Genomic DNA, 72,089 nt, shown 5'->3' on the forward strand with positions numbered 1-72,089 from the left:
TTTTTTGTTTGTGTAGACTTCTTGGTATGAAATGTAAGAGTCCGCTCCCGGTTCTTGTGTACCTGTGGAGCCGTGCCCACTGACGCTTACCTGGGGGAGCTACCGGGCCCTGGCGGATGCCCTATCCCTCTCTGTGGGTGGTTGTCTGCTTTCGGGACTTTGGTTGGGCCAGGACCTATAATCCTGCCCTCAATTGGTTAATTAGCTAGGCCATTGGTTCAGGTCCTGGCTTCAGGGTCCAAGTACTCCCTCTGTGCATGGTTTCTGGGTCGGTTCACCGCTGTCGGTACCGGCGAGCTCCAACCCTGTCCCGGTCCACCTCAGATCTCCGGCTGCCGTCTTCCCGTCGCCTGCTGATGGAAACCACTGTCTGCCACCTAGCCAAGGCACCAGGGCTCCAACCCCGACACCTGTCAACTTGAGTTTCTCCTGCTGCTGGAGCTACACCTAGCCCCCAGCTTCCACTCCTCTCAACTTGACTTTCAGCCTTCAACTCTCAAGCTAATCTCAGCTTAAACTGTTCGTTTTCCTACCCCAGGCTGTCTAGACCCATAGGTGAGCGTTTCTTATCCACCTGATCTGGCCCACTGGTGTGCCTGTCTTTCCCTGAGTCGGGTGGCTAGGGTTTCAGGTCGGCTGTGTGTAACCCTGTGAGGGAAGGTGTTATGCAGGGGCCTACTCTTTGTGACTCCTGGTTTTGCCAGGGCGTCACATTCCCCCTTGGTTTAATACAGACTGTCCGCGGGCTGTCCGACCACCAACATTTATTCAACAGCAACTGTGTAAAAAGGGGTAAAACAGGTTACAAGTATAATATATTTACATTTGTTTTCTTCCCTGACGGGAGACACTTTTCTTAAACGTTGCATATAAATCGGGATGGGATGGACCGGGTCCTTCTCACCTCACCCCCACCCAAAGTAACCTGTAGCCTGGTGCCACCACTAAGCATTGGTGCGCACCCCTTTGCACAAGTCCAGGACAGGTCTGGGTGTTGCCCTTACAGGCCGGGTAAAAAGTTCCTTACCCAGCAGCCTATCTCAAGGGCCCCACATCCAGGGGACCCCTGACCCGGAGGGTAGTCACTGGCTTTGGTGGTGACTGTGGCCTCGGCCGACTCTACCGCAGGCCCTTCCTCCAACCAGCCTCTCCAGAGACTGTAGCAGGGTGAGAAGGTTAGTCAGGGACTTTTTACAAGACCCAACAGCAAAGCCATGGTCCATGTTAAAACTTTATGGGAACTTCAAATGGGAAAAGTCCCAACGGGGACTCACTCTGAGGTAGCCGGAGTTCTGCTACCTTAACTTTTAGCAATTAGGTGGATTTGGCGGAGAGGGGTGGGTGTGCAGCTGGGCACCCATCTTCTTCACATCAAGGGCGAACCACCCTCTTTATCCTCAGTGCAGGGTGTACGAAACCACATCCCCGGGTTCCAGGTCTCGGTCCGGGTGTCCAACGGGTAGATGAGGGGCCACATCCCTCCGGGATACGAAGATCTTGGCCTCCAGGCCCGGCTCATATATGAAGCCCCATCCTCGTTGGGCATTGAAATGCTGGACTTGCCCTTGGTATGTTGGGCCCCGCACCCGGAAGGTGGCGTTCCGGAGGTGATCCTTCTCGGTGTAGGTCCGGGACAACACCTCTGCCTTTCTCTTCTCCTGGTCCGCGATCTCCTTTTTCAGCTGGTGCCGCTGCCACTCCCAGTACGGGGCGCTGGCCTCGCACTTTGCTTCCACCTGCGTGGGGGCCAAGCCCAGCCGGACACCCTCTGGGCCGGCTACGACCGGCATCACTGGCAATGGATGGCTCCGCTGTGTCGTGGCTCGCCCTGCTGCCCTGCAGGTGCATCCCGGCTGTGCCTCAGCTGGGACTGGGAACTGGGGAGCGGTCGGCATCTCAGCCGCTGCGGACCTCCGGTCGAGCGTCGCCTCTGTTGCGGCCAGGAAGACTGCTGGAGCCGTCATCGTTGAGTGCGCTGCCTTCTCCGGGACCGGAGGTGGTGATGTCATCGGGGCTGCGGCCAGGCTCTGGACTGCATGGGACTTCATCCGGGCTCTGGTCCGGCTGGAATCTGACACAAGTGCCGGAACGTTGGCATGCTCACGGCCTGAGGCTTCCACTGGCGGGTCCTCATGGGCAGATTGGACGGGTACCGCTGCCATTGCTTGTGGCAGCGGACCAAGCGGGGTGTCGGCTACAGGTGCGGGCAACGAGGGAGACGGCTTGGCGGACAGGGGCAGACCGAGCTCCTCAGCCTGGTGGGCCGATCCCTGTGGGACATAGGAGCGTGGCTCGCTTACCCGCTCTTCAGGGGTTGCCTCCACTTCATGGGCCCGCACGGCTGCAGCCAGCTCCCGCATCTCGGCCGTCCACCGCTTTAACAGGTAGTTAGCCTGCGCCTGGATCCTACAGCACATCTGCTGCGTCTGGGATTCCACCCAGTCGGCCGTTCCGGGCATGGGTTCCTCCACCTTCGGGTTGCCAGATTGTTCAGCCATCCTTCTCCACTGGTTTCCAGGAACAAAAGGAATGGCAGAGTCCTGGCGTCTCTGCCTTTTATCTCCGCGGGTTACATGCTGCAGATTCTTTGCCCGCCCCCCTTGGTCTTTTGCGAGCACTCTCTCGAGCGGCTGGTAAATTTCGTTTTCAGCCTCAGGGTTAACCTTCTGGCTTTTGTTCCCAGTGGGCGGGACTTTGTCTTTGCGCCCTTTCTCGGAGAAGAAGACGCTGAGCTGGTGTTTTTCGCGCCTAAAAATGGCGGCAAAATGGCGACTTCACAAAATTTTTCAACGGATCACCGCTAACTGTCTAAAACAAGGCGCACTTCCACCAGGTAGGTGGATGGGTTACAATCCTGTTCGTGATGCCAGTTTTTGGGGTGTGCCGCCCCCACGCCTGTAGCAGCCGAGCTGCTTGAATCTGGACCCGCTGTTTGACTCGAGTGATCCTCCGGACCCGGGGGTCACGCGGACACGACAAATGAAAAAGGGGAAAAGGGGTGGTTCTACGGGCTTGGCTGTACTCGGTTCGTGACGCCACCCACATTGTGTGGTAAAGTGGGACACCACAGCTGCCGTTGCGGGATACCCGGGGGAGATGTGATGACAGCTGGATGTTAACCCCTCCGTGGGTAGGGTTGGTTGCCCCGGGACCCGGTGGTTGGGTGCAAGGGATGGCGGTGGCAGGGGCCCGCACACTCAGACATACCAGGGGAAATTTGGTTACTCACAGTCAATAAATCACACAAGTCTTTTGGTAAACCAAAGGTGCTGGTGGCCGGCCGATGCAGCCGGTTGTACTCGGGTCCCCAACCCGGGCTGGTGGTCGCCGTCTCTTTCCTCTGCACTAATTTTGTGTTTGTGTAGACTTCTTGGTGTGGAATGTAAGAATCCGCTCCCGATGCTTGTGTACCTGTGGAGCCGTGCCCGCTGACGCTTACCTGGGGGAGCTACCGGGCCCTGGCGGATGCCCTATCCCTCTCTGTGGGTGATTGTCTGCTTTCGGGACTTTGGTTGGGACAGGACCTATAATCCTGCCCTCAATTGGTTAATTAGCTAGGCCGTTGGTTCCGGTCCTGGCTTCAGGGTCCAAGTACCCCCTCTGTGCACGGTTTCCGGGTCGGTTCTCCGGTGTCGGTACCAGCAGGCTCCAACCCTGTCCCGGTCCACCACAGATCTCCGGCTGCTGTCTTCCTGTCGCCTGTTAACGGAGACCACCGTCTGCCACCTTGCCAAGGCACCAGGGCTCCAAACAACATCGCCTTCTACCAGGGTGTCACACCCTTCACCACAGTACTCTCTTCCTCTTAGAGCTTTGGGGCTGTATTCACTGTTATCCACCCTAGCACTAGATAGTTCACCGGTCTGCTCACCATGACCTTTGTGGATTTTTCTTCCACCAACACTCTCTAGGATGTCATCTCCTACAGTACTTTCCAGGATTTGATATCCTATAGTGCTTACTAGAGATGAGCGAACTGGTCCCGGTTCGGCTCGAGGCCGGTTCGCCGAACGGGGGTCCGGTTCGAGTTCGGCTTATCGAACGTTCGACAAACCGAACTCGAACGTATAGGCTATAATGGGAGGCAATCACAAACACATAAAAATGCATTATAAATGTACACAAACAGTTAATAAACATTGCCATAACACTTACCAGTCCTCGCGATCCCTTCTGCACTCTGTCTCCTGCCGCTATTCCATCCGATGATCGCTGAATCCTCCCGGTGACCTGCACTGCCAGCAGAGAAGCAGGACCTATCGTGACGTCAAAATAGCCATGTGACCAGTCACGTGGCTACTATCTCATTGGCTACAGACTGGTCACATGACTATGACACATCATGTAGGACCTGCGAGTGCATCTCTCAGGTACACGGTGCACATATGTGTATCGCCGTGTACCGGCGACATGCTCTAGCACACGGTCGACTCCCCGTTCCGTTAGGGACCGGCTGACACAGCCGGTCATTAACGGAGATCACCGTTGCCATAGCAACGCAGTTAGCGGTGACGTCACCGCTAACCGCGGCTCCGAGAGCACCGTTGCTATGGTAACGCGTCTGTCAGCGTTAACGCTAGCAGCCAGCACTGATCACTCACGGAGTGAAGGCTGCACGCTGCTTCCCGATTGTAGTGAGCATTGTAGTGAGGATGGAGGTTCCCCAGCCCCAAATGATGAGCTGGTGAATCTCATCCTTCCTCACTACAATCGTCACTACTACTACTACTACACTAGTGAGGATTGTAGTGAGGATGGAGGTTCCCCAGCCCCAAGTGATGAGCTGGTGAATCTCATCCTCACTACAATCGTCACTACTACTACACTAGAAAGAAAGAAGACAGAAGAGCAGGATCGTGGAGGGCTGACAGGGGGTAATAAAGATGGAGTCTCTAATGTGTCTGTGTATTTATTTCTATTAAAGTATTTTTTCTCTGTGTGGTGTCTTTTTTTTAACCCTTTATTGGAGATTCTTAATGGCCGGGTCAAACGTGCCTGACATTAAGAATCTCTGGCTTAATACTGGCTGGTAAAACAAAGCCAGTATTAACTCATGATTACCCAAAAAGCCACCCGGCTCCAGGGCTGTTGGAAGAGTTGGATACAGCGCCAGATGATGGCGCTTCTATGAGAGCGCCATTTTCTGGGACGGCTGCGGACTGAAATCCGCAGCAGAGGCGCCCACAAACCTCGGGCTAACCTGTGCTGCGGATTCCAATCCCCAGCTGCCTAGTTGTACCCGGCTGGACACAAAAATAGGGCGAAGCCCACGTCATTTGTTTTTTAATTATTTCATGAAATAAGTGAAATAATTAAAAAAAACGGGCTTCCCTATATTTTTGGTTCCCAGCCGGGTACAAATAGGCAACTGGGGGTTGGAGGCAGCCCGTGGCTGCCAGCTGTACCTGGCTAGCATACAAAAATATGGCGAAGCCCACGTCATTTTTTTGGTGGGCAAAAAACTTCTGCATACAGTCCTGGATGGAGTATGCTGAGCCTTGTAGTTCTGCAGCTGCTGTCTGCTCTTCTCCATACAGACAGACAGCAGCTGCAGAACTACAAGGCTCAGCATACACCATCCAGGACTGTATGCAGAAGTTTTTTGCCCCCTGAAAAAATTATGTGGGCTTCGCCATATTTTTGTATGCTAGCCAGGTACAGCAGGCAGGTACGGCTGCCCCCAACCCCCAGTTGCCTATTTGTACCCGGCTGTGAACCAAAAATAAAGGGAAGCCCTTTTTTTATTATTTCATGAATTTCATGAAATAATTAGAAAACAAATGACGTAGGCTTTGCCCCATTTTTGTGTCCAGCCAGGTACAACTAGGCAGCTGGGGATTGGAATCCGCACCACCGGTTGGCCTGAGCTTTCTGGGCCCCACTGCTGCGAATTGCAGTCTGCAGCCACCTCAGAAAATGGCATTTTCATAGAAGCGCCATCTTCTGGCGCTGTATCCAACTCTTCCAGCACCTGCCTGCTATACCTGGCTAGCATACAAAAATATGGCGAAGCTCACGTGCTTTTTTTGTAGTTTTTTGGCAAAAAAAAAAAAAAAAATGCTTCCCTGGATTTTCCATTGCCAGTGAAGGTAACACCAAGCAGTGGGGGTTAGCAGCCAGTAGCTGCTTGGATTACCCTTAGCTAGCAATACAAAAAATGCAGCGGGAGCCCATATATATTTTTTTTAATTATTTATTTAAATAACTAAAAATAAAATGGGCTTCCCTGTATTTTGATTGCTGGACATCACAGTGCTGTAAAAATAAATCTTTAAAAAAATGACGTAGCGCTCCGCGGTATTTTTGATTCTCAGCGCAGATAAAGCAGACAGCTATGGGTTGCCACCCCCATCTGCCTGCCGTTACCTTGGTTGGCAATCAAAATACAGGGAAGCCCATTAATTTTTTCTATTTAAAAAATAGTTAAAAAAAAAAAATGACGTTGGGTCCCCCCATTTTTGATAGCCAGCTAGGGTAAAGCAGACGGCTGTAGCCTGAAAACCACAGCTGGCAGCTTTACCGTGGTTGGGGATCCAATGTGGAGGTCCCCTCAGGCTCTTTTTTATAATTATTTTATAAATATTAATAATTACACAATAAAAGTAGGGTCCCCCCCAAATTGGATCACCAGCCAAGGTAAAGCGGACAGCTGTGGTCTGGTATTCTCAGGGTGGGAAGGTCCATAGTTATTGGGCCTTCACAGCCTAAAAATAGCAGGCCGCAGGCACCCCAGACGTGGCGCATCCACTAGATGCGCCAATCCTGGCGCTTCACCCCAGCTCATCCCGTGCCCTGGTGCAGTGGCAAACGGGGTAATAAATCGGGTTGATACTAGCTGTAAAGTCACCTGAGATCAAGCCCAGCAGTTTGTGATGTCATGGCGTCTATTAGATACCCAACATCATAAACTGTCAGTACTAACAAAAACAAAAAATCGACAAAAGAAATTTATTTGAAAAAACAGTCCCCAAAACATTTCCTCTTTCACCAATTTATTGTAAGAAAAAAAATAAAGGGGTCCCACGATGACTCTGGACCGTCTAGAATATGGGGGGGGAGACACTCAGGGAACGTACCCCCATTTTCTAGGAGTGCGGACCCTTCATGTGAGGAGTGTGGGTGCAATGAATCTGCACTCACTCTCCCCGGGTCCACAGCAGCAGAGTCCATGTCGTAATGGTTGCTACCAAAGCTGCAATGCCCTGCTCATGAGGTAAGGGCATGCCTAATCAGGAGAACTACTGTAGAGGAAACTCTGCTCACTGGTATATAGGTGCTCAGAGGTAATAATAGATAAAATTAGTGAGTAACCTCGGCACTCTAAATCTCCCAGACTAAGTCAGTAAGTCACAATGGATAGTAATGCAAAATCACTCTTTATTGGTCCATATTAAGAAAAAAAATTTTTTCATAAGCATATATGTTTTTGTCCAAAACAAGTTACAAATGACGTTTCGGCCTGAGCCTTCGTCAGATTGGACTTATCTGCATGTAATCATGAAAAATGACAATAATCAGTATCACATAAGAGTGAGAGAACAATAACATAAACTCGAACAATGTAGAGGTACAATTGGGATGCAGCAAAAAAATTGCAACACAGCAAGAAATGAAACACATGATACAAATGTCATAATACAGTACAAGGACAATATAGTAATGACAAATATGGGGTCAGAGTAGACTTAGACAGCTCTGGTACGAAAGAGATGTCAATCATAAAGTAACATGTGCAGTAGGTGTAGAGCTACAGTATGCATGGCAGAGCTAATGGGTAGACCGACCATAGAAAAAGAACGGAGAAAAAGTGGAGAAAAAGTGGAGAAAAAGTGGAGATTAAGAGGAGAAAAAGTGGAGAAAAAGTGGAGCATAAGAGGAGAAAAAGTGGAGAAAAAGTGGAGAAAAAGTGGAGAAAAAGTGGAGAAAAAGTGGAGCATAAGAGGAGAAAAAGTGGAGAAAAAAGTGGAGAAAAAGTGGAGAAAAAAGTGGAGAAAAAGTGGAGAAAAAGTGGAGAAAAAGTGGAGAAAAAGTGGAGCATAAGAGGAGAAAAAGTGGAGAAAAAAGTGGAGAAAAATTGGAGCATAAGAGGAGAAAAAGTGGAGAAAAAGTGGAGAAAAAGTGGAGAAAAAGTGGAGAAAAATTGGAGCATAAGAGGAGAAAAAGTGGAGAAAAAAGTGAAGAAAAAGTGGAGAAAAAGTGGAGCATAAGAGGAGAAAAAGTGGAAAAAAAGTGGAGAAAAAGTGGAGAAAAAGTGGAGCATAAGAGGAGAAAAAGTGGAGATTAAGAGGAGAAAAAGTGGAGAAAAAGTGGAGCATAAGAGGAGAAAAAGTGGAGAAAAAGTGGAGAAAAAGTGGAGAAAAAGTGGAGAAAAAGTGGAGCATAAGAGGAGAAAAAGTGGAGAAAAAGTGGAGAAAAAGTGGAGAAAAAGTGGAGCATAAGAGGAGAAAAAGTGGAGATTAAGAGGAGAAAAAGTGGAGAAAAAGTGGAGAAAAAGTGGAGAAAAAGTGGAGATTAAGAGGAGAAAAAGTGGAGAAAAAGTGGAGCATAAGAGGAGAAAAAGTGGAGAAAAAGTGGAGAAAAAGTGGAGAAAAAGTGGAGATTAAGAGGAGAAAAAGTGGAGAAAAAGTGGAGCATAAGAGGAGAAAAAGTGGAGAAAAAGTGGAGAAAAAGTGGAGAAAAAGTGGAGCATAAGAGAAAAAAAGTGGAGAAAAAGTGGAGCATAAGAGGAGAAAAAGTGGAGCATAAGAGGAGAAAAAGTGGAGAAAAAGTGGAGAAAAAGTGGAGCATAAGAGGAGAAAAAGTGGAGAAAAAGTGGAGAAAAAGTGGAGCATAAGAGGAGAAAAAGTGGAGAAAAAGTGGAGAAAAAGTGGAGAAAAAGTGGAGAAAAAGTGGAGATTAAGAGGAGAAAAAGTGGAGAAAAAGTGGAGCATAAGAGGAGAAAAAGTGGAGAAAAAGTGGAGAAAAAGTGGAGAAAAAGTGGAGCATAAGAGGAGAAAAAGTGGAGAAAAAGTGGAGAAAATGTGGAGCATAAGAGGAGAAAAAGTGGAGAAAAAAGTGGAGAAAAAAGTGGAGAAAAAGTGTAGAAAAAAGTGGAGAAAAAGTGGAGAAAAAGTGGAGAAAAAGTGGAGAAAAAGTGGAGCATAAGAGGAGAAAAAGTGGAGAAAAAGTGGAGAAAAAGTGGAGAAAAAGTGGAGAAAAAGTGGAGAAAAAGTGGAGCATAAGAGGAGAAAAAGTGGAGAAAAAGTGGAGAAAAAGTGGAGAAAAAGTGGAGAAAAAGTGGAGAAAAAGTGGAGATTAAGAGGAGAAAAAGTGGAGAAAAAGTGGAGATTAAGAGGAGAAAAAGTGGAGAAAAAGTGGAGAAAAAAATGGAGAAAAAGTGGAGCACCCTTTGGTACCTTTCATGTGGCACTAAGGGGTGCTTAGCTTTGTATTTAGCCAAAAAAATGAAAAAAAAATGACGTAGGGTTCCCCCTAGTTTTGTAGCCAGCTAGGGTAAAGCAGACGGCTGCAACCTGCAGACCACAGCTGGCAACCTCACCTTGGCTGGTAATCCAAAACTGAGGGCACCCCACGCTGTTATTTTAAATTAAATAAATAATTAAAAAAAAAAACACGTAGGGGTCCCCCAAAATTGGATCACCAGCCAAGGTAAAGCAGACAGCTGGGGCCTGATATTCTCAGACTAGGGAGGTCCATGGTTATTGGAATCTCCCCAGCCTAAAAATAGCAGGCCGCAGCCGCCCCAGAAGTGGCGCATCCATTAGATGCGCCAATCCTGGTGCTTCGCCCCAGCTCATCCCGCGCCCTGGTGCGGTGGCAAACGGGGTAATATATGGGGTTAATACCAGATGTGTAATGTCACCTGGCATCAAGCCCTGGGGTTGGTGAGGTCAGGCGTCTATCAGATACCCGACATCACCAACCCAGTCAGTAATAAAAAAAAATAGACGACAAACACATTTTTATTTGAAAAAACACTCCCCAAAACATTCCCTCTTTAACCAATTTATTAGATTGAAAAACAAATCCAGGTCTGGTGTAATCCAAGGGGTTAGTGGAGATTAAGAGGAGAAAAAGTGGAGAAAAAGTGGAGCATAAGAGGAGAAAAAGTGGAGAAAAAAGTGGAGAAAAAGTGGAGAAAAATTGGAGCATAAGAGGAGAAAAAGTGGAGAAAAAGTGGAGAAAAAGTGGAGAAAAAGTGGAGAAAAAGTGGAGCATAAGAGGAGAAAAAGTGGAGAAAAAAGTGAAGAAAAAGTGGAGAAAAAGTGGAGCATAAGAGGAGAAAAAGTGGAGAAAAAGTGGAGAAAAAGTGGAGCATAAGAGGAGAAAAAGTGGAGAAAAAGTGGAGAAAAAGTGGAGAAAAAGTGGAGAAAAAGTGGAGCATAAGAGGAGAAAAAGTGGAGAAAAAGTGGAGCATAAGAGGAGAAAAAGTGGAGATTAAGAGGAGAAAAAGTGGGGAAAAAGTGGAGAAAAAGTGGAGAAAAAGTGGAGAAAAAGTGGAGATTAAGAGGAGAAAAAGTGGAGAAAAAGTGGAGCATAAGAGGAGAAAAAGTGGAGAAAAAGTGGAGAAAAAGTGGAGAAAAAGTGGAGATTAAGAGGAGAAAAAGTGGAGCATAAGAGGAGAAAAAGTGGAGAAAAAGTGGAGAAAAAGTGGAGAAAAAGTGGAGCATAAGAGAAAAAAAGTGGAGAAAAAGTGGAGCATAAGAGGAGAAAAAGTGGAGCATAAGAGGAGAAAAAGTGGAGAAAAAGTGGAGCATAAGAGGAGAAAAAGTGGAGAAAAAGTGGAGAAAAAGTGGAGAAAAAGTGGAGAAAAAGTGGAGCATAAGAGGAGAAAAAGTGGAGAAAAAGTGGAGAAAAAGTGGAGCATAAGAGGAGAAAAAGTGGAGAAAAAGTGGAGAAAAAGTGGAGAAAAAGTGGAGATTAAGAGGAGAAAAAGTGGAGAAAAAGTGGAGCATAAGAGGAGAAAAAGTGGAGAAAAAGTGGAGAAAAAGTGGAGAAAAAGTGGAGCATAAGAGGAGAAAAAGTGGAGAAAAAGTGGAGAAAAAGTGGAGCATAAGAGGAGAAAAAGTGGAGAAAAAAGTGGAGAAAAAGTGTAGAAAGACTTCCGGCTCCTGCGCTGATCATGTAGGACACAGGACGCCTGAGCTCTGTCATTCCCTGCAGCTCTGACATATATACCGGACAACCCACCAGCCTCCCCCGCTCCATTCCACCGGTGAGTGAAGTTGCTACATGCAGGGAAGTTCATGGGGAGCCGTGGAGATAATTACTTGAAACAGCGCGGTGAATTTCGCTCTCCCCCTCCCTCTCAAGATCTGGCAGCGTGATAAAGATGGCGCCGGAGCCTGCCCTGCACTAAAATCAGATCTGTACACAGAGAGCAGGACGCAGCTTACCTTGCACTCACTCCCCCAGCACTAAGCAGTTAACCGGCAGCAGAATAATAAATCTCCTGGAGTCCTGATAAGATATCAGCAGCAAACAACACGCTACTGACAAGTTCTGCAAAGAGCTAAGAGTTAAAAAGCTGGGAATCCCTGGGCCCTTCCCCCATCTTGTCCAGACCTGTGCATAAGCAGGAGCTGAATCTCTAGGCATACAGACTCAGTGCAAAGCTCTGGAGAAAGTGAAAGAAGCTGAAGGAGGGAAGTTTAAACATACATCCCTGCAAAGTTTCAGGACAGTGAGAATTCATATAACTCTGGCAGGGGGGAGAAAGGGGTGAAAGTGAGAATAAACAAAAGGGGGAGCAGAATCAAGATTTGTCTGACAACCCACACTAAATCAGTGTCAAAACTTACGTCCCTTCATTCACTATTTGATGGAAAGATACCTGCTGCGCAGCAGCTCCAAAACACAAAATCCTCATACATCCAGCGTACAGTGTGAAAAAAAGATTGTGACTGCCCATACAGAATTAAGTGTCCCTCGGTCACCTGAAAATACTCATCAGATGGAGATGGAGGATTCCCCGGGGACCCCGGATGTATTCAAAACAGTGGAGGGTATGGATTATAAGCGTCTGGCTGATGAAGTCGCCAATCGTTTGCTACCTGACATCTCCGCTACAATTAAAGCATCAATAGCAAAAGCTCTCAGTGCCATACAGAACCAACTTGATGAGACGGTGGAACAGGTTGCAGCTATGGAAACCAAAATGTCGACGTTAGAGGAGGACTTCAGCTCTGACCACACTACAGTCATGCGTCTGGCTAGGGAGAATCTGACCCTGAGGGACCGTGTGGACGATCTAGAGAACCGCTCCAGAAGAAGCAATTTGCGCATTGTCGGCCTGCCTGAAACATACCCGGTTGGTGAGCTACGTACATTGTGTGAATCCACTATTCCTACAACCCTGGGAGTAGCAGGAAGGAGAAAAGTGGAAAGGGTGCACCGCATTGGTCCGCCAAGGAGAGGTGATGAGAGTGAACATAACAGACGCCCAAGACAAGTCATAATGAAATACTTGGACTTCTCCGATAAACAGGAAATATTACAGGCATACAAGAAATTGAAACATCCCTTGGAGGTGAAAGGCTCGCGCATCTTGCTCTTCGAGGATTTTTCTGCGGAGGTCACACGGCAGCGGAGGGCATTCTCATACATATGCTCTGCCTTATTTAAGAGAAATATACGCTTCCAGTTAAAGTACCCGGCAACGTTGATTATCAGACATCAGGATGGATCCTACAATTCTTTCTCAAGTCCAAAGGAGGCAGAGGCCTTTATTGAGCGGATCAGCAGTCCTCGTGACCTCAGGAATTCTCCAGGACCAGGGCGCAACGACTCACCGAACCAGAGAGTGACCAAAGGGAGCTCTGTGAAGCACGCCACAGCTTCCCCGAAGGACCGGAGACAGCAAAACAAGGAACTTAAGGGAACCTGAGACAAATAGACAAATGTCGGATGTGTAAAGTTCAAGGTGGGACACCTGTTTTTGATTTAGGCTGGAGAAGCCGCAGTGGAAAAAGTTCAAGAAATCTGAGGCGGAGGAAAGGAAAGAGAACTTTTTTTTTTTTTTTTTTTTCCTTCTCTCTCTTTCTTTGTAGGTGGGACACTCCTTTATATTGGTTAAACGCTATAAGTATAAGGTTGACTGAGCTTGGAAAATGATCAGAAAAAAGTGAAGTCTGAGTATTATGGTATAGTTGGGGGGGGGAGGGGAGGGAGATGTTTGAAATGTTTGGGGATTTTGGATTCAAGTGAAGTAGCAAAGATTTTACACAGAGTTATTATTATTACTACTACTCTCATTATTGCAAGTGAGCACTATGTTCAATTGTCTAATTGGTTGAATTTTTTTTTGGCAAGGGAGGGCAGCAAAAACATGGTAAACGAAAGGCAGGATTTCCATTTATTACATGTGCTTTATGAGAATAGTCACCTGGAATGTTAAGGGGTTACGTTCCCCCCAAAAAAGAATTAAGATATTACGCCACCTTAATCGCCTCAAACCGGACATTGCACTCCTTCAGGAAACTCATCTGGAAGGTTCAGACATGCAGAGGATGGGGAAATTGTGGGTTGGAGGAGTCTATGGGTCATCTTCAGTTAAAAGGAAAGCAGGGGTTATTACATTAGTCAGTAGGAGATTACAACATCAAGTCCTGGAAACATATGCGGACACGGAAGGTAGGGTTCAGATGATCTCAGTGGAGATACCTGGAGGAATTTATAAAATCTTTAATATTTATGCCCCGAACGAAAACAACAAATCATTCTTTCAACGACTTGAGGCCAAAATTTTAGAACATGCCCATTTTAATCTAATAATTGGGGGGGATTTCAACTCGGTGGTATCTGTGCTAGAGGACAGGAAAAATGCTAAAGGCCCCCCAAATGTACCGCGCGGCCATGATAAAGTTATGCGTCCTCTGTTAAATGCCACGGCCTTATGGGATGCGTGGAGACTACTGCACCCTCAGGATAGGGAATTTACGCACTATTCACATGCTAATAGCTCCTGGTCTCGCATTGACTACTTTCTTATTTCAGGGAACCTGGTACGTGCGCTCCACTCAGCTACTATCCAGGATTTGGTGATTTCTGACCATGCCCCGGTGGTGCTAGACCTAGCAAACATTTATCCCAGAGGAACGGACTATCTGTGGAGATATCCTTCCTTCCTTAAAGATAACGAAGATTTTTCCTTGAAATTAAAGGAATGGTGGACGGAATTTATGGTACATAATGATCAACATAAAGACACACCTATGTTATTATGGGACACGGCGAAGGCAGTATTACGGGGCAGAACGATAGCACATGTTTCCTATTTGAAGAAAAAGGCTCATCTTAAATTTACTGAAACCTCCCATAAATTGAGGGAAGCATATACTTCTTTTCAAAAGCACCCTGATAGGGACCATAGAGATAGATGGGTAATAGCCCAAAGAGCTTTTAATGAGTGGGCGGAAAAACGGGAACAAATGGCTAGGTCAATGCAAGAAGCTACATTACATCGCTTTGGAAATAAAGCAGGGAAAATACTGGCCAACTTAGCGAAAAATAGGATTATAACTCAGGGACCCATGGAAATAAAAAATCAAAAGGGGGAGATGCACAAAAACCCTAAGACAATAATTGAGACTTTAGGCACGTATTATAGAAACCTTTATTCGTCGGAAAAGCGAGACAAATTTCCTGATAATAATCTTTTATCTAAAGTGACACTACCTCGACTCACAGAAGAGCATCGCACTTTTCTGAATGCCAAAATTACGGGGGAAGAAGTATTGGGGACAATCAACTCCATGCATAATTATAAAGCCCCTGGCCCTGACGGATTTACGGGAGAATTCTATAAAACAGTAAAGGAAGAGATCTTACCTACATTACTAGAGCTGTATAATAGCATACTAGACGGTAATGCGTCTTTCCAAAATAATAACCGGGCATATATAAAATTGATCCCTAAACAGGGGAAGGACCCGAAGGAGCCGGGTTCGTATAGGCCCATATCACTTATCAACCTAGATATGAAGATAATGTCAAAGATTATGGCAAATCGTCTAGCTATAATTCTTCCCCAACTGATTTCCCCAGCACAGGCCGGTTTCATTCAGAAAAGATCAGGGACACTAAATATTAGAAAAGTTCTTCTTGTCCTGGATAGGGTTAACCTTCGGCCTCTGAAAGGAGAATCTCCCGCTTTGCTTACAATAGATGCCGAGAAAGCCTTTGACAATATTGAGTGGTCATGGCTTTATAGAGTTCTAGATGAAATGCGTTTTTCGGGGTCATTTTATACCTACATTAGAGAAATTTACACAAATCCGAAGGCTCAAGTTTACATTCCAGGATATCTGTCAGCCCCTTTTCCGTTACTGAAAGGAACCAGACAGGGTTGCCCCCTTTCCCCATTACTTTTTAATCTGGCTCTGGAACCATTGGTACGATTGTTATCTACACATAGCACCTTCCAGGGTATTTCTGTAAATAATAGACAAATTCAGTCAGCTTTTTTTGCGGATGACATTTTGCTTTTCCTTTCGAATCCAGCTCAGCAGGTCCCCGAGATTTTACAAATTTTGCGAGAGTTTGGAGCGTACTCAGGCTTCAAGATTAATGCGTCAAAGTGCGAGCTCCTATACCTGGGAGGGACAAATGTTCAAACACGGGAGCAGAACCCTTTTGAAGGAATTACAGTGGCTAAGTCATATATCACATACCTGGGAGTTAAAATAGGTAAGGTTCCGGCAACCCTTTATAGTCTAAACTATCCACCCCTTCTGAGCCAAATAGAGCAAGATCTTAAAAGATGGCACGACCTTCCATTGAACATAATTGGTAGAGTCCACCTAATTAAGATGATGTCGATATCAAAATTAATGTATCATCTTCAAACACTTCCCCTGCTTCTCAAGCATAAAGATATTGTCCAGCTAAATAGAGCTTTTTCACACTTCATTTGGAGGGGGAAACGCCCTCGTATAGGGCTTAAGAAGCTGATGGCATCTAAGGTTCATGGAGGTCTGAGTTTGCCGAACATTCGGGGTTACAATATAGCCTGTTTGACTAGATATATATTGGATTGGATTAAAGGCTCTAGGCATTATTCAGCGTTGGAGCTTGAGAGAGACTATGCACAACCTTGGGATCTGGTGGCATTACTTCATACTAGGCAGGCTAATCTCCCAGTGAAAATCAAGCACTCTTCCTTATTTAAAGACACGATTGCAGCGTGGAAGGCGTTGAGGAAAAACTACAAACTTCCCCATAAAATATCCAAATACTTGCCTATATGGGGGAATCCAGAGTTTGTGCAGGGGACAAGCAATAAGCTGTTTGAAGAGTGGAAGGTGAGGGGTATAAGGACTGTTGCTCATCTCTTGCACACCTCAGAGCCTAGATGGTTGAGTAGAGACGAAATTATAGCGCAGTATGGCCTGGGGCCTAACCAAGTAATCCAATATGACCAAGTGAGATATAGTATTATGACTCAGTTGCATGATGTGACCCAGGAGGTAGTATTTAACTCTTTTGATTGTCTGGTAAAGAACTCAATAACTTCATCATCTATCTCTTTTCTTTATGGAGCCATGCGTGATCTATTAATAGGACAGCACCCGGAAGGTTTATTTAAATCTTGGGAAAAACAATTTGAAGACCCGTCTATGGGGGTAAAAATTAGGGGAGGGTGGAATGCTCTTCGTAAATCAATTTTAAATGAGAATTGGCGAGAAACCCAATTTAGAATTATGCACAAGGCAATTTATGGTTTTAATCTCCCTCCATCAGCAACAAAGCCAGACAGGCTTCCGTATTGCCCTAAGTGTAAGAGTAGTGGAACTGATCTCCTTCACGGGTTGTGGTCCTGCCCCCATTTGAGTCCATTATGGTCACAGATCAAAAGTTGTATACAAAAGGTGTGGGGTCTTGAAGTTCGGCTCTCACCTGGGTTCGCTATTTTTCACCATTGGGAGGAGGGGAACGATACCAAAGGGAAGATGACTAACCCACCCAGACTTATACATGTGATACTTCTGGCAGCCAAGAGAGCGATACTAAAAAATTGGTTGGAGTCTAGGGTCCCCGCGATTGAAGAGATCTTGGGTCAGCTCATGCATCTTCTTGAAATAGAAGGATTGGATGCAGAAAGGAGGGCGGATAGAATACGACAGCACTTTAACAAATGGAAGAAATTCATACTGGCCTATTGTACTCGGGAGGAGATAGTCAGGATTATGTCACCTTTCAAAGACACAGTCTGGTATCATACTGAAAAATTGAAGGATACATTGGATGGCTTGGAGGTGGGGGAGGAAAGGCCGAAAGCTGACTAAAAGGAGAGGGGGAAATAACCGATTTGAGTGGGACTTCTTTATTGTATGTCATTACCATGTTCACAAGGGTTCAATGGGGGGAATGATAAGAATGATGGGTTAAGGGGTCGCTGCTTTCCTTTGCTTTATCTTGCCATGTTATGGTTATTGATTTTAAGAATTGGTATGGAATTTGGGATGATCAAACATGACAATGTAATGTTGAATTTACAATGCTGAATTCGCTTATGCCAATGTTATGTTATTGAAAAATTTGAATAAAAATATAGTTAAAAAAAAAAAAAAAAAAAAGTGTAGAAAAAAGTGGAGAAAAAGTGGAGAAAAAGTGGAGAAAAAGTGGAGAAAAAGTGGAGAAAAAGTGGAGCATAAGAGGAGAAAAAGTGGAGAAAAAGTGAAGAAAAAGTGGAGAAAAAGTGGAGAAAAAGTGGAGAAAAAGTGGAGAAAAAGTGGAGATTAAGAGGAGAAAAAGTGGAGAAAAAGTGGAGATTAAGAGGAGAAAAAGTGGAGAAAAAGTGGAGAAAAAAATGGAGAAAAAGTGGAGCACCCTTTGGTACCTTTCATGTGGCACTAAGGGGTGCTTAGCTTTGTATTTAGCCAAAAAAATGAAAAAAAAATGACGTAGGGTTCCCCCTAGTTTTGTAGCCAGCTAGGGTAAAGCAGACGGCTGCAGCCTGCAGACCACAGCTGGCAACCTCACCTTGGCTGGTAATCCAAAACTGAGGGCACCCCACGCTGTTATTTTAAATTAAATAAATAATTAAAAAAAAAAACACGTAGGGGTCCCCCAAAATTGGATCACCAGCCAAGGTAAAGCAGACAGCTGGGGCCTGATATTCTCAGACTAGGGAGGTCCATGGTTATTGGAATCTCCCCAGCCTAAAAATAGCAGGCCGCAGCCGCCCCAGAAGTGGCGCATCCATTAGATGCGCCAATCCTGGTGCTTCGCCCCAGCTCATCCCGCGCCCTGGTGCGGTGGCAAACGGGGTAATATATGGGGTTAATACCAGATGTGTAATGTCACCTGGCATCAAGCCCTGGGGTTGGTGAGGTCAGGCGTCTATCAGATACCCGACATCACCAACCCAGTCAGTAATAAAAAAAAATAGACGACAAACACATTTTTATTTGAAAAAACACTCCCCAAAACATTCCCTCTTTAACCAATTTATTAGATTGAAAAACAAATCCAGGTCTGGTGTAATCCAAGGGGTTGCCATGACGATCCACACTGTCCCAGTCAATGAAGAGCAGGATGTTCCCTATTGGCTGGGAGAGCAATGCAGTGACCTGAGCTAACATCAATGGGTCAGCCCAGGTCACAGCAGGGGATGACAAGTGCTGCTGTCAGCGAGGTACATTACCTGCGCTGATCTCCAGCACTGCCGACAGCCCCTGTCACTGAGTTCAATGACCGGCGCCTTCCCCTCAAGTATCGCGAGAGGTCCGTGACGTCACCGCTAGTCAGTCTCGGGTCGGAAGCGAGAGGTGATGTGACAAGCGGCGGCCATGGAGGAAAGTGACAGCGCTGAGGTCGGGATGGCGGGACTTCATCACCGCAGGTAAGCCGAGCGGGGGAGCGGGGGGGGGTTTGTGTGTGTGTGTGTGTGTATGTATGTGTACATGCCGCGGGCAGGAGGGGGCGGAGCGAGCTGAGCGGGAAAGTGTGGGCTTCCTGCACGTAGCTAAGATAAACATCGGGTTACTAACCAAAGCGCTTTGCTTGGATACCCGATGTTTATCTTGGTTACCAGCTTGTGGCAGGCTGCCAGCAATGGCTCCTGCTCACTGTAGCTGTAAAAAGCCCTGCTTTTTGCTGCTAGAACCGTTCTCGAACGTATCTAGAACTATCGAGCTTTTAGCAAAAAGCTCGAGTTCTAGTTCGATCTCGAACAGCCCCAAAAATCACTCGAGCTTAGAACTGGAGAACCTCGAACCGTGAACCGCGCTCAACTCTAGTGCTTACACTCAACAGACCATCAGCTTCACACTGGGAAATCATAGGGGATACCACCAGTACTTCCTTGGTTGGCTCCTTTTCTGCGTTTTCACCCTGCTGATTTCTGTTGTTACAATGTGTCAGTTCCAGCTCAGACTCATCTTTCTTTGGCATGATTTTGCTGTCCGACTCTACATTAGCGGTTGCTATCGGCAACGTGCCTTTCTCAACCTTCTGTGCACACTCAGATTCTGGAAGGGAATCCACACTTTGGGCAGAAATACACGACACTGTCTCTATCTAGACCATATTGTCAGAGGTTGTAGCTTGCTCCGCCCCTCTGCGCCTCTTGCGCCTTCGGCGACGGGAGGTTTTTCCCTCTTTGCTCATCAGATTCAGTAAGTCACTGTACTCATTTGTCACTTTAGTAAAGTCAGTGTCTTTACTGGAGTCATCATCAGTCCCCCTGGTGTCCTGGACTAACAAGCCCCCACTTAACCAAGTGTTGAACCCCCTGTCTGGAGCTCTCCCGTTTTTAACGGTCACACTATCCTTTGTTACTGTAAACGTCATATCCCTAAGGGGGGCACGTCCATCTCATACTTTGGTCACCCCTAACTTAGTACTGTCACCTCTAATAGGCATGGTCTTCCCCTTATTACATATTATCATACTACTAGGAACACTTTCAGCCTCCCGCTGTGTTAGGGCTTCCTTTGAGCCTTTCCGGCTTTTACACAAGCAGCTGGCCATTTCCGCCATCGACCACAAGTCGTCAAAAAAATTAAAATCCCGGCCTATTATAATGGGATGTGGTAAGTCAGGCACTACCCCAACATTAATGGGTCCTAACACCCCATCCATCTCAAAAACCACTCGGCACCGTGGATACTCTCCAATGTTCCCATGTCTGCAGCTGGCTTCCATCCTTCCAAGAATCGGGTAGTTATCGAGTGTGACCCTCACCAGGGACACCAAGCTCACCGAGTCTACCAGCCCAGTCACACATTTGCCATCAACTTCCACAGAACACAGACGTGACTTCTCGTCAGCCAGGCAGTCTGTACCGCAGACCGGACACGCATAGCATGAACACCATTGTCCTTGGCTACTGTCAATTGGTGCCACTACACCTTCGGATTTGGGATGCTCCGCCCCTTTTTGTGCCACCACCGTTCTCTGGGACCCCGCCCCCTTTTGGGTAACCACCCCTTTCTGGGCCTCTGTCCCCGTTTGGGTAACCACCCCTTTCCGGGACTCCGCCCCCTTTTGGGCGACTACCCCTTTCTGGGACTCCGCCCTCTTTTGGGTAACCACCCCTTTCTGTGGCTTCCTTGCAGTGTCTTTAGACCCCAGTTCACACAGTTCCCCTTTATCTCGATGGGCACCCTGTGTTCATACTGGCCCCAGAAGGGAGTTCATCAACTGGTCCACTGCTGCCACATCTGTGCGCACTGACTGCTCCTGCTGTCCACGCACAAGGAACTGGTACAGCTCCTCCATAGCGTCCATTTGTGCACCCTCCATGCTGAAACAAGAAAACAAACAGGAGGGGCACTCCAATGGGTAATACCCGGTGGTCTAAAGAGGGGGGGGGGTTAGAGAACCACTAACCTTTCCAGGTTGTACCGCCCGTACAGTCAGGATCTCCAGCCGGTGGTGTATCACTGCTCACCAAACAGGGCACCGCAATTCCGGGTTGGCCTGGAACCTCCAGTCACTGGTCTCTCGCCACTGCAGCATGGAACCCCGCAGACCCGCTGATTCACCGCCAGCAGCTGGAGTACGCTGTCCCTGTTCGTGGACCCGCCGATCCACCGCCAGCTGCTTGACTGCGCCGACACGATTTTCGTGGACCCGCCGATCCACTGCAAGCAGCTTCAAAAATTGTTTTCATAGACCCGCCGATCCACAGGCAACACTTCCGCAGTTGCTGGACGAGCTGCCTGGATTGCTGCCCGCATTCTTTATCATATGTAAAGGTTGCAACCCGCAACCCGGGGGTTTCACTCGCTTGCAGCGGTGCTAGGCAGCTTAGACAACATAGGTATCACCGTCTCTTATAAAATGCAGCAGTTTATTTATTAGACTCAACATAAACTGCTAAACAAAATGTAACAAAGCCTCTCCTGGCTTAAAGGAAAATATAACATCCACATACCGTGGCCTTCCAGTCTAATTAAATGTCCATAGTGGAGTCTCCACACTCTGGCTCCAGCCAGCGAACACAAGTCACCGTGGTTGCTTCCTGCAGCCTCCAGCCCTCTCCAGCCAGGCTGCAGTCCCCTCCCCAGTCCTCACCTGGACTGATTTCCAGAAGTCTCTCTCCAGTCTTCACACAGACTGAGACCTCCAGCACACATCCTCCATGTGCAGCACTCTCAGGCTTCCCTCTGTCTCTAAAACCAAACAGTCTCTTAAACCCAACTGGATACACCCACAGGTGGAGGTATGTGATTCTCCAGACATGCACAGCACACAGGCATTATTAAAGGGAACCTGACCCTTATATGCAGAAACAAGCCTTTGTGGAACTACAAGTCCCATAGCAACCTCTTCAGTTTAATATCGCAGCGACCTTCTCCACTGCGACATATAGCGACCATTTACCACATCGATGGTCGCTACCTCACAATATATATATATATATATATATATATATATATATCATATATACCGTATTTTTCGGACTATAATTTGCACTTTCCCCCCCCAAATGTTGGGGGAAAATGGTGGTTGCGTCTTATAGTCTGAATGTAGGGCTGCGGCGAATGAGGGTGCTGCGGTGGAGCAGGTCATCGGCACTGGAGTGATCATGTGTGGCTGTATTTACTGCCCCCGTGTATCATCATCAGCACGGGGGGCAGTGAATAAGCACGCTATGCTCACCAGTCGTTCCCTGCAGCATTGCAATGTCCTCCTGTCTGCCGGCTAGCTGTTCTGTGTAGAGAACGTGAACGTCATCGCTGTGTGCATCGCTAGTCTCCACACACAGCAGCGGGCCAGCAGACAGGAGGACATCACGATGCTGCAGGGGAACGGCTCCACACAGGTCAGCGGCGCTGCTGCTGACAGAGAGGAAGATGATCGATGCTGCAGGGAGTGAGGAAAGGTGAGTATAAACGTTTATTTTTTTTTGTGTGCCATAGCATACAGGCCATATAGCAGGATGGGGTATATAGCAGGATGAGGGCATATACCAGGATGGGGCTATATTATGAGCAGGATGGGGGTAAATAGCAGGATCGTGGTATATTATGAGCAGGATGGGGGTCTATAGCAGGATGGGGTATATTATGAGCAGGATGGGGGTATATAGCAGGATGGGAGTATATTATGAGCAGGATGGGGTATATAGCAGTATGGGGGTATATTATGTGCAGGATAGGGGTATATAGCAGGATAGGGGTATATAGCAGGATGGCGCTATATAGAAAGATGGGGGTAAATTGCAGGATAGGGGTATATAGCAAGATGGGAATATTTAGCAGGATGGGGGTATGTAACAGGATGGGGGCTATACCAGGAAGAGGGACATATATACAAGGATGGGGATCATATACAAGGCAGGAGTACCAGGATGGGTTACCTTAGTAGACAATTTGGGGACATTACGCCCATAACAGTGTCAGCAGCAGATCCCCGCCCCATAACAGTGTGTCATGACCAAATTTTTTGCTTAAAATCTTATTTTCCTATTTTGCTCCTCTAAAACCAGGGTGCGTCTTATGGTCCGGTGCGTCGTATAGTCCGACAAATACGGTATATATAAATAATATATTATATAATTTATATATACACAGTACAGTATATATATATATATATATATATACATATATGTATCTAATATATAAAGCTGAATGTGTGTATGTATATATGTATGTGTGTGTGTATGTGTGAGTGGTTGCTATAGGAACAAAAGACATTCATAGTATAAGAAGCTTTATGTGAGGTAATAAGATGTCGGTGGGGAGACGGATAGAGAGAGAGACAGACAGAGACAGACAGGGAAAGAGGCAGAGAGATAGAGATAGACAGGGAAAGAGACAGACAGAGACAAACGGTGAAAGAAAGAGAGACAGACGGTTAAAAGGACAGACAGAGACAGACGGGAAAAGAGACAGACAGAGACAGACCTGGAAAGAGACAGACCTGGAAAGAGACAGATGTGGAAAGAGACAGACAGACATGCAGATAGGGACAGAGACAGGCAGACAGGGAAGGAGGAGACAGCCAGAGAGACAGACAAAGATAGATGGGGAAAGACACAGACCTTGATAGAGACAGACGGAGAATGAGACAGAGAAATAGAGACAGACAAAGACAGGCAGACAGGGAAAGAGACAGACAGTAAAAGACACAGAAAAAGAGATGGGGAGACAGACGGGGAAAGAGACAGACCTGGGAAAGAGACAGACCTGGAAAGAGACAGATGGGGAAAGAAACAGAGAGATAGAGACAGACAAAGAAAGAGACAGAGACAGGCAGATGAGGAAAGAGGCAGACCTGGCTGTCTCCTCCTTCCCTGTCTGCCTGTCTCTGTCCCTGTCTGTATGTCTGTCTGTCTCTTTCCCCATCTGTCTCTTTCCAGGTCTGTCTCTGTCTGTCTCTTTTCAAGTCTGTCTCTGTCCTTTTAACCGTCTGTCTCTGTCTCTTTCACCGTTTGTCTCTGTCTGTCTCTTTCCCTATCTGTCTCTATCTCTCTGTCTCTTTCCATGTCTGTCTCTGTCTGTCTCTCTCTATCTGTCTCCCCACCAACATCTTATTACCTCACATATAAGCTTCTTATACTATGAATGTCTGTTGTTCCTATAGCAACCACTCACCACAGCTCCTACTAATAACCTGTAGTTCCAAGCTCCATTTACTTTAACGAAGGCATCTTTTTTGGAGATTAACTGTAAAGCACGGGGTTAAATTTTCCTGTCAAAACATAGTCTACGATGTTCCCTGGGTCACATGAGGTGTCTGTGCAAAATTTTGTGATTGTAAATGCGACGGTGCGGATACACTTTTTGTTTCACTTTTTCCCCATTAAGTAAATAGGGGCAAAACTGATTGGTAAATTGGAACGTGCAGGGTTAAAATTTCACCTCACAACATAGCCTATGATGCTCTCGAGGTCCAGACGTGTGAGTGTGCAAAATTTTGTGATTGTAAATGCGACAGTGCGGATGACAAACCCGGACATACACACATACATACATACACACATTCAGCTTTATATATTAGATTGATGAGTGTGATGTTATTGGACCTGATGAAGAGAGTGGTCTGCTCTAGAAACATGTTGTTTTCAACAATGACGATTTTATACAAGTGGAGAGACAGCGCCTCTATACTATTCTTTTTCCCGTTTGGCCAGCATAGATGGAGATCTTACACATTTAATGGGAACCAGGAATATCCTCAGACCCCTCAGCACTATTTTATGTTCTAAATAGTTTTGTAGACCCTGCACTTTTCTCCAGGATTGAATGTAATGTAATTTTTATAAATGGTGGTTAATTATTTAAATGACAGATTAAAAGATACTGAATGGGTATTTATATGTATGTCTTTATCAGAAAAGACATTCCTCGCCTCCTAAAACCATCCCTCAGAATTGGAGGATAAAAACTCTGCCATAAAAATAGGTGAATAATAATAAGGGCAGGGTCTGCAAATTTTTTAGAACATAAAATAGTGCCAAGGGGTCTGAGGATATACCTAGTTCCCATTAAATGTGTAAGGGTTCCGTCTATTGTGGCCAAATAGGAAACGAAAGACAATAAGATCCTCTTAAGATTGATCAATCTCTTGATAGAAGGGATTCACTGTTGGGACACTATATTCAATGTGTGGGGATATTTTTGGAAGCATTATACTTTATATTGGCCATAAAAGGGTATGGCTGTTGAGAAGACAAAAAGGTTTCAATAGGGACATAATTACTGTGTACGTGCCACAATACATATCCGTCTCCTTTTTTATAAGAGTTGGGAAACTTGACTCCACCAAGGATATGTGTTGTGTGTATATTTATATATTTTTATGCACACCACTCAGCGACACCATGAGATTGAGTCAGTGTTTGGCAAAGAGCGTTTTGTTTAATCACAAATGACTAAGAAGGCTTTTTTAACAGTTTTTTTTTTATTTTTTAAAAACATAAAATGTTTACTAGTGCAGTGTTTTATTAAATAAGCTGTTGGTTACTGTTACTACAGGGGTTGCCATTCCCTTCTATGGTGAAGTCACTTTGAGATGAATGTATGAGCAGGTTATTGCTATTTAAACTGGGCATAATATAAGCATTGAGGTTCTGATTCCAGAGATGCATCACTTATGTGCATTGCAGTTTCAATGCAATCAGTGTTTTATCACTGCCTGAATAGGTCTCATTCAGGCCAGACCAGCTAATCTGTGTAGTCCTGCCCATATCACTAATTAGCAGCTTGCTCACAATGCACAGTGTATGCAGGAAGTGTGGGAGGGGTTATACACAGCACAGCAATTTGAACACTGCTACATGTGCAACCAAGAAAACAATAATTCTATCAAAACTGCACTAAGCAGTCAATTAAGTAATACATTGCTGAAATTAGGCTTTCTGCTCCTACATTATGTTGCTCTCAGATTACAAAGCAAACACTTGCTGACTGATTTCCTTTAAAGAGCTTGAAAGGGTTTGGATACAGTCCAATTAGACATCAGAGAGTTACAATCAGAGGCTAAGCAATCTGTCAATTTTTGGAAAAACAAATCAAACCTGACAAATTCAAAATTTCCAGGTCCAAACCCTAACCATTATATAATAGACACTGCACTCTCTTGTTGATAAAATAAAGACAAAAAGTTTTTTTTCTTTGCAAAAAAGTGATTATTTATTTGATGGCGACAAAAGATGGTGGACGTTTCGGCCCAACGGCCTTTATCATGTCCAGTCAGTCCACAAGAGGGCTGTTTCAGAAGAGAAGAAAATAATGGAGCAGGATGGAAGGAGTACCACCAAGAATAGTTTATGATACAAGATTTTCCAGAGGATGAAGCCTGGGAGTAGGTTAGATTTCCTTTGGCTCGAAGGAATTCGTGTACATGTATTCCAATGGAAAAGATTTCCAGCTTTTATCTTTATATATTCATGTGAATCACATAGACGTTTGGGTGGTTGTAAGAGAACATGTAGATAAGCACCATCTGATAAAGGCTCCTGCAGACTTCTCTCATATGGAGGAAGAGGTTTGACACACAAACGACGGGGGTGGGTGCGATCGCACGATAAATCGACGCGTGTAATGGGGCTTTTAGACTCCGGGTACTTACCTGCACACAACCTCAGATCCTCACAAGATCTCCTTCTCTGCTCCCCTCTCATCTCCTGTTCCCACAATCGCATACAAGATTTCTCCCGTGCCTCCCCCATACTCTGGAACGCTCTACCTCTGCATATCAGACTCTCGCCTACTGTGGAAACCTTCCACAGGAACCTGAAGACCCACCTCTTCCGACAAGCCTACAATCTGCCGTAACCCTCAGTCCACTATACCGCTGCACAACCACCTCTACCCTCACCTACTGTATCCTCACCCATCCCCTGTAGACTGTGAGCCCTCGCGGGCAGGGACCTCTATCCTCCTGTACCCGTCTGTGCCTTGTATTGTTTATGATTATTGTACTTGTCCCTATTATGTGTACCCCTTTTCACATGTAAAACGCCATGGAATAAATGGCGCTATAATAAATAATACATTTAAAAATTTAAACCATTTAAATAAACAATCTTTTATAATCTTCTGATGGTAGAAAACCATAAAGATAAACATGAGCCCAATAGTTAATTGTACTAAACCAGCATTATTTAGGTGTTTTTCTAATAATTTCCTTTTCTTATTTACTGTATTTTTTATTATAAAATGACAAACTGTAAAGTATCACATTACACTTTACTAAGACAGCTTTCTTCTGAAGTGTATTTCTCATAATCTTTTTCTTTATTTACTCTTTACTTTTATTATAAAATAGCTGAAACTGTGTGAAGTATATTAAAAATGAATATAACACACTATACTTTACTATAAGAATTCAGTTATACCTCAAGCATCTACCGTATCTAATAAAAGAACAGATTTATATTTTGCTTTTTGCCAAGTGTTTTGTTTGCTTCATAGGTGACTCACACTAAATATAAAGTAATATGTCCTGTGATCAAACGCCTATTTATAGACACATCATAACATGAGATTAACAATCTCTTATGTTTAAATGCAGTATCAGCACCGAAAGCTTAAACGCAACTATACACAATATATTAAATTCTGTTTGTTGATAATGATATTTTATTTTTGAGCTGTCAAGGAATATCCATGTTTTATATACGGTAGTTGTACACTATTATCCTTATGTGTATCAGCTGTTGAGAATTTTCAGCCAATTAGACTATGGTAATTTATACTATAGCCAAGGCCTAACTGAACAAATACAACAATAGTAGGTTTTACTGAATATTAAGAACACTTGGATAACATAAATCTCTAAACCATTTTTTTTTAATGTGATTAAATTGTTTTGGAATGCCCAAAGATAATAAACACCCAGGCATGCCTTATTCTATTCTGCAGTGAGGTCCTAAAACATTAGTGCGTAGTACAGCATGACATCATGGAGGTGCAGGAACGGAGAACCAGCTGTCAGACACAGCCAGACTCCCCAAATAGAAAGCAGAGAGGGTTTGTGAACATATCTGCCTTCTCTATTGCTGTATACACAGGTGAACAAAGAAGAGGATAACAAGTGTTCAAAACAATTTTATTTTTTTATGTATCTGCCATTCTAACAATTATATGTGGAATGTTGTTGTGTTTTGAACTGTTTTGTTAAAATAACATTTTTTTGTACTCTGTTCCCTTCCCACTGGACAGAATGGAATCTAAACCTTTCAGACAAGGATGTAACTGAAGATATTTATGGTGCTGCTAAATGCAAAGAAAAATGGGCTCAGTTTCTGTGTAGACCGTGTACCGGGGTGTGCTCCCCAAGATACAGAGGAATTGTGAACGAGAAAAATGACCAGCCACCAGTTTGCAAAGGAAACATTTTATTAATTAAAATGGAAATGACAATTCTCCAAAAGGAGAAACTAACACAACGTTACATATACCCAGTCTAAGTCAACCGGGACATCTGTGCTGTATAAGTCCACAGACCAAAATGCAATCCCTAAGTTACAATGTTTTCCAAATGATACAAAAGAACAAATCAAATGGATATAGAGCACGGCCTATTGGTGGCACAGAACAGCAGCTTTAAAACTTTATTAACAACTGACCTTCCCTTACCACCCACCTCAAAGGTAATTCCCCAAACAGAAGGATATGAGTTGTACAAATTGTTTTACAGCTTTAGTCTCTCTCTTACGCAGTATGCCCAACAATCTTAGTCTGTGAGACACTATTGTAATATGGTTCCTAAATCTGCTAGCCTATGTTTGTCCCACAAACTCACTATACTCGCATGCATGCTATCACTTTAATTACTATGGTGGGACCTAAGCTCAGAACTTACCGACCGAGTCCTGTTAGCTGGAGGAACGAGCTGTTTGTCTTTTCTGACCGACAGCTGAGTGGATGAGTAAGAGGTAGAATTCTTGCTAAACAGTATGTTGAAATCATTGCTGTCCAGCGGGGGCCCTCAAGATGCATCACAGAGGAAGGATCCCTGGAAATATGAGTTTGCTTCCAACCATAGTTGTCAACAAATTCAACTATCTCTGCCTGGAAGCACTGGACCAGGAGGAAATCTTCCTTATGTTACTCGAGTGGTTGCTGTGGCACCAAGTGACACGATTTCCACAGATAGTATCAGATGAAGTCCTCTGACATCCTTTCCCTTGCAGCTCACTCCCTACTTACATAGTATGGCCTAACCTAACTTCTTTTTAGCCATGACCTCCTTTTGCTCACACCACCACCTTTCCAGGCACCACCACCTCTAGACTAATAGAACCAAGTCTAAGTACCAGGATAAAAGCTTTTGTCCACAAAAGATTCTGTTTTTCCTCTCTTATATGAAGTTCTACCAGAGAGTCTTTATGAGAGCACAAAGTGACCTCTTTTGGCCAGTAGTTCACATTGCAGTTTCCTTTTCCTCCATCTCACATGCCCCCCTCCCCCTTCTAGAGGTCTCTGACACACCAAATGAACTCTTCCAGCATGTAGCACTGTGGGGGTATTTTACCATTGTGCTCTCTGACCATCACCCTGAGTCCATAGCATTTACAGAAATGTGCAATTAAAGTGTTCCCATCCATCGTTGCCCTACTTGTGATAGGGTGTTGTTTTGGACTATTCAATCCCATAAACGATGATAATGTATTTTCATTGAGGTACCCTGACAGCATTCCCCATGATCAGAATGGATCCATACTGGACAACCACCAAATTCCTGAATAAACTGGCGACATTTGGCCTCAACAGAAAATTCTGTAGTCTGGTCTCTAGTGGGTACTGCCACAGAGTATTTGGTAAAGTGATTTGTTATCACTAAACAGTAAAGCTGGGTTTACACGCTGCAACATCGCAAAGGACATCGCTGTAACGTCACCGGTTTGGTGACGCAATAGCGACCTCCCTAAGTCTCTGCTAAGTCTCTGGTGAGCGTTCAAACAGGCAAACCTGGCCAACAACTCAACAGCGATCCGGACCTGCAGAGCGACCTAGCTGGTTGTTGGGGACGTTGATAAGCAGCCTTTTGAAAGGGAAGTTGCTAACAAAGTCGCTGAAAAGGCTTCACACACTGAAACTTCATGCTGCACAGCGGGAAACAAAGGACCTAGGAATGGTCCTGAACGATTTGTAACGATTACAACTTCACAGCAGGGGCCAGGTCGCTGATAGGATTCACACACTGCAACATCGCAAACAACATCGCTATTGCGTCACAAAACCGGTGACGTTACAGCGATGTCGTTTGAGATGTTGCAGTGTGTAAACCCAGCTTTAGGCCCCCTTCACACGTCCGTGATACACGTGCGTGTTTGGTCCGTTTCCGTATATACCGGAGACACGGCCAAACGTGCACCAATGTTAATCTATGATTGTGGTCACACGTCCGTTATTTCATTATGTCCGTGTGTGCGTGTCCGTGATCCGTATGTGTTTGCGTTTGGCACGGATGCATGTCCGTTATCTGCACGGAGCACGCACACGTGGACACAATGAAAGTCTATGGGTATGTGCACACACGTTAGTAAACACGTATGCATCTACCTATAGTCCGTGTCCGTTTGGTGTTTTTATTTCTAGTGATGTCGGCTATTCTTTCTATTTCTGTGTATGTCGGTCAATCTCCCTGAGTCCGTCGGTCAGTCTCTCTGTCTCTCTGTCGGTCTCTCTGTCTGTCTGTCCCTCTCTCACAGTCTGTCGGTCAGTTTCCCCCCCTCTCTCATATTTACCGTTCCCCGATCTCCGGCGCAGCGCTGCACGGCATTCACACTGCTGCGGCGGCTTTTACTATTTTGAAAAAGCCGGCCGCTCATTAAACAATCTCCTATTCCCTGCTTTCCCCGCCCACCGGCGCCTATGATTGGTTGCAGTGAGACACGCCCCCACGCTGAGTGACAGGTGTCACACTGCACCCAATCACAGCAGCCGGTGGGCGTGTCTATACTGTGCAGTAAAATAAATAAATAAATAATTAAAAAAAAACGGCGTGCGGTTCCCCCCAATTTTAATGCCAGCCAGATAAAGCCATACGGCTGAAGGCTGGTATTCTCAGGATGGGGAGCTCCACGTTATGGGGAGCCCCCCAGCCTAACAATATCAGTCAGCAGCCGCCCAGAATTGCCGCATACATTATATGCGACAGTTCTGGGGCTGTACCCGGCTCTTCCCGATTTGCCCTGGTGCTTTGGCAAATCGGGGTAATAAGGAGTTATTGGCAGCCCATAGCTGCCAATAAGTCCTAGATTAATCATGTCAGGCGTCTATGAGACACCTTCCATGATTAATCTGTAAATTACAGTAAATAAACACACACACACCAGAAAAAATCCTTTATTAGAAATAAAAACACACACATATACCCTGGTTCACCAATTTAATCAGCCCCGAAAAGCCCTCCATGTCCGGCGTACTCCAGGATGGTCCAGCGTCGCTTCCAGCGCTGCTGCATGGAGGTGACAGGAGCTGCAGAAGACACAGCCGCTCCGGTCACCTCCACACAGCTAATGAACACAGCCGCGCTATCGGCTGAGCTGTCACTGAGGTTACCCGCTGTCACTGGATCCAGTGACAGCGGGTAACCTCACTGACAGCTCAGCTGATTGCACGGCTGTCTTCATTAGCTGCTTGGAGGTGACCGGAGCGGCGGTGTCTTCTGCAGCTCCGGTCACCTCCATGCAGCAGAGCTGGATGCGACGCTGGACCATCCTGGATTACGCCGGTCAAGGAGGGCTTTTTCGGGGCTGATTAAAGTGGTGAACCAGGGTATATGTGTGTGTTTTTATTTCTAATAAAGGATTTTTTGGGTGTGTGTGTTTATTTACTGTAATTTACAGATTAATCATGGAGGGTGTCTCATAGACGCTTGACATGATTAATCTAGGACTTATTGGTAGCTATGGGCTGCCAATAACTCCTTATTACCCCGATTTGCCAAAGCACCAGGGCAAATCGGGAAGAGCCGGGTACAGCCCCAGAACTGTCGCATATAATGTATGCGGCAATTCTGGGCGGCTGCTGACTGATATTGTTAGGGTGGGGGGCTCCCCATAACGTGGAGCTCCCCATCCTGAGAATACCAGCCTTCAGCCGTATGGCTTTATCTGGCTGGCATTAAAATTGGGGGGAACCGCACGCCGTTTTTTTTTTAATTATTTATTTATTTATTTTACTGGACAGTATAGACACGCCCACCGGCTGCTGTGATTGGGTGCAGTGTGACACCTGTCACTCAGCGTGGGGGCGTGTCTCACTGAAACCAATTATAGGCGCCGGTGGGCGGGGAAAGCAGGGAATAGGAGATTGTTTAATGAGCGGCCGGCTTTTTCAAAATAGTAAAAGCCGCCGCAGCAGTGTGAATGCCGTGCAGCGCTGCGCCGGAGATCGAGGAACGGTGAGTATGAGAGAGGGGGGGAAACTTCAGTCACTTGGGGGATTAGCGGTCACCGGTGAATCCTTCACAGGTGACCGCTAATCAGTACTCGACACAGACAGAGCCGCGGTATGAGGATGAAGTCGGGTGAAGTTCACCCGAGTTCATTCTCATCGCGCAACTCTGTCTGCTGTCAGCCGACATTTATAAACGACATTGTGCATCACACACACGGACATTCCACATGGACATTCCACGTACACATACACGTTAATTCCACACGCACACACGGACGTTCTGCACACAAACACGGCTAGCATACGCAATTCACACAGGTGCCACACGGACCATAAAAACGGACACAAAAACGGGACACAGACCCGAAAAACGGCCCGTAACACACGTGCGTGTTTTTCACGGACGTGTGAAGGGGGCCTTAGAGTGTCCTGACCTGGAGTGCCCTATTTGCACATAATTTATCATCAGTATCTCCAATGGTGTTGACGTTTGGATAGTCTGAACAGGAGCTCGCTCCTTCACTCTCTTGCGCAACCAACATGCACAGCACTTTTGACACACTTTATCTTTTCTAAATCTGGGTAGAACACCATTCTCTGTAACCACTTATAAGTCTTTAACTCCCAAACTGAGCCACTCTCCCATGGACTTCTTGGGTGACCATCAGACCTATTGTCATGCAAATTTCAATCTGCTGTCGGTAGTACAGCTATGACTGTAAGTAAACCTTTTGACAGAAGAGTCCCTCACTGAATGGATTGGTTCTTGGGCCCTCCATATCTTCCTCCCAGCAGTTCATTCAAGGGACCAACCAGATGGGGGAATTTTGGAATAAACCACCGGAAGTATCCAGCCATCCCCAAAAAAGCTCTCAACTCACAATGTTCCCCACCGGTGCCACTTTTAGATGGCTTCAACCTTGTTGGTGGCTGGCTGCACCTCTTCGGGAGTCACCACGTGACCCAGGTATTATATACAGTCTCAAAACAATTGACATTTCTTGTGCTTGATCTTCAGTCCATGATCTCAAAGTCGCTGCAAGACCTGCCATAGTTTCTGCAGATGGTCACCCCAACAGCATAGCAAGGCTAATTTTTTATCCAATTGGAGGTTGAACCCCTTTCTTTTGAGCATTCTTTTGAGCATCTCTCAGTCAGGTACATAGACTTCAGCCAGCAACATACTTTTCGGTATGATGACTTCACTATCCAGCACATTAAGACAGTGTATGGGCAAACAGCTGTGCTTCACAGTAGCTAGGGCATGGGCCACCAAATGTTTTGTCAGGGTCACATTCAAATATTGGTTTAATCAACACCTCCAGCCAATTCAGCTTCAAGCAGGCCCCCACAGGCAATATTAGAAGGTGTTCTCTCTTCAAAGTGATCACCAGTGGTACCCTGGAGGGAACCTTGATCAGGCTGGGATAGCCGGACAAAATGATTATTTGAAGGCTGCAGCTTCTCACCATCTGACAAAAGAACTTCTGAGTCGGCTGGTGGGTAATGGTGCATTGCTAATGCATGGCCCTTCCTTAGTGAGCAAACAGTGGTCCATGTCCCGTATTTATTCATCCCTAGGGACATGTTCATTGCTCTCTTAGTGAGATAGTCCACCAGAACAACACTTTCATGTCATTGCTACATACCTTTACTCTCAACCACAAGATCCCCTCTATGAGCATCTGGGCATTGTTTGCGGCCATAATATGAATAATACTCCTATCTTAGGGTTCCATCATATGGTCAAAAGGGTTCTCAAAGACCTCTAGTGGCATGATGGTGCATTCAGATCTAATCTCCACCAAATACATCCCTTTCTGTACTTCAAAGTCAGCCTTGAGTTCCAGACTTCCTAAATATAGTGTTCTCCATGAGGAGGGCTTTATGAAACAGAGTGCAGTGCAGGCACCCAGCTACTGCAGTGGTTGGTAGTGTTAGGACTGGTGCAGCCATTTTGGGGTTAGGCCTTGCTTTACTATCTCTGGTGATGGGGCCGTACTGTTCACAATACCAGCAAAAGGGCAAATTATTTCAGCTTTTCCAAAATTCAAATGGTGCTCCTTTAGTTCCAAGCCCCCCAGTCTGTCCAAACAGAGATTTCTGACTACATGTATGGTATCACCCTGCTCATAATAAATTGGGTAACAAATTGTGGGGCTCACTTTTTTTCTGATGCCACTTGAAAAGCGAAAAATTTGGTGCTAAAACAACATTTATGTGAAAAAAAAATATAATTGTTTTCAATATATGACGACCTATTGTTATCAAATACTGTGAAGTACATGTGGGTTCAAAATGCCCACTATATCCCTGAATAAAATCCTTGAGGGGTCTAGTTTCCAGAATTGGGTCACTTTAGGGGCTTTCTGCTATTTAGGTACCTTAGGGGCCTTGGAAATGCGATATTGGGCAATCTATTTCCGCCAAATTTGCTTTCCAAAATTCCAATGGTGCTACATCTGTTTTACGCCCTCCCATTTGTCTAAACAGAGGTTTCTGACCACATGGGGGTATCAGTTCTCACAGAAGAAAGTGGGTAACAAATTTTGGGGTCCATTTTGTCCTGCTAATCCATATAAAAGTCAATAAATTGAGTCTCAAGCAACTTTTTTTTTTTTTAGTTAAAATGTGAATTTATTTCTTCATTCCACTTTTCATTCATTACTGTAAAGCACCTGAAGTTTTAATGAACTTTCTGAATGTGGTTTTGAGCACTTTTAGGGGGAGGAGGGATGTCAGTTTTTAGAATGGTGTCACTTTTGGGTATTTTCTTTCACCAAGGCCTCTCAAAGTCACTTCAACTGTGATGTGGTCTCTAAAAAATTGTTTTGTAAATTTTGTTGGAAAAATGTGAAATTGCTGATAAACTTTGTACCCTTCTAACTTCCTAATGAAAAAAAACTGTTTCAAGAACTGTGCTGATATAAAACAGACATGTGAGAAATGTTATTTCTTAACTATTTTATGTGACATAACTCTCAGGTTTAAGGGCATAAAAATAAAAATTAGAAAATGGCAAAATGTTCAAAATTTCATCTAAATGTCCGAATTTTTTACAAATAAACACAAAATATATCTTAATAAAATTTAGCACTATCATGAAGTATAATATATCACAAAAAAGTAATAATCTCAAAATCACCAGGATCCGTTGAAGTGTTCCAGAGTTTTGCGTATTCTAACATATATTTTTTGTAATAGGGTTTTGCATATTATAACACATTTTCTGTAATAAAATATTACACTATTACATAGAATGTTGTTTTATGGACCTATCATGTTGATTTACTAAGCCTGTAAAATGTTGCTAGCATTATATCCTTTTTCTCTGGAAAAGAAAAGAGAAAATTAAACACATGGTAACCTGTATTATCTGTTAATTGTTTTCCTATTAGGCAATGAAATGAAGCCTGTTTACAATAACAAAGTTATATTAAGCAGCAGCTAATATGTCACCCTGGGACCATTTGTTTACTTTTTGACTCCCATCGCACATGTTTCTTCAATCTGACTCCAACAGTTCAGAAAGGATAAATCTAATAAGCCACATTCTGCCTTACAGCAAATATTCAAATGGTCACTCCTAATTGATTTGATCTTTAGATTTTTATCACCAGAATGCTAACAAATGCACAAATAATTGCTAATTAATATTTTTGTATTATAATTCTAGGTAGAGATATCATGCTTAGCTCTTAGGTTTGTTTAAGAATCCAGAACAAGTATTAACTGCAAACATGTATAACTAATTTGTAATTAATTTATTTTTAATACACTTTTTATTGCAGTTCATGCACACAGCCATTAAAATGCTGTAGTTCAGTTCTTGAACCTTTTATTTAGTGCCAAGGAAAGGGTCAGATGGCATCCTGGGAATTAAAGACCGAAGCATGGTTTTAGGAAAAGCTTTCCTGACCTCTTGATGTGGGAATGGATACTGTATTTGGTATCAAGCATGCAGTTTATCCACGAAGTCATAAGTAAGAGGTGCAATAAAGTAGGGGTTCTCAATTAGCAATATGGTAAGATAATTTACATATAAGGTATAGTGCCCTGAAAAATTACTCATACCACATAAACGGTTCCACATTTTTTCACAATACACACACAAGTTTAATATATTTTATTGGGATTTAATGTGATTATACCAACACAAAGTAGCAATTATTTGTAAGGTATAAAAGAAAAGAAACATGGTTTTCTAAATATTTTTTAAAAATGCAAATCTGAAAATTGGGACTTGTTTTTGTATTCAGGCCCATTATCCGATACTCATATGTAAAATACTGAGCTTCCAATTGCCTCCAGACGTCCCCTTATTAGTAAAATGAGTTGACCTATGTGTTTTTGTCATTATAACTACAGCTGTTCTGTGAAGGCCTCAGAGATTGGTTTGAGAACATTAGGGATCAAACAGCAACATGAAAACCAAAGAATAGACCAGACAGATCATGTATGAAGTTGTGGAGAATATTACAGGATGGTTAGGTTATAATAAAATTGCCCAAGCTCTGAACATCTCATGGAGCACTGTTAAATCCATCATACAAAAATTGAAGGAGTATGAACAATAGCAAATCTACTCAACACATAGCCTTTTAACTAAACTAACATCTCAAGCAAGAAGAACACTAATTAGAGAGGCAGCTACAAGGCCCATGGTCACTCTGAAGGATCTGCTGAAATCCACAGCTCAGGTGGAAAAATCTGTTCACAGGACAACTATTAGTCATATAGTCTATAAATCTGTCCTTTATGGCAGAGTGGCAAGAAGAAAACAATTTTCGAAAGCAATCCATAAGAAGTCGTATTGACCGTTTGCAAAAAAGCCATGTAGGGGACACATCTAACATGTTGAAGGAGGTACTCTGATCAAATAATACCAAAGAAGAACATTTTGGGCTTAAATAAAAATACTATGAATGGAGGAAAACTAACACTGCACTAAAGATGAGCGAACCTTTCAAGGTTCAGTTCACTGAGCCCAGTCAATCAAGTGGTGCGTTCGGCAAACCTTTATCGAACCGAACTTTGAACTTTTATTGAACCTTTCCGAACCCCATTGGATTCAATAGGAGGTGAGAAGGCAGAAAAAACACCTTTATGGGGGGGTTTGAAAAGCTTTCATAATAGCAAAAATACATTTTACAGTGCAGCACCACTGTTTTGTTATAGACATTATCTTCCTAGGCTATTGACATAAGAGGTACATGGGAGACAGGTATAGGGCTGGTGCTCCCATACCCATACAGACAAGAGACAACTTTGAGACCCATCTAGTAGTCTTGAAATTGAAAGTCCTTTCAGGCAGACAGCACTACGGTACCATCAATTACTTCCCTTCCCATAGGGCCTTAAAAGAGCAGGAAAGTACGATCCATGCAACATACAGGATGTATGCCGGCATTTCAATTTTTTTAAAAAAGACATGCTATACCTATAAGGGTACATGCCCATGATCAGGACCCACTACGTCCTGGATGTGGTGGGTAGTGTCCTGCAGGGCTGCGAGTCTCCTCCGCAGGAGAACACAGGAGACCGCAGCTGCCCATCTCCATGATAAGGGGTTCGGGGCGCTGTGGTCTCTTGCTTCTGTTCTCTCTATGGAGAACGCTTGCAACTTCGCAGCAAGGAAGTGACATGACGCAGATCAGAAAGCAGCACCACAGGTCAGTTTTCTCTGCGGGCCATAAATGCACAGTGGGCATGAGATTTCTAGAAATCCCATCCACTTTGCTTGTACTGTAAAATTGCAGCATTTTGGACTCAGCGAAAACGCACTGCATCCAAAACTCTGCAAACACGGATAGTGGGCACGCACCCTTAGTTAGTTGCTTGTGGTTGTAACCATGGATTCCTAAGCTGCAATGTCCTGCACATGAGGGAATCATGAATGGATAAGAAGGTCGGGTTTAACACTGCGCTAAAACCATGAAGCCAGACGATGTGATGGATTCTTTGCTATATTTTCTTTATTTAGGACAAGCTGCTGCTTGACCAATTTCTGCCTTCATAGGAGTTGTGCCTGTCACAACTTCCACAGGTGAGCACCTGTTTTATCTTCTAAGCCTACATTGTTTGCCAGATAAGACCCTATGTGCGCTTTTCTCTCCACAGTTTTTTGATCTGCACATGAGGGAAGAGACATGGCTATATCAGGAGAACTATACTACATTTCTACTTGGAGGTATATGCTCATATTATTATTAGTACATCTACTACACATTGGTATAAGATTTTGGAGCTGGAAATATCATTTGAACTCTCTTTTCATAAGTCTGTCATTGTTGGTTCATGTTTTTGTTTTTGCTCTGTATTTTATATATATAACCCTGTTCACATGTACATGCACAATAAAAATTATATAATAATGATAATAATAAGAAGAAGAAGAAAAAGAAGAAAACTGTCTTATTCATTATACTTTACAGTCATGTTCATATTTTTTATTCTGAATGCATTTATTAAATTGACATTAATTAATAATTGTATTCTGTTAGATGTTCATTAGACTTCATCCTATAGTTACAATGTCTGAACTCATAGCACTGTTGGAGTACTTACAAGATCTCTTTGGGCTTTGGGTAGCTGCTGGCAAAATGTAGTACTTTTTAGAAATAATTGTATAATTAAACAAATACATAAAGAACACCTTTTTGTAAAGGTTTTTAACATCCCAGAAGTTTTTCCAGTACCCTTTATCTTTTGAAAACCTACAACTATTCATTTATTCAGTGTCTTGGATATAAGAGATTTAATGAAAGCAAGTTATCTACTGTGCTAATAAGAATGTTGCCATGGAAATTTGAACTTTTATGCTTGTACTTTTAGAATTATATTTTTGAATGTCATATATGTGATTAGTAAAGTTAAGCACTTCTGCTGATTTTGTACAAAAGTAATTGTACATTTATTTAAAAAAATATCTAATTAGACCTATAAACTTAAAGAAAGTGGATTTATTGAATATACAGTATATTGAGATTTTTTAACCAGGTATTCAAAGCCATTCAGTTCTATTGCTTGGTACTTTGATACATGCAGTTTCAATGTGTATCTCACTTTTGGATAATTTCAGAGTTTATTTTTAACATAAGGAAATAAATGTGTGAGTAGTTGCCAACAACAGGCTAAAATGCGCTTTACCAAGCACTAAGTAATAATCAAGCAGTTCATATGGAAGCATTTAACAAGGTATCAAAAGAATACATGCTGTAATGGCCTTAAAAACAGCAATCCTCACTACCTAATTAAGTTTTGTAGATAACCTCAAATGTGTAGGGAACATTGAGATAACCTCTTAGCATATACTATATGCTGAATGCAAATTTATTTCTAATTCTGTAACCTAAAGTTTCTGGCCCTCACGTCAAATTGTATAACAGGGCTGTCCACCTACTATATGTCACCTATAATTCAGGTGTTTTTTGTTTATTTGATAACCTCAAATTAATGATACTTTTCTCAACTTTCACCAGTTCTCTGAACGACCCTACTGGCAATTTGGTTATTTCTAATATCCACAAATTTAATTTCATCTATCTTTAATTCGAATGCTAAGCTGATTTTTTTCTGTTTCTCCCTTTCTACAAAACCTCAGAACTTTTATTGGTTGAACTATTGACATGATACTATGTAATGTCTGATTTCGTATGTATATACAGTATATGACCTCAATCACAGGCGGACATAAACAGAAAAGGGAATGAGGAACCTCACCTTACCTGCAACCACCCGCAATGAGGAAGGAAGGAGGTGGGCGGGATGTTCGTCCCGCTCATCTCCGCCCCTCTTCTTCCATTGGGTGGCTGCTTAGGGACGTCGCTGTGATGCCAAACGATCCGCCCCCTTAGAAAGGAGGCGGTTCACCAGTCACAGCGACGTCGCTAGGCAGGTAAGAAGTGTGACGGGGACTAGCGATGTGCCCGTGATGCACAACCGATGGGGGCGGGTACGCACGCTAGCGATCTCGCTAGCGAGATTGCAGTGTGTAAACTGGCCTTAAGTTCCTACCAGTAGTTAACAGTATAATAATATAGCCAAGGAATCCAATAATTAGAGATAACAGATACAAAAAAATCTTAAAAACCTATGTTTATTGGATAAATTTAAAAGGACTGTTTAACACAATACAAAAACATTGACTCAAGCTACCACATGGTTATAAGCTATCAGCAGGGGCACATTGAGCAGCCACCACATCCAGGGAACTATATCTTCATGTTCAAGGCCTCTTCATGAACCTGTAAGGCAGGAGAAACGCTTCAAAGTCACGATATGGCATCAGTCATCTCAAGGGAAGTAATTCTTATTTGAACATCTCTGATATTACTACATGCTACACTTGAATTAATATAATATTTGATTGGATGTACAATATTATCTATTCAAGGGAACAAAGAATTAATGTATGGACATCACAGGTGTAGGCATAGAGTCTTTGCTATTCGGGTACTTGCTGATTAATGTCTATCATGTTGTAGTTAGAGACCTCCCCCATTTTTGCAAAGTGAGTGCCAATTGGGCATCATTGGTAACTCAGAATAGATGATCTTTTTTGGTTTGGTTTGTGTTTGTGGATGGCCTGTTGTTTGTTAATCACATAGTAAGATAGGGAAATGTCTAGGTATTTATAAGGGAAAGTCAACGATGAGTGGGTGTGCCATTTGTGCAATTTTAGGGTGCCAACCTCCACGGCCAGGTAGGGTGTTCTATTAGGGGCAGCATTAGGGCATAATAGATTACACATTCATCATGTCTTGCAGTACTGCATACCTACCTATACCTCCCAGCTTGCCCAAACTATGTGGAAACATTTTTAGGGGAGTGTTTTGTGTTGTGTTAAATTGTGGACAACAGTACTTTGAAATGTATCTAATAAACATAAGTTTTTAGAAATTTTTCTATTTGTTAACCCTAAGTTTCTACCAAGTGTTCACCAGAGCTTCTGATGGTGAAGTCGGACTTGGCTGCTGGGAGACAACAGGTACCACTCCAGGGCAGTCCCCAGACTGCAGCAGCTGACCATAATGGACAGGAAAAAAGGTATGACACTCAGGGTAAAAGACAGTAAGGATACAGGGATAGGCTGGATGGCTGTTTCAGACAGGACAATAGGTACAGGCTAGATGGTTGGTGTCGGCTGTTTGGCTGGTACAAGCTGGATAGCAGGTACAGAATGGACAGCAAGTACAGGTTGGATAGCTGATATGGGCCGGATGGCACATATATTCTGGAGGGGAATATGAACATGGATTTACTGGGCTAGTACTGGTGCAGGAACAAAGGGATGGGTATATAGGAACCTCAGCAACACTGGCTAACTGGTGAAGACGCAAGGTATGACCTCAGGAACATAGGTTCGGGTCAGGGGAAAAGGTAACTAGAAGACATAGTAACAACTGATTTTACACATTATTCAGTCACCTCCCTAAGGGGGAGGATGCTTTAAGAACCCAGTGCCTGTGAGCCATAGGCCAGGAAGGAGAGCATGCTGGCTTCCCTGCTTGGAAGAGTGTGAGGAAACATGCAGGGACCCTGTCGGCATTACAGTAGCTCCCCTTTGTTCCTGAATGGAACTTCTTCAGGAAGGAGAGGAACATTAATATTTTCCTTGTGCTCTCATGATCTCTCCTCAGGACCAATGTCCTTCCAATCAATCAATAGCATTTTCCCTCTATTCCTCTTCATGGCCCAGATTCCTTCACCTCGATAGATGTCTTTTGAGTAGACAGGAGAAGGCAAGGCACCAGGATCGTTAAAGAAATTACTTAGGATGATGGGCTTGAGGAGGGACTAGTTGAAGAAATTAAAGATACACAGTGAGGCAGTGAGCTTTTTTAAGAACCTTGAAAGTTTCTAGAAAGTGAGGACTCAACTTGCAGGAAGGCATCTTGAGATGGTCATACATTGAAGAAAGCCAAACCTTGTCCACAGGATGGAAGCAAGCTGGGTCCAAGTGTGTCTTATCTAGGTGTTTCTTCATCCAATTGGATGACTTTAACAGTGTGTTGTTGGTGTCCTCCTAGATTCTAGACAAGCTTTTGGTGAGAGCATCTGCCACAGGAATGATAGAGGTGGTAGACATAGCAAAGGGAATATTGGGCTGTTGACCTTACATGATAAATAATGGAGAATTATCCTCACTCACAGTTGTTATTAGAGAACTCCACCCAAGGCAACAGCTTAACCTAATCATTGCATTGAGAAAGTGCCGGAAAGGGTTAGTCAAGATTTGATTGACCCACTCCACTTGACCATTGGACCGAGAATAATAGGCAGATGAAAAGTCCAGAGACACATTTATTATCTTGCAGGTGGCTCTGCAGAACCTGGACGTGAATTGGACATCTTTATTAGCTATTATGTAGAGGGGTAACCCATGAAGATGGAATATTTGCTGAATGAACTTCTAAGCATGTATTGAAGCAAAAGGAAGGATGGACAAAGTAGTAAAGTTGGCAAAGAACACCAGGATGTCATCTGGGTACACCATCACACAAGAGTAGAAAAGGTTACAAAATATGTCATTTACAAGTTCTTGGAAGATCGTAGAGGCATTGCTGAACCTTGACAGCATTACACAATACTTGCACTGGCCATCACAAGTGTTAAAGGTGGTGTTCCACTCGTACCTCTGGTGTATGCGGATCAGGTTATAAGTAGGGATGATCGAATACCTCAAATATTCGACAACGCCCATATTCGCCGAATAGGTTGCAGCTATTCGACTATTTGCGAATATTCGATGCGCAATGTAAGTCTATGGGAAACCCGAATAGTTGCCGAATAGCAACTATTCAGGCTTCCCATAGACTTACATTGCGCAGCGAATATTCGCGTAGTGGCGACCTATTCGTCGGATATTCGCGAAGCCGAATATTGCCAAATATTTGTGATATTCGATCATCCCTAGTTATAAGCCCAAAGAAGATCTAGGTTCATGAAAAGCCTGGATCCTCTGTGGCAATCAAACAAGTCCGTAATGAGAGACAGTGGTTATTTGTTTTTAAGAAACATCAAGCGAAAAAAGAGAATAGCCATTAAGAATAGAAAATTTGATAAAACTATATTAATAGTAATTAAAATAAACAAGGATTTTTTTAACGGTCAAATGTACACATGAGGACAGCACATGCCAGCATGAGAGGATAAGTAACAGGCAATATATATAGATGAACATAGGGACATATATTTCAGGCACTACCAGTGGCTTTATGTTGTGAGCACAAACAGTCAACAAATAGTAGTAGTAGTAGTGTCCATATGATGCAAACAAAAATATAGACTAACTTCAAGACATCTCCTCCTGCTGGGATATTTGTTTTTGATTGTGATTTGATTGCGGTCCCTATAGTCGATACAGGGCCGGAGAGAGCAAGCTTTCTTCTTCCCAAACAAGAATCCAGTACCAGCTGAAGAAGTGGATTTCAAGATAAATCCTATTGCCAGATTCTCCTTGATTTATTCATACATGGCCTTTATCTCCAGAGAGGATAGATTTGGTCTTGTGGAAGGAAAGGAACCTGGAAGTAGGTTTTGGACTTTCATACAGCCTGTTAGCAGGTAATGTCTCCCCTTCCTTCTTATCGAATAGAGCAATATGACGTGCAAAAAGTTGTGGAATGGGGTGCAAGCGGAAGGGGGTTCCTATGGGCCCCTACTATGTCCAAATGAAGAAAATTTTGCTGAAACCTCCTTGTTTTGCTTATTAATAGGGATGATCGAATACCTCAAATATTCGGCTACTCCCATATTCGAAATATTTGAAAATATTCGATGCGCAATGTAAGTCTATGGGAAACTCGAAGAGTTGCCGAATAGCAACTATTCGGGCTTCCCATAGACTTACATTGCACATTGAATATTCGCATAGCGGTGACCTATTCGTCAAATATTCGCGAAGCCGAATATTGACGAATATTTGGGATATTCGATCATCCCTACTTATTAACAAGAAATTTTTAATTTTTCATACAATGTAGGTGCACATGTGAGTCTGCAAAGATGGTGCGGATACTATATACAAGAGGAAAATACGTTTTGACCTTAACCCAAGGTCTTATTCACAGTGTCGCTGTGTTTGCTGAGTCACATGAATATATCATGTGGTGACACCACAGCAGGCACATTAAAAGGCGTGGGAGCGCTTCATTTCCTCTCAACAACATTTAACCCATGGTGAGCCATGTGTCACCTTTCAAGGCAGTTCATGTTTCCATGACATATTCATGTGACTCAGCAAACTCAGTGACACTGTGAATAAGACCTTGAGTTAAGGTAGAAACGTCAATTTATGTCATATTTTCCTTCTTTTATATAGTATCCGCACAATCTCTGCGGACTCAAATGTGCACCTGCATTGTATGAAAAATTAAAAAATTTTTGTTAATAAGCAAAACAACGATTGTGCAGCGAAATTTCCTTCTTATCAAAGACATCTGTATAGGCCCAATAGGCGGGTGGCAGACCCAGTAGACTTGACAAAGTCACCGGCAGACAGGCAGGACAAACAGAGTTAAGACATTTTTCATGACAGGTTTAATCCCATTGAGCACCTCACCAGATTTCCAGTCGAAGATGGGCTCAGGAATTTGTAAGCACAGCATGCCCAGAAGCAGTGGATGTGCCAGACCTGATAGCACATAGAAGGAAATCTTCTCTGAGGGCAGCATTCCCGACCAAGGCTCCATTTGTTCTGTAATGAAATGGATGGCCTTGGATAGGGCTTTCCCATCAATGGATGACACCACCAAAGGACTTTGAAGACGTTGGATGGAAATCTGGTTCTGTTCAAAATGGCATATTGCATGAAGTTTCTTGTAGAATAGGAGTCCAGTTAGGCTGATTAGATGAACTGGGTGTTGCCACAGGAAATAGACACTGACAGAGTCAGAGGTGGAGAGGAGTTGCTCTTGCTCAGGATAACATCCCCAACACACTCTAGGCTTGGGTGTTTTCCAGCTTCTTAGGACAGCAACGGATAAAATATTCCAGACTACTGCAGTAGAAGCAAAATACTTCAGTGATAAGAAGTTCCTGGCATGGTTTAGCTAGCTTTACTCAGTCAACTTGCATGGATTCTGGAGTAGCTGTGGAAGCAGAAGACTACTGAATGATTGGTCCCTGAAAGGTACGGACTAGGCTCATTTACCTTCTCTCATGAAACACATTTGTGGAGCATTCCTGAAGCCTGAGGTTGATCTGGATAGCAGCTAATTCATCCTTAATCTTCCTGGACAGGCCCTCACCCTCGCAACTACAAGTGCCTCATTATTCCAACCAAGTTATGAGGACAGGGTGCAGAAACAGATGGCATATTGACCAACTGTAAGACTTTCCTAGTGCAGTCTGAGGAGAGAAGACACTGCAGTTGTGACTCAGCACGGCTCCTATAAAACCTTGCTGAATGCCTCCAGGACGTTGTGCAGTTCTAGGCTACAAGGTGCCCTTCTCCCAAAAGGGGTTTGAACAATGCAAGAGCCTTTCCTCTGAGGTGGGACATAATAAATGTCACTTTGGCCAGGTCTGATGGAAACTTATGAGCCAGTATTTCAAAATGCAACGTGCACTGGTTGATAAAATAACATAATTGCTTAAGGTTGCCATCAAACTACGGTTGAGCAGAGAAACAGGGTCAATCACTAGGTGCAGGAGTAACCAGCTATGTTGGAACTGTGCCAATGGAGTAAGAGCGTTTAAGCGGATGTTCATGGACCACAGATAGGTCAGAATCTGATCCTGTGGGTCATCTCCTAGTTCAACACCAGAAGCATAGGGGAGCTGGAATCAGCTGAGTCCATGGCCTGAGCAAATAGTCACACACGTGACTGGGGACTCAATGAGCCACAGAATGGGCTTACCTTGGAAGTGCATGATTAAGTGCCTACCAGGTATTCACCAGAGCCTCTGTTGGTGCGGTTGGACTTGGCTACTGGTAGACACCAGGTACCACTCCATAGAAGTCCCCAGACTGCGGCAGATGAGTCCAGGATACAGGAACACAGGTACAAAGCTCTGGGTGACAGGCATGAAGGAAACAGGTACTGGCTGGACAGCTGGTACAGACTGGATGGCTGGTTTAAACAGGACGGCAGGCACAGGCTGGACAGATGGTACAGGCTGAACGGATGGTACAGACTGGTTGGCAGGTAAAGGCTGGTTAGCTAGTACAGGCTTGATGGCAGGCAAAGGCTGGACAGGAACATGAACACAGGTTCACAGGGATAGCACTGGTGCAGGGTGGGTATATAAGACCCTTAAGGCCCCTTTACACACTGCAACATTGTAAACGACATCGCTGTAACGTCACCGGTTTTGTGACGTAATAGCGACCTCCCCAGCGACATTGCAGTGTGTGAAACACATCAGCGACCTGGCCCCTGCTGTGAGGTTGGTGATCACTACACATCTCTCAGGATCATTCTTTGGTCCTTTGTTTCCAGCTGTGCAGCATGATCGCTAGAAAGTCTAAGTGTGTAAGGGGCCTTTACAGAGACTTAGTTAGCGACTTCCCTTTCAAAAAGCTGCTTTACAACGTCCCCAATGACTAGCTAGGTCGTTCTGCAGGTCCGTATCGCTGTTGCGTCGTTTTCCAGGTTTGCCTGTTTGACAGCTCACCAGCGACTCACCAGAGACTTTGTAGCGATCCCGGCCAGGTTGGGATCGCTAGAAAGTCTCAGTGTGTAAAGGGGCCTTTAGGAAAACAGGCAGGTAATGGGACACAGGAGAAAGATACATAATACAAGTACAATAATGGGGATCAGGATTGAGTGAACGGGTAAGTTATGGACTCAAGAACACAGGTTCAGGCCAAGGGACCTTAGATCTAGCAAATATATTCTCCAAATTGCCTAAAAAATTAATCAAAATCTATGAAATCCTAAGCATAACTGGACTCAACACAAAAATAAACCATAAAAATCAAACTGGTGCCATTAAAAATCCTCTGGTCCTGGGTAGATGAAAATGAGTAATACAAAGAGACTAATTCAATTATAAGGTGTTATGAATAAATCAAATTAGTCAAGAAATGCAAATTCAACATGTATTCAACAGTGACTGGTAAAAATTAGTAAAGATTATAACATTAAAGTGCAATAATGAAACAAAATAAATACCAATATACAGGCAAGGTAGTGCTTGGAACATGAAATGATGCAAAAATACGCAGATGAATAATAGTGCTAAAATGTTTTAGAAAAAGTAAAAATAAGTAATAAAATATAGTGCAAAACAAGTTAATAAATATTCCAAAAAGTTAAAAATATAAATAGTCTTCTGATTACTCAAAAAATCTAAATAAATTATAAAAGAAGAACCAATTCAGAGAATGGAGAGAAACAAAGGGAGATAAGACACAATACTGAAAATATATCCAAAAACAATAGAGGTTACCACCAATATATTTAACACACATGAAGATAAACCAGATGACCAGAGCATATAGTAAATCATACAATGAAACAATTCAGCACAGGAAATGTAGCATAATTACCAGATAACAGAAGCCACTGCTCACTCCCTTAAACACGTTTCGTGTGAAACACTTCCTCAGAGGATTTTTAGTGGAACCAGTTTGATCCAAATTAATTTTGAAAATAATTTTTTTTTATTGCTACCAGATTGCGTCCTAATTTGACCTTATTTATTATACTTACACTGCTCTGTGTCCATACTCCACTCTTGTGTTATTATTGGTTTTTAGTATCCCTGTATCTTTGAATAAAGGATTTTTATGGTTTAACTAGCAAACATAGTAATAACTTTACATGTTGCTCAGGCACCTTCCTAAAGGGGAAGATGTTTTAAGAACCCAGAGGTACTTCCAGATATAGGTGCACTGCCCCTTTAGAAGGAAGGGAGCACACCCATGCACCCCCTAAGCATGCTCCCAAGATACCTCCGAGGCATGCGCAGTTCTCGGGAGCTGGAAGATGCAGCAGAGTGGGAGGACACAACAGTGCAGCCAGGATGGAGAGCATGCCGGCTTCCCTGCATGGAGTAGGGTGAGGAGACATGCAGGAATGTCAGTGTTTCGCCCTGGCCTATAAGGTTGTCACAGGATATTGTGCAATCTGCCTTTCTGCAAGGTATCCACATCCTCCTTGGTTACGGGTCCCTGTCCTTTGGTTTTGCCAAGAACAAGCCAATCGAAATCCTAGAAACACTCTGCACCACACCCACCAGACACACCAATGGGTAGCCTGAAGGGAATAGGGCCGCCCACTTGGGCGGTTGGTAAGGGAGGGTGAGGAGTGTCAGGAGCAGTCAGTCATGTGGTGACTCTCGTGAGGAGAGGTCACAAGTCAGTTGGAGGAGGACAGGAGCTGGGCTCCTTACTAAAACTAGGTGGCAGATGTTGGTCTTGGCCTGGTAGGAGCTGGAACCCCGGTTGCAGGGGATCGTGACAGGGGGTTACACACCAATTTTAATAAGAATTAGAGAATTCAACTGTTAATAGACCGAAAACTGATTACTCTAAAAACAATTTTTATTTATAAACATTAAAATTATAAGTTCAAGCTATATCTCATTGTATGTAGCTATATCGGTCAGTGAACACACATCCAGTCGTGCAGAGCTAGATATACTCTAAAGGGATATCAGACTAGGGAAATTAAGGATAGCCCAGTGAGGTTCTTTTTGATAGAAATTGTAATATCAACTAAGATGTTAAAAAATGGCCAGGTCATAGATCCCTAGTCCTTCACCTTCCTGGCAGCGGAGGTAAACACCATAATGTTTCGGGCGCCCCCGCTCCTCGTCGGCTATCCCTAGTAGGCCCTAGAACTGCCTGTGTGTCAATAATTGACCGAAAGCCCAGAAAGTGTGGTTAGTGCTGAAGTCAGGATTATTCAATCACACTAGGTGCATAGTCAATATGCTGATTAGTATTAAATATATTAGTTGGTCATAGGGGAAATCCCCATACAGAGTAGTTGTAAAAAATGCTCCCCTCAGATGCACTCTAATGGGTGAGAGGGAGTACACAGGTAGCTGTCAAAAATCCGTTACCCAGTGCAGATGACCAACTGCATTAAAGTGGACCTGTAAGAATTAAATCCCAGTAGGGTAAACTTATCTTGCTGGAGAACAACCTCACAGAAGATTCCCGACGCGTTTCCCCCACTTTGTTCGGGGTTCATCAGGGGATGTTACCATCTCATGACAATGCACATAATCCAGGTCACCTAGGTAAAAAACACAATGCCAGATAGACCCACATATTTTAAATGCTGCCATAAGTGTGCCCAGTATGACACATAGGCAAATCACATAGACATAGCAATACTGTTCCCCGGTACAATACCTTTAAGTTTTCAGTGTCCTGCCAAAGGATCCCTCAGAGACTGTAAATGGTAGTCGGATGGTCCTCCTGTTAATGCAGAATGGACCTCAGCACCTCACCCTGTCAGTATCGGGCTGAATAGGATCCGCACATGTATATTGCACTGGATCCTTTTAAAGGCTGGAGACCTCCCACCTCTTCACCTGGCCGGAAATTAGCTACAATGCAGTGCGCATGTGTCAATAGCCCAGCGCTATAAGCAGAGCGCAGTACAAGGTTCTGCTTATCCTAGGTCCGCCCATCTAGATGACGTTACAGACTAAGAGGAGAGGCCTGCGCCCTCCTCCAAAAGGAACAGGCATAGTTGTTATGCTCCTGATCCACCCCCTGCAGAGATGTCACAGAGCCACAGGGAGGAGGGGGGGAGAGGGACTGGTAGAATAAGCACTCCCCCTGCAGTGTAAAGATGTCCCGAAGCTACAGGGAGGAGGGAAGGGACTGGTAGAGTAAACACACTCCCCCTGTAGTGTAAAGATGTCCCGGAGCTACAGGGAGGAGGGATGGGACTGGTAGAGTAAACACACTCCCCCTGCAGCACGTGTTTGGTAGGATCAGATAAAGAGCTGTGGAGCAATGATAAGTTCTCTGCAGAGCGCTGTATACTTGTCTTGATGTAAATACATATTGTGGGACACCTCAGCGCCCCACAGTTAAAGTGTTAGACAATAGAAATCCAACATTCCCCATCTGTGTAGTCACACAGGCTAAAGGAGGATATCCCCGCCACACTTTTAGGTTTACAGCTACTGTTATGTCAGTCCTGATCCAGCCCCTGTAAAAACGTCATGAACCACATGACAGAAAGGGGGGGGGGTTCAAGGGGTGTTCAAGTGCCCGTTCAAGGGGTGTAAATACACTCTCCCTGCAGTTTGATGTGTGCTTTCCCAGATGTGTATAAGAGCCATGGAACACAAATGTGCTCCATAGTTCAGGGCTATATTTAGTAACATAAATGGTAGTTAATAAGTTGGATGCATCTGCCTACACAATCACTAAAGTAAGACTAATACACACTAAAGCAGTTAATAGTTAGTATTTGTTTTATTATTACAAGGGGGTGGGGAGAGGGGGGGGGAGGAGAGGGGGAGTGGCTTAAGGGGTTAAAAGAACCCATCCTTTCGACTGACAGACAGGTGTATTTTGAAACCGAGGATAAATGTCAACTTATGCTAGAAATAGTCAGTTAAATAAGGCAGCTAAGACCATCAGGTCATATTCACAGCAGACGTATCAACGCCTTCAGCACTTGATAAATTGTAGAGATTCCTACTATATAAATATATAGAATAGATACCAAAAAATTACATGTTGTGGAAAAGATGCCACGAAAGGCAAACATACAAAATCATAATATCCTCGTCATCGGGGCTACACCGGACGAAGGATATTGACAGCAGATTGTTAACGTCTCATCATACTCTTTGTCTAGGATGGAGGAAAATATACTAAGCTGCGGATTGTCATTTGTACCGACGTCACGCTTTGATGCGTTTATCTGGACTAAGGATTTAGAACTCTTCCTGAGGAAACTCAGGTGGAGGAAATTCTTTAGACAAAATGACATCACTGAATGTCGTAGGCTGGGTATTCCTCTGGACTCTCTGTCTGATGTCAGACTACTGGCGAATCTATCCGAAATGGAACCTGGTACCTCAGGACTAGGTCCCTTTACGAGTCTCAGACCTAAAAGCACGAGGATACCGCCTATAACTGAATGTAGTAGTCTCGATATTTTTTCTAATTTGGTCACAAGGGACATTCGGAAGATCAAACCTAGATTGACAAGCAAAAAACCAAATCTGACATCTATGGAGAGAGAGGCACTTCTCGAGCTTGAGAAAAATCAAGACATCACAATCAAGCCCTCCGATAAGGGGGGCAATGTAGTTGTGATGGACACAGAACAATACATCAGCATGTGCCTTAGGATACTATCTGACAAACTTACATATATGGTCCTACCGGTTGATCCCACACCTAAGTTTACTTCTGACCTTATTGCAATTATTAATGAGGCCTTTGACAACTCTTTGATATCTAAGGATGAAATAGACTTTCTATACCCTAAATTTCCAGTGATTGCAACGTTTTATTCTGTACCAAAGATCCACAAGGGGCTATATCCCCTGAGGGGACGCCCAATAGTCGCCGGGATTGATGCCCTAGGACAAAATCCAAGCATCTACCTCGACCAGGTGTTACGATCCTTCGTTATTGCACAACCATCCCATATTAGGGATACAATGGATTTGCTGTGTAAACTGGAAGGCATACACCTTGGACCAGGTACAATCTTGGCCTCTATCGATGTGGAGCAGCTTTATAGCTGTATTCCGCATGAGAAGGGACTGGAAGCAGTGCGCTACTATTTGGACACCAGGGGTATACAATTCAGGGGACACAACCAGTTTATCATCAAATTACTAACGTTTGTTCTGACCCATAATTACTTCACCTTTAACAACAAGTTCTACCACCAGCTCAGGGGCACAGCAATGGGGGGCCCATGTGCCCCCACGTATGCTAATGCGTTCCTGGGATGGTGGGAGGATAAGGTGGTCTTTGGGGACGGGGATGTCATCTGGAGCCCCCATATCACCTATTGGGGGCGATACATAGATGACATCCTCGTCCTCTGGACGGGGGATGATAAGTCCTTTGAAAATTTTGTGACACATTTGAATAACAACACCCTGGGCCTCAAATTTACCTTTGAAATAGGAGGTAAGAGGCTGAACTTCCTTGATATATCCATCAATATAAATCAGGATGGCTCACTTGGGACAACGATATTTCGTAAACCAACGGCCACGAATAGCCTCCTCAGATGGGAGAGCCACCACCCCAAGGCACTACGTAGAGGTATACCGAAGGGACAGTTCCTTCGGTTAAGAAGGAACTGTTCCTCCCTACGTGATTTTCATCATCAGGCCGAACAACTCAAGGGTAGGTTTAGAGACAGGGGATACCCCAATGCTGTCCTAGAGACAGCATTTGAAGCCGCACGTGACACCAATAGGACGGATCTACTGGTACCTCGAACCAGGATGACGTCTGATTCAATCACTAGGCTCATTGGATCATTTGACGATCAGAATGACCAAATTATGAATATATTCAGACGTCACTGGGATATCCTGAGGGCAGATCCGGATATCAGAGACTTTGTCACACCACATCCGAGTATCACTTATCGGAGAGGGAGAACTATCAAGGACCATGTGGTCCATAGCCATTTCCTTCCAAAAAAATCCAGTGGTACATGGTTGGATCGTAAACCTGTGGGCACTTTTAAATGCGGCTCATGTAGCTTTTGTCCCTATATTGATCAAAACAAGACCTTTGCCAATTTACACACAGGAAGAATTTTTCAAATTTGTGACTTTGCGAATTGTCGTACAGAAGGAGTTGTGTACAGATGTACCTGTACATGCCCCCTCAGCTACATAGGCAAGACGAAGCGACAGCTACGGGTACGAATAGGAGAACATCTGGGGGACATCTCCCACAAACGCGATACACCGATAGCTAGGCATGTAGTCGAACAACATCAAGGTAATCTTAATTCAATTAGATTTCAGGTGATTGAAGTAGTGCCCAAGCCGGTTAGGAGGGGTAACTGGGACCGGAAAATCTTACAAAGGGAGGCAAGATGGACCTTTCTCCTAGACACGGTCAATCCCAAAGGCCTAAATGAGATATTGAGTTTCTCGAGCTTTTTTATAAAGATAAATACACATCATTAAGGTCAGAGTCAGTTTCCAACACGTCGCAACCTTCGTCCGGTGTAGCCCCGATGACGAGGATATTATGATTTTGTATGTTTGCCTTTTGTGGCATTTTTTCCACAACATGTAATTTTTTGGTATCTATTCTATATATTTATATAGTAGGAATCTCTACAATTTATCAAGTGCTGAAGGCGTTGATACGTCTGCTGTGAATATGACCTGATGGTCTTAGCTGCCTTATTTAACTGACTATTTCTAGCATAAGTTGACATTTATCCCCGGTTTCAAAATACACCTGTCTGTCAGTCGAAAGGATGGCTTCTTTTAACCCTTTAAGCCACTCCCCCTCTCCTCCCCCCTCTCCCTACCCCCTTGTAATAATACAACAAATACTAACTATTAACTGCTTTTAGTGTGTATTAGTCTTACTTTAGTGATTGTGTAGGCAGATGCATCCAACTTATTAACTACCATTTATGTTACTAAATATAGCGCTGAACTATGGAGCACATTTGTGTTCCATGGCTCTTATACACATCTGGGAAAGCACACATCAAACTGCAGGGAGAGTGTATTTACACCCCTTGAACGGGCGCTTGAACACCCCTTGAACCCCCCCCTTTCTGTCATGTGGTTCATGACGTTTTTACAGGGGCTGGATCAGGACTGACATAACAGTAGCTGTAAACCTAAAAGTGTGGCGGGGATATCCTCCCTTAGCCTGTGTGACTACACAGATGGGGAATGTTGGATTTCAATTGTCTAACACTTTAACTGTGGGGCGCTGAGGTGTCCCACAATATGTATTTACATCCAGACAAGTATACAGCGCTCTGCAGAGAACTTATCATTGCTCCACAGCTCTTTATCTGATCCTACCAAACACGTGCTGCAGGGGGAGTGTGTTTACTCTACCAGTCCCTTCCCTCCTCCCTGTAGCTCCGGGACATCTTTACACTACAGGGGGAGTGTGTTTACTCTACCAGTCCCTTCCCTCCTCCCTGTAGCTTTGGGACATCTTTACACTGCAGGGGGAGTGCTTATTCTACCAGTCCCTCTCCCCCCCCCTCCTCCCTGTGGCTCTGTGACATCGCTGCAGGGGGTGGATCAGGAGCATAACAACTATGCCTGTTCCTTTTGGAGGAGGGCGCAGGCCTCTCCTCTTAGTCTGTAACGTCATCTAGATGGGCGGACCTAGGATAAGCAGAACCTTGTACTGCGCTCTGCTTATAGCGCTGGGCTATTGACACATGCGCACTGCATTGTAGCTAATTTCCGGCCAGGTGAAGAGGTGGGAGGTCTCCAGCCTTTAAAAGGATCCAGTGCAATATACATGTGCGGATCCTATTCAGCCCGATACTGACAGGGTGAGGTGCTGAGGTCCATTCTGCATTAACAGGAGGACCATCCGACTACCATTTACAGTCTCTGAGGGATCCTTTGGCAGGACACTGAAAACTTAAAGGTATTTTACCGGGGAACAGTATTGCTATGTCTATGTGATTTGCCTATGTGTCATCCTGGGCACACTTATGGCAGCATTTACAATATGTGGGTCTATCTGGCATTGTGTTTTTTACCTAGGTGACCTGGATTATGTGCATTGTCATGAGATGGTAACATCCCCTGATGAACCCCGAACAAAGTGGGGGAAACGCGTCGGGAATCTTCTGTGAGGTTGTTCTCCAGCAAGATAAGTTTACCCTACTAGGATTTAATTCTTACAGGTCCACTTTAATGCAGTTGGTCATCTGCACTGGGTAACGGATTTTTGACAGCTACCTGTGTACTCCCTCTCACCCATTAGAGTGCATCTGAGGGGAGCATTTTTTACAACTACTCTGTATGGGGATTTCCCCTATGACCAACTAATATATTTAATACTAATCAGCATATTGACTATGCACCTAGTGTGATTGAATAATCCTGACTTCAGCACTAACCACACTTTCTGGGCTTTAGGTCAATTATTGACACACAGGCAGTTCTAGGGCCTACTAGGGATAGCCGACGAGGAGCGGGGGCGCCCGAAACATTATGGTGTTTACCTCCGCTGCCAGGAAGGTGAAGGACTAGGGATCTATGACCTGGCCATTTTTTAACATCTTAGTTGATATTACAATTTCTATCAAAAAGAACCTCACTGGACTATCCTTAATTTCCCTAGTCTGATATCCCTTTAGAGTATATCTAGCTCTGCACGACTGGATGTGTGTTCACTGACCGATATAGCTACATACAATGAGATATAGCTTGAACTTATAATTTTAATGTTTACAAATAAAAATTGTTTTTAGAGTAATCAGTTTTCGGTCTATGATCGTGACAAGGGGCAAGGACTGTCAAGGAGGGCAGCGGCGGCCTTGTGCCATCTCCGGGCAGGGGCCAGGACACGATGGGGTACATGGACCCTAGGCCGGGAAGTAGCTTCAAGCATCCTGGTAATTCACCCGGCGAGGACGAAGCCTTCAAGATCCGTTCTCCACCCGCTCCCAAATCAGAGTACTAGCGCAACGAGGGGGATAGGACTTTCCCAATATACAGTCCAGAAAATCCCAAGCGTGAACCCTGAGAGCAAGCTCACTCCGTTAGCCATACGGGTGAGCGGGACCCGACTAGTTCTATACTACAGGGGCCAACCAGTAAAGAAAGTGCCAAGGGAAAGGTCACAGGCTAACAACCAACACCATCGGGCACGGGATCCAGGCGTGCTCCCTCCCAGCTGCAGCTGTGCTCAGAATTTTGGTTTACAAGTTGTCGGTTTCAGCGCTATTGGACTGAGTGAGTACGCAGTGACCCTCTCCTCCCTAACGGGATCCCCTCACTACCATCACCGAGCCCCGGGGCATCCCCCCTACCCACGGAGGGGTTAAACACCTGGCTGCCATCCCATTACCATCGGGCGCTCCCACCAGCAGCGGTGGTACTCCACCTTACCACACACCGTGGTTGGCGTCACAAACTCTAAACACACAACCCCCCTGTAAATACCCCCTTTTATTTCGAGTGGCCGCACGGCCCCTCCAAGGTCCGGAGACCCCTCGAGCAACCGCGGATCCGGATCCGAGCAGTCTTGGCTGCTGATGCTGGGGTGGCACATCAGCAGCTTTACATCCACCCTGACCTCAATTATAAAGTACTATGGGATATATCCGTTAAGAAATCCAAGGCACCTCAAGCTCCTAAGAGATATAAAAAATATTTATCAATCTCAGCATACAAAAATCAAGTGTCGGTAGCAACGTTTCGGCCAACACAGGACCTGTCAAGCCATTAAAATTATGTATAAAGATTCTTATTGATATGTTCATATGAAACAGCACATCACAGAGGTGCAATTGTGACCATCTGCAAGCAATACATTTGTCCTCTGGATCAACATGCTTGGCTCACATTTTTTAACATGGTTTCATTTATCTTTTTAAAAAGTTCTGCTTTATAATCTGAAATTTTTTGACAGTCTTTTACACTTTTCTTACTACTCTTTTGCTTACTTTAGCTACTTGTAATAGTTTACTAGGGATAAAGTTATAAACAATTAATTAAAGAAGTCTACAGCCTCTCACAAGAGAACGTTCAATATTTAGACTTGTTTTTAAAGCGATTGGAACAATGACCCAACCTCTTTGCATGCATGCAGCCTTGCGTGAGCCTTGTCCCATTAGTTTGTGAACTGTACCATGATTTTCTTCATGTTCATAAGCTAAAGGGGGCTTTACATGCTGCGACATCGCTAATGCGGAGTCGTTGGGGTCACGGAATTTGTGACGCACATCCGGCCGCATTAGCGATGTTGCTGCGTGTGACACCGATGAGCGATTTTGCATCGTTGCAAAAACGTGCAAAATCGCTCATCGGTGACATGGGGGTCCATTCTCGATTATCGTTACTGCAGCAGTAACGATGTAGTTCGTCGCTCCTGCGGCAGCACACATCGCTATGTGTGACGCCGCTGGAACGAGGAACCTCTTCTTACCTGCCTCCCGGCCGCTATGAGGAAGGAAGGAGGTGGGCGGGATGTTCCGGCCACTCATCTCTGCCCCTCCGCTTCTATTGGGTGGCCGCTTAGTGACGTCGCTGTGACGCCGCACGGACCGCCCCTTAGAAAGGAGGCGGTTCGCCGGTCACAGCGACATCGCCGGGCAGGTAAGTAGTGTGACGGGTCTGCGCGATGTTGTGCAGCACGGGCAGCGATTTGCCCGTGTCGCACAACAGATGGGGGCGGGTACCCACGCTAGCGATATCGGGACCGATATCGCAGCATGTAAAGTAGCCTTTAGTCTATTAACAAATCTATATTAAAATGACATTTACATATGAGTGAATAAGGAAAATAAAAAGTTTTGGATTGGCCTAGTCAACATCTTTAAAAAATATGCTGCTTCTCTACTGTAATCTGTGCCTTATAGCGTCTGGTTTCCAATGAAAACATCTTCCATAGTGCCCCCACCTAACTTATCCCACTTAATTTAGAGGTATCTTCTTATGTAGCAAAGAGGTTTTAGGCACTGTAAAACACTACCATTCCAGAGTGACTGGTTAGACAATCTAAAAGCAGCACATACATAAAAGCTTCAAAATATGTCGAAATGAAAGCTAATCTACAATTAGCACTAAGTAACCGGGCCCAAAAGGTGGGAGGGCCTGCCAGCCCAGGGCCTGCTTCAGCTGGATTTGCATCCAAGGACACACATCCAGCTCAAATGCATTGCACTGCAATATAAACTACAGACCAAACAGTGGCTCTCAGCTGGTGTCAGCGATACTGTGACTGGGGACAAATGACAGTGACATCATGCATTGCTATAGCAAGGACCCCGATGTCAGCTGTTGACCACTGCATGCTAAAGAGGAGGATACCACGTGACATGGGAGTCAGTAAAACTGCATAGAATGTTTTTTATTTGCTTGCATTAGAGACACAACAGAGACATATATACCAGGAAAGGGACATATGTACTAGGATGGGGCCATATATACAAGGAAAGGGACATATTTACAAGTATGGGGATATAAATACCAGGAAGGGCACATGATAAGGACATAAATACCAGGAAGTGTCCCAGGATGGGCACATACATACCAGAATAGTGACATATATATCATGAGGCGCACAAGATGGGGACATATATACCAGGAGTGAACCAGGAAGGGGACACAAATAACAGTATAGGGCCTATGATGGGGCATATACTTAGTAGGATGGGAACATATGTACCAGGATGAGGACATAATTACCAAGATGAGGGACATATATACCAGGATTTAGGATATGTTTACCAGGAAGAACAGGATGGAGCACCATACTACATAATGGGAGGGAGGGCAACTCCTATGTCTTTATAAGATTTAGAATGCTGCAAGGGCCCATACATCTGACTAAAAATGGAGGAGCCCAGGTTCCATTTTTGCACTGGACCCATCAAACTCTAGTTACGGTACTCAGTGGCAATAAGCTAGACTATTTGACAGTTATACAACAGAATAACACAAAGATGACAACCATATTTCACTTGAAATTGCTGCTGCTAAAGGTGGGGAATGGGTCATAATTGAAGAGAAGGTAACTATTTTTCTTCTGTAAATGTAAAAACTATGATAATTCCTTTGTCTAACAAAAACATCAAATCAGAAAAAAAGCAATTATACAGGACTATCGACCCTTTTTTTTGCATCTGTATCATCCAACTTATTCTAATAATACACTGACTCACGTTCAGTTTCCATGATATTAAAAAAATAGTGCTAATCAGGTCTAATTTATCCATTCTCTGAAAGCATGAGAAACAGTGTAATTATTATGCATTATTAATATTGCTTAGAGCAATTAAAAAGACTAATATGATACATCCAGACAATATCATAAAAGCAAATCTAAAATAGATCTGTTAAAGTGCTAAAATGAGCATTTTTAACATATATATTTTTCTAATTGATTAAAGCGTATACGAATAAGGGTCAAAGCAGAAAGCATAATGCATACGGATATAGTTTTGTTCAACAGGCCTGCTAATAATGGTGCTGAAATACTTCCTGCTTATAGTCAACTAAGAATGATTGTGTTATGATAAATCAATATAATAGACTTATAACGACTTCATTTGTTCTCAGTAATGCATTTCAGGTACTAGTGCAAGCACTGCTAAAGACGCTTAGGATGCAATTTGGAATACAAAGTATTTAAGCAGTTCAGCAACTTCAATTGTCAAATTCCACTCTTCAACAGTGACCCTAGAAAGCCCACTGAATATGTCTACATTTCATTTATAACAAAAATAACAGTAACAAAAGACATTAAATGGCTGGAGAGTATAGCGACAGAGCTATACAATATTGTTTGTCTGTTAGCTTCTGTCAAAGAGTATAGTACTCTCATGAGAACACTGTATTCAAGAAAGTAGCACTCAACTAATCTATGGTATAGTATCTCAGCAGTGGGTGTCTACTGAAAGTGCACAAAGGAGCTGAGGAGAGATGGGCACACTTCCAGAATCGTGGACTGGAGACAGTGGGCTGGAGCACCTGGAGTTAGTTGGCGGGAACACATATAGAGTGCGTGTGACCAGCTTAGGTGGCCCAGCATTCCCTTTTGTGGCTCAGTGGAATAAACATTAATTTTTAGGTCCATGTAGTCATGGAGTTCTTTATAGTGGAAGTGAAGGTCTAGGGGAAGAACGCCAGGTGGGGGAAAGGGTGCAGGAGGGGGCAAAGCCCCTCCTTGCATGATTAAAGTGGCAGACTTGTGGCTTAGTTTGTGGGCGTGCTGTCTTGGTGGGGTGGCCTGGTGTTTCCTTCTGATCAGTATATCAATAAACACTATGACATGCCCAAATGATATTCTATTATGCAGTGCATAACAAGCTTTAATTATGCAAGGGGTGGCTTCACCCCAGGTGTCTTACCCCCAAACTCCTGATTTTAATATAAAGAACTCTATGACCACATGACCACTATCTTTGCTTCCGCCTACTAACTTTGGACGATCACGCCCACTATCTCTGCTTGCTTATGCCCAGTCGCTTCTGGTCCCCAATACTGCAAAATGAAGGCTACATCATAAACACTTTGGACTCTTAGCTGCAATCTTTGAATGTTGCAATCAGCAGAGTGGCACAATTGAACATACGCAATTTCCACTGCAGTTTTTGTAGCAAATCCTGCAACAAAATGAGTCTAACTGGACTGGTTATCTGTATTAAATAAATAATACGGTATATATCAATGTATCTTAGTTTTAGCCAAAATTGTGTGGTTTCATCTTATTTTCCAATACTTTTTGCAGTAAATATTTTTATGTAAATGTAAAGGACCTAAATGTATGAATTGTCCAGCTTCCACACCTTACTAAATAAAGATAAAAATATTACCACACTAATTATTATCATCTGCATATATCAATAACAAGTATGTGGTTGGTTGGCAGGACCTGGGGAGGGTTAGTAAAGCACAGTTTGTTTTTTGTAAAACAAACTACAGCTAGGGAAAAGGGGTTCTATCAGTCCAGAAATCCCCTTTAATTGGTAATTGTCATTCCAACAAAGTTTGTATAGATTAATAATGCAAGTAAATAAAAGAAATGTTTCCTATAGCTTAAGAGAAAAATAGAATATGCCTCCTTCTCCACTTTCTCATAAAAACCATTAAAGGGAACTTGTCATATCCAGAAACGAGGCTTACCTGCAAATAAAAGGTTTATTTCCAGGTAAGTAACATTAAAATCATGCCTTTCTGCCTTACTAGAAGCATGGCCACAGGGAGTAAATTCTTCCCGTGTCCTCTCGCCTTTAGTCCTAGGGGCAGTGCTGAAATGCTAGTCATAGGGGCGGTGCTGAAACGCTAGTCATAGGGGCGGTGCTGGGATGCTAGTCATAGGGGTGGTGCTGGGATGGAATACAGTCACCATTCACTATTCACTTTGATTGACAGTCTGTGCATATGTGCCCCTATGAATAAAAGCAAAAAGCTAAAGGGAGGGTCTAAGTTAATTTTTTTCTCAGAAGCCAAGCTTCAAGTAAGGCAAATGGACATGATTTTAAAACTATTTACATGCAAATTAACCTTATGTGGGCATGTAAATAATGTTTCTAGACAAGGCTAATTCCCATTAATCCCCTGCTACCATTTTCCCTAAAGAAAACCATTTGAAAATATATAAAAAATAAATAAAACACAAATTCAAATCTTCACCATTTTCTCTTATTAGAAATAGACATTACACATTTAAACAATAGCCAGATACAGCCTGCTAGGCAAAATAACAAGTCCTCATACAGCTACATTGATAGAAAAACGAAAACATTATATGTGTCAGAAAAGGGTGACACAAACCAAGCGTTTGTTTTTTTTCTTTTTTACAAATTTCCAATTTTTTTTTCACTTCTATAAATGAACTAGACATTATACATATCTATAATTGCATTGGCCTAAAGAACCATTGTAACAGGTCATTGTTACTGTATTATGAACGATTTACAAACAAAACCCCCCAAAAAACAAAAGTGAAACTGGGTAATGTTTTCTAGTACAATGTATGTGAAAATACACGGTACTGGCTAACATGGTACAAAGATATATCTTACCTGTAAAATAAATCGTGTCATTCAATATTACAACTTATCCCACAAAAGTGCGCCTTCATATAGCTGTGTAGACATAAAAACAAATTAGTCAGGGAAGAATGGGAGTAAAAACATGATAGCACAAATAGAAAAATTGACCAATGTGGGAAGGGGTTACATGGATACTTAGGTTGAAAAAAAACCAGGGTCTATCTAGCTCAACCTTCCTCCACCAATTCTACATTTTGTCATTTATAACCAACAATGTTGTATGTACTGAGGAAATCATCCAGCCCTTTTTTAAAAGCTGTTGTAGTATCTGTCATTACTTCTGTTGCGCCCCTGAAGCCATCAGGGAGCTACAAGGTACTGCATCCTCACTGGGATGCAGGGCCTACCCCCTAGGGACCCAGAAGACCAGTGCTGGTAACACACAAACACTCCAGGTAATCCCAGTTTTCTCCATCATTCCCCCATAGAATGGTACAAGGCTAGGGTTGGACTAATGGATGGCCGCCTATAGGTGGAGCCAGTCCAGTCCACTAGTTGACCAGGTGGGAGGGGCAGACTGTGGACAGTCAGGAGGGGAGTAGTTGGTCAAGGTCGAGCAGTGAGAATGGACATGAGTAGACGCACTGACTAGGAGTGAACAGTAATCTGGTGCCCAGGAGGGTAGTTGCCGGTGGAGTACAGTGGAGTACTTCTGGAACTACGCACCAACGGGGTACAGGACCCTAGGTCAGGCAGAAGCTCCAGGCAGGCCTGATAACACCTGCACAGTGAGGCAACCATCAAGGATCTCACTGACCTTGAAGTTCGGGACTCAGTAGCAAAGAGAGAACCGGGGACAGGGCCTGAGACGCCAACCCCACAGGGTTCACGCTACCATCTTATGGACTGCAGTGGAAGACCACCAGACGGGGACCCCCAGCTGCTCTACCACCAACCACCAACCAGAGACAGGTGCAAGGGAAGAAGGCACCAGATTAGTAAACTGGCACTGGGACTGAAGGGCACTTTACACGCTGCGATATCGGTACCAATATCGCCAGACACAGACAATTGGCAAAATTACACAACTTTATTAATGAAGCACAGCAACAACTAGTAGAACACACTAGATAAATAGGACACACCAAATATAAAAACATTTAAAAAGCCAGAAGGCATAGAACACTAGGTTGGAGCCCTCAAATGAGATGATAAATAGCAATTGTATGCTTAAGAGAAGCCCCTCTGTGACAACATATACAGATCAAGGCAAAATATTAAGGAATATGCCAAGGTTAGGTAAATACAAGGATAATAACTATATTCATAAATTAATTTTACAATGGTAATTGCGCATTGGTTACTTAGGGCAAAGTTGCCATCTCTTAAAGCAGCTGTTCCTAGTAGGGGTAATATAACAAATCCTATACAACAGTCAGAGACAACAGGTGCACCTGTGTCCCTGAGAACAACAAGGTTGTGGTACATATAAAACAGGCTTAGTAATATTTAAGTTCAAGGGTTCCTAGAACAGTATAGGACCTTAATAAAGTATAATTAGTGAACCAGCTAGGAAAACTACAATGACAGTGCCAATCTAAACAGCAGCAGAGATTGCAAGTCTAGTTAGAGATAAGGTATTACAATGAGGAGGTCAAAGTAAGCGCAAATACCAATACCCAGCCTGGTGGTTATCACAGAGTGGGAGGGTTCCAGCGTGGGTAGGGTAACCTAATTAGGTATTTACCTAACCTTCGCATATTCCTTAATATTTTGCCTTGATCTGTATATGTTGTCACAGAGGGGCTTCTCTTAAGCATACAATTGCTATTTATCATCTCATTTGAGGGCTCCGACCTAGTGTTCTATGCCTTCTGGCTTTTTAAATGTTTTTATATTTGGTGTGTCCTATTTATCTAGTGTGTTCTACTAGTTGTTGCTGTGCTTCATTAATAAAGTTGTGTAATTTTGCCAATTATCTGTGTCTGGTGATCCCTGTATTGGTATACCTCTTGTTCTGTTTAGTGCACAATGTTTCTATAGTATACCAGGAGATCCCCTTGGGTGGTGCCCTTCTATTTTTGTTTTCAAATCGGTACCAATATCGCTAGCAAATGTACCCGCCGCCGTAGGCTGTGCGTCATGGGCAAATCGCTGCCCGTGGCGCACAACATCGCTAACACCCGTCACACGGACTTACCTTCCCTGCGAAGTTGCTCTGGCCGGCGATCCACCTCCTTTCTATGGGCGTGGTTCGTGCGGCATCACAGCGACATCACACGGCAGCCGTCCAATAGCAGAGGGGGGCGGATATGAGCGGCCGCAACATGCCACACACCTCCTTCCTTCCTCATTGCCGGTGGACGCAGGTAAGGAGATGTTCGTCGTTCCTGTGGTGTCACACATAGCGAAGTGTGCTGCCGCAGGAACGACGAACAACATTGTACCTGCAGCAGCAACGATATTTGGAAAAGGAGCGACGTGTCAACGAGCAAAGATTTTTCCCGTTTTTGCGCTGGTTGATCATCGCTCCTTGGTGTCACATGCTGCGATGACGTTAACGTGCCAGGTGTGCATCACTAATGACATGACCCCGACGATATATCATTAGCGATGTCACAGCGTGTAAAGCACCCTTAAGGGGACCTGAAGGTGAATCCAACCGGCCTTGTTACCACCAGAAAGTGAGTAAAGCACCAGTTGCACTGAACCCTTTGTGTGGACTATCTTCTTCCGACACCCGTCACATCACCTACCCTCTGGGAACCGGCCCTGCTTGTGGAGGGCCTAACATCCAGACTGACATTAACACCAGCCCCAGTAGTGGAAATTGTGCAGCGGCGGCTCCATCTACATAGCCGCAACACCGCAAGTGGCGTCACGTGTGAACATTATTATAATCCCCTGTAAATATTCCCCTTTTCAAAAAGGACCCAGGGCACGGGACCGAGCAACGGCCAACAAAGTGACATTCCCCAGTTGTACACCGCCTGGGACCTTATTATAACCTTGGTCGACGCACTACCTCTTATGGTAGGGCATGCCACAATTTGACTGCTCTAACTGTAAATAACTCTTTCCTATTTAGCTGACGGAATCGCTTTTCTTCCACTCGCAGTGAATGATCCCTGGTCCTTAGCATTGTCTTTGGAAGGAATAAGTCATGTGCCAGTCCTTTATATTGACCACACATGTATTTATACATATAAGTGAGATCGCCTCTTAGATGTCTTTTTTCTAAGCTAAACAAATGCAACTTTTTTTTACCTCTCATCATATGGAAGGCCTTCAATCCCTTGTAATAATCTAGTTACCCGCCTTTGAACTGACTCTAACTTCTAAATGTCCTTTTTAAAATGTGGAGCCCAAAACTGAATCCCATACTCTAGATGTGCCCTTACAAGTGATTTATAGAGTGATATAGATAAGTTGGGATCACGAGATCTATTCTCTCTTTTCATACACCCTAAAATCTTGTTTGCATTTGCAGCTGCTGCTTGATATGCAGTACTGCTGCTCAGCTTACTTGTAACTAGAATACCCAAGTCCTTCTCCTGTTCTGTAGTCCCGAGTTTACTTCCATTTAATGTATATGCAGATACAGGATTACTCCATACTAAGTGCATTGCATTTATCAACATTAATCTCATTGGCCAAGTATCTGCCCATTCTGAGATCATTTTGTAATATTGTACTATTAAGTTCAGTTTTTAATATCCTACATAGTTTGGTGTTGTCAGCAAAGACTGACACTTTACTATCAATTGCACTCACAAGGGCATTAATAAAGAGATTAAAAATAATTGGTCCTAGCATAGATCCTGGTACCCCACTGCTGACTATAGCCTAATTACAGAATGTACCATTTATGATGACTCTTTGTTTCCTATCTTTTAGCCAATACCTTACCCATCTGCATATAGTTTCCCCAGTCTCTGCTTCTGGAGCTTCAGCATAAGGCTATTATGTGGTACAGTATCAAATCCATCTTGATAATAACCAAACGAAAGTGTACTAACAATCAGATCTCTACATTGTACTAAAATCTGTACCAACCCAATTTACTATCTATTCCTAAAGAATGCAGAAACAATTTAACAAATTGTAGTCCCAATGTAGACCCTATATTTCAGTACATCACAGTGTATTTTTGTATAAATTATTTGACCTAGCTTGCATATTTATAAAAGTACAAGCCATTTTTCATAGTGCCCGATAGATGTAAAAGACAAGGGATAACAGGAATCGATGAAATGTAGCGTGAGAATGCCTGTTTTTCTCATAGTTAATGCAGCTTTTAGCAGATCAAACAAAGCTTTTCTAACAAGAGAACACAATGCTGTGTGGAAAGCTTCAGGCAACCTTTGATTATGAGAAGTTAGTATGTATCAGGGTTGGAACATTAAGTTCTTGTTGCCCATTCCAGTAACATCATATTTCAATGGCTGTATTATTGAAGCCAGTCATACTTTATATGAAATGTAAAAGTCATAGTACTAATGCATGGCATATTCAATAGATGTACAAGTTATAGACTTTATCTTCAATCACAAAAATAGACACATCCTTGTTTGTATTGATTTATTACAAATTTATCCTTGTCTTTGCATCTTTTTTTTGGAGTAAAAATAGTGCTATCAGTGTCTTACATTTGTTTCCTTATTCATTACTTAATTTGCACCTTTTTCAAAATAACGTTCCTTGGTTTTGTCTGCTTTTTTATATTATAGGTGTGGTTTTCCTTATTTAGATGTGTAAGGGCTCGTTCACACTATCATATTTTCGGTCTAATTGCTATCTTGGAAAAAATTAAGGGCACTCGGACCAATATTATTTATTGAGGCAATCAATTGTTTTCAATGACAGAATCTGTGTGTGTGAAAAAACTCACAGCATGCACAATTTTCCTTCAGAAATTGGATGAGACTCACTTATTCAAGTCAATGGCTGTAAGAAAAAAGAACGGATGCCACAGTTTAGCATACTGGATATCCAGATGAGATATGGGAAAAGGTCATGTGGAAAAAAGAACGGATGCCACAGTTTAGCATACTGGATATCCAGATGAGATATGGGAAAAGGTCATGTGGTCAGAAGAGACCAAAATAGAACTTTTTGGTATCAACACCATTCGTCATGTTTCGAGGAAGAAGAAGGATGAGTACAACTTTAAGAACACCATTCCATCCGTAAAGCATGAGGGTGGAAACCTCATGGTTTGGTGGTGCTTTTCTGCAAAGGGTACAATACAACTACACCGTTTTGAAGTGAGGATGTATGAGGTCATATATTGTGAGATTTTAGCCCACATTCTCCTTCCCTCAGTAAAAGCATTGAAGATGGGTGGTGGCTGGGTCTTCTAGCATGAAACTGACCAGAAAGAAACACAGCCAGGGCAATGTGACTCTGTTAGAAGTAGTTTAAGGTCCTGGAGTGGCCTAGCCAGTCTGCAGATCTGAACCCAATATAAAATCTTTGGAAGGAGCTGAAACTCAATGTTGTCCAGAGACAGCCCATTTCCTGCCCCCATTGGAGACCCCGTGACACGATTGTAGTGTACCGATCATTGCCATGGTAGCAACGGGTCATATGATCACTCCTGTCACTATCATAATATATTTCCTGTTAAAGCCGAGAGAGCGCCGTTTCTAACAGGAACACTGCATTTCCACTGATCAGAGGTGTGCAGCTCTGATCAACAGAAATGAACAACAATCCGACTGCTGATCCTAGGGGGACTAGTAAAATAAAAAAAGTAAAAAAAGGTTTAAAAAAATAAAAAAAGCCTAAAAGTTGAAATCATCCCCATTCACCCCATTATAAAAAAATAAATAAAAATATACCCACATTTGGTATCGCTGCATTTAGAAATGCCCCATCTATCAAAATATAACAAGAACAAACAAATGCAGTACTGCACCACCGCGTCACCTGATTCAGTACTGCGAGGGGAAAGAGGAGCAAGAATATCCACGAAAGCGGTGCTCACCAGAAAGGAATCAGTTCAACGGGGATTGACAGAAGAGAAGATGAAGTCGTGGCATAACGCTGTTACATAAAAAGTTCTTACTTTATTGTGGATTTATAAAAGGCAAGTGGGTCATAGACCAGATGCTGGCACTTCAAAGAATGACGGCCGTTTCGCGCTGTTGCGCTCCTACGGATCCTTTAAACACTGTGTGACCCGCTTGCCTTTTATGAATCCACAACAAAATAAGGACATTTTATGCAATAGCATCTTCTATCAAAATATAAAATCAATTAACCTGATCGGTAAACGAACTAGCGGCGAAAAAGTTCCAAACGCCAAAATTACAATTTTTGGTCTTCGCAAATTTTGCGCAAAATGTAATAACAGGCAATCAAAACAGCGCATCCGCACAAAGATTGTGTAATTAAAAATGTCAGCTCCAGAGACAAAAAATAAGTCATCACTGAGACCTATATCCTGAAAAATGAGAACGCTACAGGTCGTGGAAAATGGCGCAAAAGTGCCTTTTTAAGACAAACTTTAGAATTTTTTTTTTCACCCCTTAGATAAAAGTAAACCTATACATGTTTAGTATCTATGACTTTGTACCAACATGAGGCATCATACTGACAAATCAGTTTTACCACATAGTAAACATGGTAACTAAAATACCCCCAAAACCATTTTGCAATCACACTTCTTTTTTTTGCAATTTTTCTGCATTTGTTTGCTGTTTTCCAGTACACTATATGGTAAAACTCATGGTTTTATTTAAAATTAAAACTCATCCTGAAAGAAAAAAGCCCTCATATGGCAAGATTGACGAAAAAACTAAAAACTTTACTGCTCTCAGAAGAAGAAGAGCAAACAACAGAAACAAAAAATGGAAAATCACCTGGTCATGAAGGGGTTAAACACGTCACCAATTTTCCAACTAAATACATTTCTAAATAGGCTATTGATATGAATTCCTCACAGGATGTCGGTAGCACCACATCCAATTCAGAAAGACAAACCATAGATGTTCCAAAATGTACTGATTTGTAATAGTGAGAAATGACACACAGAAAAGTGTTGAACTCACTAACTGAAATTGATTTAATACTTAGTACAAATGCCTTACAAGTAAGCTGAGCAGCAGTACTCGATGTGAAGAAGCAGCTGCAAAATCAATTAAGATTTTAGGATGTAACAAGGCTCAATAAGTCACTCCCGGTCAGTTTTTCACGAGCAGTGATACTGATGGTATTACTGTGATTGGCAGGCAATCCCCAAAAGCTTAGGGGCTGAAAAATAGCTTCAAAACATGTGGGGTAGGGACTCGAGCATAGCGCTTCAGCACCGGCGGTACTCAACCAAGTAATAAGTGTGCCCAAGCACCTGATGCTCGATTGAGTATTGAGCAGTGCTGAGCACGCTCACTTATCACTAATATTGTGTTGTTAAATGGCTAGAGATATTATGTACTATAAAACCTTTATTGACATTATTTTTGGGACCATTCAGTCTGCTTCTAAATGTTTGTGTAGTTCTCTCAAAGTATTGCGTGCCACAAAGTTATTCAATCAAACAACTAAATCTGGACCACAAGTTAAACAATATTTTAGAATATACTTTTGTTTGATAATAGTGAATTTTAATTTTCATTGGTTGTATGTGATTGTATTACAACGTAAACAAATAATTTGTACACACTTACACAAATCAGTTAAATTTAGAAATAAACCGATGTGGCCACTTGTGTATTACAGTTTCACAATTTGACTATTTTTGATAGTATATTCCCTTCAAAGGTGGGGAAAACACCTTTCATTATGGATTTTAAAAATAACATTTTCCAATGACATTCAAGAGTTATTCTAATTAGTGTACACTCCTGATTATATGTGATTATGAAATTGAATTCACATTTATTTTTACTTCTTTTGAATTGATTAGCATTTTTAAAAGAGATCATATTATCATACATTTATATTGTTTTCATTTTTCATGTCTAGACACATTTTTTTAACTAGAACTCTGCTTTGTGCATTTGCAGCTCTTATTCATTTATTTGAATATTTTTTAGAAATAAGAATATTTGAATGCACTTTAAAGTTAGAGAAATTGGTGCAATTTTTTTGAATACGTATGAAGTGACTAAACAGTCCACTTCTTAAAATATGCAGTCAAAAGTAAAAAATTACTAATGTCTACAGTGAAGTGCATTCTAGTTGTAATTTTTCTGTTTTTATGACTCATTGTAACGTCTTAAAAAACAATTGAAATTGAGTCTATTGTGTATGTGAATTTGATATCTCAATTGCTTTTATATAGGGCTGTGACAGAAAATTTTGCTTCTGAAATGTTGCCTTTCCAAATGAAAAATAAATCATCTATGTACCCTTTATAGTCTATCACATTATCAGCAAGAGTAAGAGACTGCTCAATATGAATAAAATGGAAGTCATCCATTAATAAATTAGTGTACACTTTATGTTTTCTTCATATCTTACACCTTATTCAAGAGGTGCCCTTCATGGAGGTAAGTATCAATAAAGCAAACAGTATCCTTGCCTGAGGTTAATTCACTTTTTTGAAGAATATTTAAAGGCAGATTGGCCTACTACAACTTACTGTATAATCCTGCACTGAATTTCTTTATTTGTTTTTTTTTTTTTTTATTAAAAAAACCCCAAAACCTCATACATACTGCTGCTTCTATTAACTGGCAGTGACCAACATTATAAGGATATCCTTTGATAAAGAAATGAGAGTGTAGAGGTACTGGAAGGATAAATATCACATCAAAGTTAAATAGACAAGATAAGGACAATACAGGACAATGAACATGTATCATGTTCATAATGGAACATGGATAATGTGGTATGAGACCTCTAAGCTTAAGAAGAAGTAATTAATCTGCACGCAGAGGATGCAGAGGATGAAAGAGAACAGGGGGGGGGATTTTTAAAATGGTGCAGAGCAGATAGTTTTTGTGGCTAGTGTCACCAGACCAGAAACTACATGGCATCTCAGTCAGCAGCTTTAGGAGGCACGACAATGTGCCCCTGCTGGCAGCACCAGTAGCAAATTCCCTACTTGCTCACCTCCTAGTTATGCTCCTGACTAGAGGATTCTCACAATAAAGCTTAAAACGAAGGGCATCTGGTATTTTATTACTGATGCATTATGCATGTGTTGTCACATTTTTGTTGTGAATAGGAGGGTTGCTGTGTTGACATTTCATACCCATCTGTCCAGGCTCTAGTGTCTGTCTCTTCATCTTCCCTCTGCTATGGACTATTTCTCTACTACTTTTGTGAATTGTGTTACTACAGTAATCCAGTTTATACCTCTGATGTGACTATCTAAGGCCCTACCTGCAAATTCATGTGGTAGTATGCAGCCTAATAATCAGGTAGTTAGCATCCATACTCCTAGTGTCCATAGCCTTCTGGGCTCCACTATTCTGCTACTAGGTGCCTCCCTATATACCAAACTCTGTTGCATCTGATGGATTCTGATTATTTGCACCTCTCTATATAAAGTTGTCTTCTGATATGTCTAGCTGTGCTACAAAAATTGGACTGTGTTACCTCTTACCATTCCAAATTGCTTTCTGACATATTCAGCTCTGATACAATTGCTGACCTTTCATACATCACATCCATAGTGCCTGCTCCCAGCGCAGCATCCCTGCATGTTCCCGGTCTCCAGAGGGGGCGCCCTTTCCTCACCTAACTCCTGGTCCCATATAATCCGTGCCTGATCCCAGTGCAGAACTTTCACACACCCCCACTCCCACCTTCATGCTTTCACATTCGTGTTCACCAGCACCGGATATCGAGAGACTTACCTAGTTCGTAAGAGCCGATCTCCACTTGTTCCTGGCAGTCATGAATTTATGCGCCCTGTTGCTTAACCAGACAATCCCTGTATAGGGGTTAATTACTTGTTAGCTCCTTCAGGGGAGTCTGGTGAATGGCCCAGTGGGTCCACTCCTGGACGTTCACCACCCTTCGGCGACTGTAACAATATCATTTTGCTGCATCATTCCGCTCTGCTGTATTACAACTTTGATACATCGCTGAGTCTCTAGAATAATCCTGATTTCCGCCTCTACACTTCAAAATTTTTGTTTAGGCTCTACAGCCTTTCCGGCTTTTAATGGCTTGTCATGCTCCACCTACATCA

The sequence above is a fragment of the Anomaloglossus baeobatrachus genome, chromosome 6 (genome assembly GCF_048569485.1).
Source record: "Anomaloglossus baeobatrachus isolate aAnoBae1 chromosome 6, aAnoBae1.hap1, whole genome shotgun sequence".
In the NCBI taxonomy this organism is placed as follows: domain Eukaryota; kingdom Metazoa; phylum Chordata; class Amphibia; order Anura; family Aromobatidae; genus Anomaloglossus; species Anomaloglossus baeobatrachus.